This window comes from Balaenoptera ricei, chromosome 1 (assembly GCF_028023285.1).
Source record: "Balaenoptera ricei isolate mBalRic1 chromosome 1, mBalRic1.hap2, whole genome shotgun sequence".
In the NCBI taxonomy this organism is placed as follows: domain Eukaryota; kingdom Metazoa; phylum Chordata; class Mammalia; order Artiodactyla; family Balaenopteridae; genus Balaenoptera; species Balaenoptera ricei.
In genome coordinates, this window is record NC_082639.1 from 169649986 (window position 1) to 169720564 (window position 70579).

The window sequence follows — 70579 nt, forward strand, 5'->3', positions numbered from 1 at the left end:
GGTTTGATGATGAAGTAGAACTTTCATCTTTTGTTCTGTACATGTTTGTATTCTCTAAATCAACTCTGCCCAAAAGAAATATAATGCAAGACACGTATGCAATTTTTAATTTTCTACTAGCCACATTTTATTGTTTTATTGAAATATAGTTGATTTAAAATGTTGTGTTAATTTCTGCTGTACAGCAAAGTGATTCAGCTATACATATACTGTATACATTCTTTTAAAATTTCTTTTCCATTATGGTTTATCACAGAACATTGACTATAGTTCCCTGTGACTACTAGCCACACTTTAGAAAAAGAAACATAAAATTAATTTTAATAATATACTTTATTTAACCCAATATTCCAAAATAGTATCATTTCAACATGTAATCAATATAAACCATTACTAATGAGATATTTTACTTTATTTTTTTCATACTAAGTCTCCAAAATCCAATGTGCATTTACACGTACAACACATCTCAATTCCAACGCACTGCATTTCAGGTGCTCGGTAGTCACATGCGGCTAGTGGCTGCTGTATTGAACACAGGTCTAAATATTTTACAGAAAGAATGTGTCTGTATATCATGTGTGAAATATGAAAACTCAGTATAGATAAAATAAATATAAATAACATTGTCATCTCTCCAAACAAACCAACAAAAGTATGGTTCATCTATTTTATAAATTTGCCTGCAGCCATTGAAAGAAGTATCTCTGGGATATTAAAAAAAATGTAGAGTACAATACGTACATAATATGATCTCATGTGTGTGCGTGTGTGTGTGTGTGTGTGTGTGTGTGTATAGAGAAAGAATCTGGCAGGATATAGGAGGAACTGTAAACAGTGATGAGTGATGACCTCCGAAGTGTGGGAACAGGAACAGGGAGGGATTGATTAAAGGCTTTCACTCTTTATTCTATTTATGCCTGTATTAGTTAATTTGTTGTTTGTTTTTGTTGTTTAGTTTTATCAAAGGAAAACCACAATAAATCCCTTAAGCTCAGTCCCTCACACACACACACCCTTCCCCCACAAGACAACAATATGTGGCCTCAGGGGCTCCTCAGGCATCTCTGGAGGTCCTGAGAGGTGGTGAGCAGGTGGGGACACATTTCCTTGCTCCTACTCCGTTGCCCATCCCCACACACACCAGGAACTGGGGTTCCTTTGGAGCTGGCTAGACAACTAAGAGAAAATTGAGGGTGCTTGAAAAACAGGGATCTGATTAAATAAACATCTTCTGAGGGCTACTAAATGCCAGGCATCAAGCTGGCATAGAGAAAAAGAGTTGGGCAAAACAGAGTCTCTGCTAAGGAAGAGCTGAAACCTAGCGAGGGGCCAGCTCTGGCCACAGCTGGCTGCAGTACGAGGAAGGGCCTAAGACAACAGAGCTTTCAGCACAGAGAGAAGGATGGAGGAGACAGCAGCTTAACCTGTAAACTGAGAGGGAAAAGGCAGAGGTTCAGTTCTCTTCCTGGCTTGAATACCAGGTGACCTTAAGCACATCCATTCATCTCTCTGTGTCCTCGTTTTCTTACCTGAAAATGAAAGCATGTAACTTAAAAAGTGAACCCAGAGCACTGAGCACAGGATTGAGTCTGCCCTGAGAGGGGAGGGCAGCTGCCACGCTGAGAGGGAGCCCAGGCCACGTGGAGGTGTTTCAGCTGAGAGCCCCAGCTGACATCTCAGCCAGGAGCCAGCTGCAGCCACCAAAGGAAGCCTCTGAGAAGACTTCAGCCTCATCCCCCTCTGACTGCGACCACCTGAGACCCTGCGTGAGACCCACCTGGCTGAACCCAGCAAACCCCCGGAAACGTGACAGGTAATGATCATAAATGACTTTTATTGTTTTTCACCTCTTAGTTTTGAGTGGTTGATTATGCAGCAATAGATAACTACAACAGAGAAGTAGCAAGAGGTCAGAGGACAGCAACAATTGAATACCCCATTTAAAAGAGCAACCTCCATTCAGCTCCAGCCAATTGTTGCCACGTGAGAATGTAAGGGCCCAGTGATCCCACATTTCAACATTTTCAAGGAATATGCTGAAATCCAGGCTTTTATGAGAAATATCCAGGTTTTGAAATGTTGACAAATAGTTCAAAACAATTTTAAGCCTATTCAAGACAATGTCGTAGGCCGAATGTGGCCTTCAGGCCACCAGCTGTCTGGGTCTGGTTCGGCAAAGTGGAGTGACTATTGTCCGCCTAGCCCCTTCTTTCTCTGGGGACATCCCTCACCCCATCCACAAGGCTTTAGGAAAGCCCCCATGTTCTTACATGACTGTACCTCTGGGTCCCTGTTCATTGGTCCAGGGGTGGGCATCTGACCCACAATGGTTTCATCAGAATTCTCAGCTGGAATGTCTTATGCAAAACAGAGGAAAAAAGACCCTCCTCCTCGTGGTAGGAGCCATTAAAAAAAGAGAGGTCAAGAGACATCGGTGGCCTTGATCTCTGCCGTATGTGGCAGAAGCCGGTCTCCTATGAGATAGATGCTCTGGAGAAGCAGAGACAAGAAGCAGACAGAGTCCCAGAGGCATCTTAGTCCCTAGATCCCACCATCTCTGCTGTCCATCTGCATTTAGTCCTTCCCATGGTCTGGTTAATTCTTCCTTCTGTTCTGTAGATACCCCAGTATACTCCCTCCCCAAATCCCCCTTTTGGCCTATCTTTTTTCAAGCCGGGTTTCTGTCACATATAATCAGAAAGTTTTAATACAGGGATTCAACAGAGGGGTTTGAGCAGGGTAGAAGTCATGACCAAACTTGTTTTTAAAAAAGATAACTTTGGCAATGGACATGTTGAAAGAGGGTGAGAAGAATAATGCTGCGGGGCGAGGTGGTGAAGACAATGGCAGAGGGAGGGAGAGGAAAGAGTTAGGAGAGGCAGCGGACAAGGCTTAAATGCCCAAGGGATGAGCAAGTCTCCAGACCTGTCGGGTTCATGTTCTTACGTGAAAACGGGGATTAAAAATACCTAGAGACACTGCCGAGGCAAGTGAGAGCAAGGGGCGCCGAGCAGCTCTGTGCCTCCCTGAGGAAAAATAACTAAACACGGGCAGAGGAGGTCCTAAAAAGCCTGAGGCCAAATGGCATCATAGGCACTCTGGGTAAACTTGCTGGGAGGAGCTCAGGAAAAACCATCCAGATGCTTCGGTCAACTTCTCAAGACGTTCTTTAAAGTGCTTGGAAAGGTGGAAAGCCTTGTCTGCCAAAGAGAAAGGAAATTGGAGAAATGTCAAGAGTGGACAAGGCCCCTTATAAAACAGAAATGAAAACTTTTATTCCTCCCAAAATGGAAACCAAAAGAAGTTCAGGGATTTCAACCACCCAAAAAGCCTCCTTTGGCCTCTTTCTCATCTTCTGAGTACCACCCCCAAACCACAGGAGATCCTGGTCTGTCTATTGGCAATGATGCAAAGAAACTGGGAGAGATGTGAGTGACAGTGCTGAGGATGGCAGGCAGCCTGAAAAGAAGGCTGTTCAGAGGAAGGAAAAGTACCGAAAGGATCTTGCTGCATCCTGAGCCAAAGGAAAGCTGATGTGGCAAAAAAAAAAAAAAAGGAGGCTGTCAAGGCTGATCCAGACAAGAATAAAAAGGTAGAGGAGAAAGAGAAAGAAGGAAAGATGAGGAAGAGGAAGATAAAGACAACAAAGTTGAAGATGATGATGATGAATGAAGTGGTTCTAGGGCAGCATTTTTTTTCTTGTCTATTAAGCATTTAACCTCCCTGGACACAATTCATTTTTTTTTTTCATTCCTTTTAAATTAAAAAAAAAAATTGAAATGTAAAGCTGGGTAAGATTTTCTTTTAAACTGCCCCTTTTTGGGGTGGGGGGTTATTGTTAACAAGAATTCCCAAATAATTTTTTATACAACCCTGTCCTGGTGATATTTTCCGAGGCCACTAACCTTACCTGGTATTGTATACAGGTTGTGACCCAGCATGGGAATTCAAAGCAGGTTCTTGTAGGTGCATAGGACAAATTAATTATATAGGGGCACTGTCATTTTTTCAGTTGTCTTTCATGCAGCTTATACGAAATAATTGTTCTGTTACTGAATTCTACTCTGTAATTAGGGGTCGGGGGAGTTGTAACGGTTTTGTGACAGCCTGAATGCTTCTAAGTAAATATAATAGTTTATTAGTTTTTTGAAAAAAGAAAACTATTTTACAGCATTATAATGATAAGCAAACAAAATAATGTTTGGGAAGGCCCATTGTAAAACACGAAAATCTATATAAGTGTGAAGGAACCTTATTATTAAGCAGGTGGGCTGTGCAGAGGAAGTGCCAAATGTGGATTCATTCATTCATTCAGCAAAATATTTTCAGTGCTTGGCACTGTTCCAGGCACTGAGAATATTACTACATGCAAAACTGATAAAAACCCCTGCCCTGCATATACCCTGAGAAAACCATAGTTCAAAAAGAGTCATGTACCAAAATGTTCATTGCAGCTCTATTTACAATAGCCAGGACATGGAAGCAACCTAAATGTCCATCGACAGATGAATGGATAAAGAAGATGTGGCACATATATACAATGGAATATTACTCAGCCATAAAAAGAAATGAAATGGAGGTATTTGTAATGAGGTGGATGGAGTTAGAGTCTGTCATACAGAGTGAAGTAAGTCAGAAAGAGAAAAACAAATACAGTATGCTAACACATATATACGGAATCTAAGGAAAAAAAAAAAAAAAAAGGCCATGAAGAACCTAGTGGCAAGATGGGAATAAAGACACAGACCTACTAGAGAATGGACTTGAGGATATGGGGAGGGGGTGGGGTGAGATGTGACAGGGTGAGAGAGTGTCATGGACATATATACACTACCAAATGTAAAATAGATAGCTAGTGGGAAGCAGCCGCATAGCACAGGGAGATCAGCTCGGTGCTTTGTGACCACCTAGAGGGGTGGGATGGGGAGGGTGGGAGGGAGGGAGATGCAAGAGGGAAGAGATATGGGAACATATTGTATATGTATAACTGATTCACTTTGTTATAAAGCAGAAGCTAACAACAACAACAAAAAAACCCTGCCCTGGTGGAGCTTACATTTTGGTGAAAGAGACAGACAATAAACATATACATGTGTATGAAATATGCTTAGGAGTAATAAGTGCAAAGAAGAACACAAGCAGGGCAAGAAGTTGAAGATGGCATGCAGACGAAGCATCTTAGCTGGGATCATCACAGTGATGTGTGAGCAGAAGCTGAACGAAGAGAGGGAGTGAGCCCTGCACTCACTGGTAATGACTGTTCCAGGAAACGTAAATGCAGATCTCCGAATCTCCAAGGTGGGAGTGAATTTGTGGCGTTTGAGGAACAGGCAGGAAGTCGGTGTGGCTGGGGCAGCTGGAGCCCTCAGGAGACGGTGGCCATGAAGTCAGGGTAGCAGACAGGGCTCAGATTCAACCACAGGAAGAATTCTGGCTTTTATTCCAAGTGTGATGAGAAGCTTTTGAAATGTTTTTTGTTTTGTTTTGTTTTTAATTAATTAATTTATTTTTGGCAGTGTTGGGTCTTCGTTTCTGTGCGAGGGCTTTCTCTAGTTGTGGCAAGCGGGGGCCACTCTTCATCGCGGTGCGCGGGCCTCTCACTATCGCGGCCTCTCTTGTTGCGGAGCACAGGCTCCAGACGCGCAGGCTCAGTAGTTGTGGCTCACGGGCCTAGTTGCTCCGCGGCATGTGGGATCTTCCCAGACCAGGGCTCGAACCCGTGTCCCCTGCACTGGCAGGCAGATTCTCAACCACTGCGCCACCAGGGAAGCCCCACAGCAGGTCTCTTAACTACCGCAATTTAAGTAGCGATGAGCTTAATACTGAGTTCTCTCCAACAATCGTAAAGTGATACGAAAGCACCTGTGGTAACTATTGCTGACAAAGTCAGGTATTGCTAAGACTCCCGGAATCTGTATCCATGCATTAAAATTCATAATGAAGGCGATGCTAGATTTCAGTTAGTAATTGGGTCCCAACGGTCTGCGGACTGCAGTTAGAACGTCCGCCGAGGGCCAGCCCAGGTTGACCTCTCTTTGGCAGATCAACCACATTCCCGAGCCAGCCCAGCGCCTTCCAGACCTGTCCGCCCTCAGGGGAGAGAGGATACACATATTAAAAAGGGACGAGGGTGGAATTAATTGTGAGAGCATGTAAGCCCTCCTGGGGGCAAATGGTTAAAGGGGTGGCGCTTCGTCCTTCAAAGAGCTACAGGCGCTGGATAAGCCCGGCTTCGGTTCGCAGCAGCCAGGGTTGAGCTCCCGAAGCCTCAGGCGCAGGGGAAACGCCGCCCCACTGCCGGCAGGGGGCGCGCGCGCCGGCGGCCCCGCCCCGTGAGCGCGGGCGCCGGGGCGTGCCCGCCGCCAGGCATCAGCAATCTATCCGGAGCGGTGGCTGGCCTACGCGGCGTGCTCGGAGGCGGCGGCGGCTGCGTCTCTAGACGCTCGGGCGCCAGCGGGGAGCGGACCGGCGGGCGAGGCGGCGATAGCAGCAGCGGGTCTCCAGGTAGCGGCGTCGGGCTCCCGGAGCTGCAGCAGCTCGAGGAGGAGGATGGCGGAGTCATCGGACAAGCTCTACCGGGTCGAGTACGCCAAGAGCGGGCGCGCCTCTTGCAAGAAATGCAGCGAGAGCATCCCCAAGGACTCGCTCCGGATGGCCATCATGGTGCAGGTGCGGGCGGAGAGGCCGCTTTGTGCGAGACTGGGGCTTCCGCGCGTCCGGGGAGGGTGGGGGGAGGGCTGGTCGGGAGCTGCAGGCCGGGCCCGCCCCTCCGAGCCCGCGCGGGGCCTGCGGGCGCAGCTGCTTCCTCTCGTCCCGTGTATGGCCCGCCGGGTGGACCCTTCTGGAAGGTTTTGCTGATCTTGCAGCAAAAGCCCGGGAAATACGGTCAGGAGCTGGTGATGCCTTTTACTTTGTAAAAATAAGCAGCCGCTTCTGTCCTCATTTCTGGGTTTGTTTTATTGCCATTCGCCTTGGGAAGAAAACGTACGCGTGGTCTTTTGAAGCTAGTCTGGTTTTGACCTACCTTATTCTGGAAGATTTTTGTCCTACATTGATGGTGGCGACTGGCAAGTGAGGGTTTTCTTTTTTTTTTTAATCTATTTTTGGCTATCATTTCAACACCCGCTCACTCTCATTTTTTTTAAATTATGCAAAACTGTGCAAGTTGGTGTCATTTCAGTACAGTGCATTCACTTTTGGCTTAATTTATGGTTTAACATTTTCCTCAAACTTTCCAAGTTCACAGACACGTCCTCCTGATGCCTTTGCAGCTATCTGGTTTGAGTAAGAGTGGCTCCTGGGGTTCCTCAACGGGGCTTCTTGACAGATTCGGGATTTCCCTCCGGTGGTCCCTGAGGCTTGCCAGATGGCGGGAGGGGTGTTGGAGTGAGGTAGTGTGTCTGGAGGTTCCTGCCTCCTGTCTGCCTGCCTAATCAGGGTTCCCACCTGCCCTGTCTTCCCCACCCCCAATAGAAAGCTTTTATCCAAGCTTAGTGCTCATGGTCAAGGTAACTTGATTTTCCTTTTCCCTCCGGGCGGTGAGGCAGTATGTGTTTTATGAATGACCGGATGGTACTGCTGGATTTGCAGCAGTTACTGGGTGGAGGGGAGTGGGTACCATAGTGTACTCAGGCTGTCTCATTTCATTCTATGGCAGGGACTGAGGTTGTCATCTTGGAATCATCCGCAGGGCCACCTAGCTCAGTACCTGGCACACAATACTTATTCATTCAGTAAACACTCGCTGAGCAGCTGCTAGGTTCTGGGCACTGTGTTAGGTACTAGGGGCACAAGGAGAGACTCCACCCCTGGGAGCTTCCAGTTTGGTTAAAGGGGTGATGACTGGTAAACATTGCTGTACAGGGGTGGGTGCCACCTGATGGAGCTCTGCCCTAGGCATGATGTGCCCAAGATGGGAGCTCACCACAGAAGTGGCAGGAAGTTGAGGATGGAGAAGTGGGCAAGGCCTACCATTTGAGGCGCTGTATCTCCCGCAGAGCATCTTTTCACCCTAATGTTTGGGCCGCCGATCGTATGAAGTTGCCATTATTGCCGGGGCTCTTAACCTGGAGTCTGTGGGATGGCAGATAGAACTCAAGAGGTCCATGAGTTTCAGTGAGAAAAAATATGCATCCCTATCTTCACTAGACTTAAGTTACAATTCATTACTTCCTACAATTATGAATGTAACCTGCAAAGCAAAGGCGCATTAGCAGTACCTGTGATTTTTGTCATCAGTAGTAGTTACTGTTATTTTCACGTCACTTTACAGTTGTTGGGGATTTCTTAAAATAACCATTTACACACATCGCTACAAGATCACAGTAGTTACTAAAGTGGGTACTGTGTTTTGTTATTTAATGCTTTAAAGCTTGTAGATGACTGTATCCCAGTAAATGTTTTAAATGTTTTGATAATTATTTCAATATAGTTGATTTCCTTTGTGAGCCTATGTATTTTATCATGCATTTTAAAATGTTAGTCTGAGAAAGGGACATGCATAGCCTTCACCGGACAGCCAAGATGACCCTGTTCTATTGGGAAAGACAGACAGAAAACCTCAGTCCAGCCAGTGTGTGGAGACGAGGACACTGGTGAGGAATGAAGAGGTGGGTTGGCTCTCTCTATCGGAGTCCAGGTGGCAAGAAAGTCTAACATTCTGGATCCTCCCTCTGCGATAGTGAAGGAAATTATTATTAAAATTAAGTGTGGTTTTCTCTGTCGTTGGGGGTGGAGTTTTAACTCAGAATGTAACATTGGTCTTGTAGGCTGCGCTGGCGAAGGCCAGAAAGAAAGAAGCCATTCTTCCCCGCCTGCCCGCCCCGCCCCGCCCCGCCCCACTTCCCTTGGATTTAAATACCGTCTTTTACATTTTGTATGGGAGGATTGTTCTCTGAGTATCAAATACCTGATACTTTAGCTGGCATGCCCTGGGGCAGCCTCGAGGGGATGAACTGGGCCTTCCAGCCTTTTGACTTGTTGGTGTTCTTGGGAGGGCCTGCAGCAAACTGCATGGTGACTTTCTTCGTTATAGTGGTCATTCCCTCCTTTTATGGCCTGTTTCTCTGGAAACAGACGAGAGTGGCTGGGTGAGGACCCCGGTGTGTGGTAGGCGCTCATGTTTGCTGAGTGTACAGCCAAGGATTCTGCTGCTTGCTCGAGCCTGGTAGCTGCCGAGTGGAGCCAGTCGTCTTGTGCCCTTGGTCCAGTTCCCTTCCGGCTGTATCATTCTCAGTCCTGAGTTCTAAAGTAAATAAAGCCTTTCCTTGGTTAAGGGGTCTTTCCTCTTTTGGGGGAGGACGGGAGCCCTAACAGTCCCCCACGCCTGTGCTGTGAGTACACCCTTGTGCAGGCCTCCTCTCTGGTGCCTGGCAGTGCGCCAGTTGTTGGGGGCATGGCACCCAGACCGAAGTTTAAGGGGCAAGTGTCAGGCCCCAGCAGAGCCAGGAAGAAATGTCACGGCCATGAGTTCCAGTGGGGGGCAAAGGCACTGAGCCACGTGCCCCCCTTTGCTCTTAGAGCAGGCTTAGACAGGGGTCCCAGGGCAGGAAGACCCAGGTCGAGGCCACCACAGATGTTGTAGCAAGACGTCCAGACGCTTAACGATGTGTCGGCTGCCTTGGTGAAAGTTTGAGAGCCAGGGCACAAGTCTACTCTCTGAAATGCCGTTTGTTGTCTGGTTGGGGGTGGGGAGAGCTGTCTTAGGTTTGGAGGGAGCGTCTTTTCCACGGCAGGAGTTCCTCCATCCCACCTTTCTTCCCTCTTCCCTCCAGACTTGGGGCACTCCACAGACACTGTTTGAGTGCCTGCCGTGAGCGGGCGTTGCCGGTTGCTAGCAAGACAGGCATCGTGCCTCTCTGGGAGCTTCTAACCCGACGCAGGACACAGACATTGATCAGATAATAACCCAAATGGATCTTGACTCTGGGGGGCCATGGGAAGGGGTGTCATGGGACCTGAGGAAGTGCCGTTCGCCCCAGGTAGGGCTGGGGCACATTCTGGGCCCAGCGAACGGCCGGTGCTGCTGTAAACCCAAGCTGCTTGATGCTGAAGAGTCCTTGTGCCCCAGCCTTATTAACCCTACACTTTATTTAATACCGTATATTAAATCGAGAGAGGCCGCTCACCTAGTAGGAGAGGGCCAGTTGGGAGATCTTGTCACTGCTTTTTCAGAGTACTTCCCCTGTCCGCACGACTCCATCCTGCAAGTTCTGCATGGTATTTATTTTTAATGCTGTTTTATGCCATCTGCTTGACATTTAGATTTATGTTCTATCAAAGCAGATGTTTGGGGCCTCTCTTGCTCCGGTCAGACCGTTTGTCTATTTTTAAGTACCTCTTCCTGCCGAGCAGTGTAGTGGAAAGAACCAACCGTGGTCACTGTTTCAAGTTGAGGCTGAGTCGCTTGCTGCCTGTCTGACCCCCACCCCCATGCAACTGTGAAATAAGGGCGCTGGTTCCCCAGAGGCAACTGCAGGGTGTCCCCTGGTGGCTGGTGAGGGGCAGGAGGGACCTCCCAGCTGCTGGGGGTGAGGTGACCCCCCCCCACGTCCCTCTCACTCTCCCTCGTAGAAGTTCTCCATCGCATGCACATCTGCGTGGCTCGCTGCCGGCGTGACACTTCTCTGACACATTTGCTCGGCCTGGCGCCTGAGCTGGGACTTGTTCCGCATTGTTCTAAGTGCACAGAGCCCTTTGGGCCTGGCGGCCGGGCCTGGAGGTGGGGCCTGTCCGCGTGTAGGCGTGCAGGACGCAGGACTTGAGTCTCCTGTGCCCTCACTGAGCTCTGGGCTGAGCCTGTGACTGAAGCGTGGCCCGCGGCTTTGGTAACAGTACGCTGAACTCTTAGCGGAAACGCCGGTCAGTCCCGAGGGACGTCCTGGTCCCTGTCCCCACGGCGGGCTCGGCAGCAGGCGCAGCAGCTTTCATAGCTGAGGGGTGGGTGCTGATTGCCCATCCGTTTGCAGCTTTTCCCCTGCGACGTCGGGGAGTGGAGAGGAGGCTGCCCTTGGTTTACAGGTAAGCAGGCGGGGGCTAGGATGCCAGGTGCTGAGGGCCGGGCCTGAGACTCACTGCTCTTTTCCTCCTCTGGTTCCGCCCCTCTAGTCGCCCATGTTCGATGGGAAGGTCCCGCACTGGTACCACTTCTCCTGCTTCTGGAAGGTCGGCCACTCCATACGGCACCCTGACGTCGAGGTGGATGGGTTCTCCGAGCTCCGCTGGGACGACCAGCAGAAGGTCAAGAAGACGGCCGAGGCTGGAGGAGTGACGGGTGCGTGCACACCGGGGAGGTGCGGGGGTCGCCCCAACCCCGGAAGCTTCCTGGGTTGTCGGGGGGAGGGGGAGCTTTTCTGTGGGAGCAAAGGAAAGGTCCTTCAGCTTACCCCTCTGTTATTTCAGCAGCGCCTCAGTGACCCAGTGTTCTGTTTGGTGCAGGATATTATTTCTCCAGATGCTTGAAATGTAGCCTTTGAATTTGTTGCAGTTGTTGTCTTTAATAGACCTTGTTTTTATTTATTTTTTTTATTTTTATTTTTTTATAAACTTTTTTTTTTTTTTTAGTTTTTAAAATTTATTTATTTATGGCTATGTTGGGTCTTCGTTTCTGTGCGAGGGCTCTCTCTAGTTGTGGCAAGCGGGGGCCTCTCATTATCGCGGCCTCTCTTGTTGCAGAGCACAGGCTCCAGACGCGCAAGCTCAGTAATTGTGGCTCATGGGCCCAGCCGCTCCGCGGCATGTGGGATCTTCCCAGACCAGGGCTCGAACCCGTGTCCCCTGCATTGGCAGGCAGATTCTCAACCACTGCGCCACCAGGGAAGCCCTAGACCTTGTTTTTAAAGTAGTTTTAGGTTCACAGCAAAATTAAGCAGAAAGTACAGAGAGTTCCCATGTACCCACAGAGGCATGACCTCCGCCACCATCAACATCCCCCAGCAGATGGTCCATTTGTTACAGTCACTGAACCTGTGCTGATACATCATCACCCAAAGTCCATAGTTTATATTAGTCATCACTCGTGGTGTTGTACGTCTTATATGGGTTTGGGCAAATGTATAATGACATATATCAATCATTATAACGTTGTACAGAGTATTTCCACTCTCTTATAAAATTCCTCTGTGTTCCACCTGTTAATCCTTCCCTCTCCCAACCACTGACATTTTTCCTATCTGCATAGTTTCATCTTTTCTAGAATGTCACATAGTTAGAATCAAACAGTATGCAACCTTTTCAAATTGGATTATTTCATTTAGTAATAATGCATTTAAGGTTCCTGCATATCTTTTCACAGCTCAATAACTTACTTCTTTTGGGCACTGAATAATATTCCATTGTCTGGAGGTACCACAGTTTGTCCATTCACCTATTTAAGGACACCGTGGGTGCTTCCAAGTTTTGGCAATTATGAATAAAACTGCTATAAACATCCATGTGCAGGGTTTTGGGTAGACCTAAGTTTTCAACTCATTTGGGTAAATACCAAGGCACACAATTGCTGGATTGTATGGTAAGAGTGTGTTTAGACTGCGAGCTGTCTTCTAAAGTGGCCAAACCGTTTACATTACCACCAGCAATGGATGAGAGTTCCTGTTACTCCACGTTCTTACCAGCATTTTTTACCAATGTTTTGGATTTTGGCAATCTAAAATGTTCGTAGTGATATCTCATTTTAATTTGCAGTTCCTTAGTACCATATGATGTTGAGCATCTTTTCACATGTCTATTTGCCATCTGTATATGTTCTTTGGTAAAGGGTCTGTTCAGATATTTTCCCAATTTTAGTCAGGTTCGTTTTACTGAGTTCCTCATATAGTTTGGACAACAGTCCTTGATCAGATGTGTCTTTTGCTGCAAGTATTTTCTCCCGGTCTGTGGCTTGTCTTTTTCATTCTCTTGGCACTGTCTTTCACAGAGTAGACATTTTTGATTTTTTTTTTTTTGACATTTTTGATTTTAATAAAGTCTAGCTTCTCAATTATTTCTTTAATGTACTAGGTCTGGTATTGTGTCTAAAAAGTCATCACCATACCCAAGGTAATCTAGATTTTCTCCTGTGTTATCTTCTAGGAGTTTTATAGTTTTGTGTTTTATCGATACATTTAAGTCTGTGATCCATTTTGAGTTTATATTTGCGACAGGTTTAATCTGTTGTCTAGATTAAATTTTTTTTTTTTGCACGCGGATGCCCAGTTGTCCCCGCACCACTTGTTGAAAAGGCTGTTCTCCACTGTGTTGCCTTTGCTCCTCAAACATCAGTTGATTGTATCTGTGTGGGTGTACTCCTGGGCTGTATTCTGGCATATTTATCAATTTGTGTATTTCACCAGTACCACACTGTCTTGATTATATAGCTTTATAGCAAGTCTTGCAGTCAGGCAGTGTCAGTCCCCTGACTTTGTTCCTCTTCAATATTGTATTGGCTATTCTGGGTCCTCTGCCTCTCCATATAGGCCTTGGTCAGTTTGTCAGCATCCGCAAACTTGCTGAGATGCCTTTAAATTTTAAACAGTTTTTTTTTTTTTTTGTCCCCATTTGAAGGAGATCTCCTGAGACTGCATTCTCATTTCTCTGCCTTGCTGTGAACTGACCCAGTTTAACCTGTTGTTGTGACTCCAGGCTGTTGATGAGAACAAAAAGTTAAATCGTCCCAGATCCTGTAATTCAGAAAGAACTATCATTAATGTTGCAGGTGTCTTATTAGAAAATTATTTTCTATTCAAATATTGATGCGTGTGTGTTTGTGTGTTTTCATTCCTGCAGAAGTGGGATTCTACCTTAAGTATTAACTTTTTTTAATGTTCAGTCACCTTTTCTTGTGATAAAGTATACATAACACAATATTTACCATCTTAACCATTTTTAAGTGTACGTTTCAGTGGTATTAAGTGCATTCACGTTGTTATGCAGTCATCACCACCATTCATCTCCAAAACTTTGCAATCTTCCCAAACTAATACTCCATACCCATTAAACAGTAATTCCTCATTTACCTCCCCCCAGTCTCTGACAACCACTCTTATTTCTGTCTCTGTGAATTTGACTACTTCTAATTACTAAGTACCTCATATGGGTGGAATCATACAGTATTTGTCCTTTTGTGTTTGGCTTATACTATATTTGTCCGTTTGTGTCTGACTTATTTCACTCCACATAATGTCTTCAGGGTTCATTCATGTGGTGTGTGTCAGAATTTCCTTCCTTTTTAAGGCTGAATAATATTCTGTTACATGGCCATACCAGATTTTGTTTATCCATTCATTCGTTGATGGACACGTGTGTTGTTTCTGCCTTTTGGTGATAGGCGCACATTGGTATACAAATATCTGTTCCAGACCCTGCCTTCTGTCCTCCTGTGTATATACCCAGAAGTGGAATTGCTGGATCGTATGGTTATTCTATATTCAATTTTTTGTGTAAACTGCAGTACTATTTGCCACAGCAGCTGCGGGATTATACATCCCCACCAGTAATACATGGGGTTCTGATTTCTCCACATCCGTATCAACACTTTTATTTCCTGGATTTTGGCAGGTGGGGGCGGGGGGTTGGTTTTTCAGGATTTTTTTTTTTTTTAGTAATACTCTTCCTAATGATTTGAAGTGGTATTTCACTGCGATCTTGATTTGTATTTCCCTGTACCTACCTATTGCATTTTACAACTTAATATTTACTCTTCATGTTAAAAGTTACAGATTTCCATCATTATTGTTAAAGGTACGTAGTATTCATTTCTTGAGGTCTTGCTAAATTTTGTGCATCATTCAAGTATTTGACATATATTAATTTCATTGAATCCTTGCCCCAGCCCTTTACCAGTTTTTCCAGTTGAGGAGCTGAGACACCTAGAGGTTAGGTAAGTGGCCCAAGGTTACGCTGGTGGTAAATGCTCAAGCTGAGATTCAAGTCCAGACTCTCTTGCTTTTGAAACTAGACTTTAAACCATTTGGCTCTATTACACATAGAGCTGCCGCAGATTTCTGGTATATCCTGGGCACCTGTCCATTTTTTTCTTTAATTCCAAGAGGGGGAAATACTGCTGAAAGAGATGAAGTATTTGAAGGCCTTCTGTGTGTGTGCCAACTTGCCTTTCAGAAAGGTTGTATCAGTTCCACTTGTACCAACAATATGAGATGTACCCATTTCTCCACTTCCACACCATCCCTAAGTATTCTCATTCCTTTTTATTTTGCTCCTAGTGACATGGAACATTTTGTCACGTGTTGATCAGTCATTTGTGTTACTTTAATAGTTGTGTGTGTCTTTTCCTCATTTTTCTCTTAGGGTATTTTTCTTTTCCTTAGTGAAGTACAAAAGATACTAATTCTTGGTCTCATGTTTTGCAGATATTTTTCCTGGTTTGACATTTTTCTTTTAGATAGGTTTATTTTCTGTTTCATCGTATTGAAGCTTCATCTTTGACTAAATGTTCTTGTTGTCATATCTGTTTTCTCACTTAAAGTATCTGTTTTTGGTATTTTGAATAAAGTATCTGTTTTTGGTATTTTGAAATCTTTCATCCGGAATTTTAAAAATAATGTACATACAGTTATATGCACAGACTTTACGTGTACAGTTCAGTGAGTTTTGACAAATGCATACACACATCTAATATTCACCCCATCAAATTTCTGTACCCGCCACCCCCAGCAAGGTCCCTTATGCCCTTCCGAGTCATCCTCCCCCTCAGCAAGGTAACCACTGTTCTGATTTCTATCCCTTTGGATTAATTTTGTGTGATTTAGAGTTTCAGGGAAAAAGGAATAGTATCTTTTTCTCTCGTAAGCTGCTTTCGCTCAGCATAATGTCTGTGAGACTTATCCAGGTTGTCTCATGTGTCATCAGTTCTTTTTTTATTACTGAGGAGTAGTCTTTTAGTATATCACACTTGGTTTATCCATTCTCCTGTTGGTAACTTTTAAGTTGTTGACAGATTAGGGCCATTACAAATACAGCTGCTACGAACACTTGTGTACAAGCTCTGTACGTACATGTGCTCTCATTTCTCTTGGGTATATACCTAGGAATGGAGTGGTAGATCATACGTTAGATGTACGTTCAGCCTTTTAAAGAAAGTGCCAAACAGTTTTCCAAAGCGGTTGTACCATTTTACGTTGCCACCAGCACTGTTTGAGAGTTCCTCCACATCCTCATCAGCACTTGGTATGGTCACTCTTTTTGATATTAGCCATTCCAATAAGTGTGTAGTGATATCATGGTTTTAATTTGCATGTCTTTATTATTGAGTTGTAAGAGTTCTTAGAATATTCTAGGTGCGTGTCCTCTATTAGATATAAATAATGCAAATACCTTCTCCCAGTCAGAGGTTTGTCTTTTCATTTATTTACTGACTTTTTTTTTAAAATTTATTTAGTTTTGGCTGCATTGGGTCTTCGTTGCTGCGCACGGGCTTTCTCTAGTTGCGGCCAGCGGGGGCTACTCTTCATTGCGGTGCGCAGGCTTCTCATTGCAGTGGCTTCTCTTGTTGCGGAGCAGGGGCTCTAGGCGCGTGGTCTTCAGTAGTTGTGGCTCGCAGGCTCAGTAGTTGAGGCTCTCGGGCTCTAGAGCGCAGGCTCAGTAGTTGTGGCGCATGGGCTTAGTTGCTCCACGGCATGTGGGATCTTTGCAGACCAGGTCTCAAACCCGTGTCCCCTGCATTGGCAGGCGGATTCTTAACCACTGCGCCACCAGGGAAGCCCTACTGACATTTTCTGAAGAGCAGTAGTTTTTCGTTTTGATGAAGTCCAATTTGTTGTTTTTTTGTGGGTTTTTTTCTCCTTTTTTTGGGTAGTACTTTCTGTCTCCTAAGAAATCTTTGCCTACTCTTTAAGGTCATTGAAGGATATACTCCAGAACTACTGGGAGTTTTGTAGTTTTAGCTTATCTTAAATTATTTAATTTTATTTATCTTAAATTAACTTTTGTGTTAGGTGTGAGGCACACGTTTTTTGTTTTTTTTCCCACGTGGCTGTTATTTTGTTCCAGCACCATTTGTTGAAAAGACTTTGGCTTCCTTATCAAAATCAGTTGATGATAGGTCTGTATCTGGTCTCTATTTGGTTCCATTGATTTATACTACTCCACTGTCTTAATGATTGTAACCTTAGAGTAAGTCATGAAGTCTTATAGTGTAATTCCTCTAAATTTGTTTTTTGTTTTTTGTTTCTTTAATTTTATTTATTTATTTTATTTATGGCTGTGTTGGGTCTTCGTTTCTGTGCGAGGACTTTCTCTAGTTGTGGCAAGCAGGGACCACTCTTCATCGAGGTGCGCGGGCCTCTCACTATCGCGGCCTCTCTTGTTGCGGAGCACAGGCTCCAGACGCACAGGCTCAGTAATTGTGGCTCACGGGCCAAGTTGCTCCACGGCATGTGGAATCTTCCCAGACCAGGGCTCGAACTCGTGTCCCCTGCATTGGCAGGCAGATTCTCAACCACTGTGCCACCAGGGAAGCCCCCTAAATTTGTTTTTTTTCAATGGTATTTTGACCTTTCTAGGTCCTTTGTCGTCGCCTTACAAATTTTGTGGTAAACTTGTCAATTTCTCCCTCAGAAAAGCTTGCTAGGATTTTGATTGGCATTGCATCAAATCTGTAGATCAAATTGGGGATTATTGACATCTTAGTAAATAGAGTCTTTCGGTCCATAAACATGATACTCAGTTCTTCTTTAATTTCAGCAAAATCTTGTAGATTCAGTGTAGAGAGAGATCTTGTATGTCTTATTGTCTTATTAAATTTATCTAAGTATTCTGTGTATTTTAATGCTGTTTAAATAGTAGTGTGCTTTTCTTTAGTGTGGTTAAAAATTTCTTTTTCCAGTATGTTTATTGCTAATATATAGAAATGTTTTATATTGACCTTGTGCTCTGCAAATTTGCTAAATTCACTTAATAGTGCTAGTAGCTTTTTTGTAGATTCTTAAGACTAATCCCAGTTACAATCATGTCATCTACAAATAGAGATGGCTTTACTTGTTCTTTTCTACACTTACGCGTTTTGTTTCTTTTTCTTGCCTACTGCACGTATTAGAGCCTCTAGTACGGTGTTGTCTGTGGTAAGAGAAGACAGCCTTGCTTTATTCCTGATCTTAGGAGAGAAACATTCAGTCTTGGAGTTTATTTTTATATAAGAAAAGAATCTAGTTTTTGTCCCAAATGGTTGGCCATTTTTCCCCAAGATTCTTTATTGAATGATTCAATCTTTCCCCGCTAATTAGGAATGCCACCTTACCACATATTTAATTTTTTTTTTCTCTTGATTATGGAGGTTTTTTTGGTTTTTTGTTGTTTTTTGTCAGCTCTCTTGTTTTTGTTTTTTTTATTGAAGTATAGTTGATGTACAATAGTATATAAATTACAGGTGTACAATAGAGTGACTCATGTAATATATTACATTTATATTTATAAAATATTGGTTATATTCCCCGTGTTGTACAATATATCTTTGTAGCTCCACATATTTAATTCTTACATATACTTTTATCTGTTCCTATATCAAGATAGTCCCTTTAACTCAACACTCAACTTTGATAATGAAAGTGTAATGGAAATTAGAAGGCAGTGTTGGAATTTAGTATGGTACAAGGTTTTCATAGTAAGCACTTAAGTTCTTTCCAAAGTGAAGAAGGGGGCTACAGAGGAAATAGAGAGAGGGGGACAGTGATACCACCACCAGCTAACATTGTGCTGTTTCCAGGAGGCTGTCTGAGAAATTTTTTTATTTTATTGCCAGAAAAGAAGCTCTGTTAACCAACCACAGTGGTTAGAAACAAGTGTAGATGAGATGGACCAGCTGTGGTCACCCAGAACACAAGGTGTCCTGGTAGAGGAATCCCAAGAGGTAGAGGAGGAGGACAGGGGCTCCTTGGAGCTGCGTGGAGGCTGCTGAAATGAGCGTGGCTGTGTTTCATGCTTCAGGCAAAGGCCAAGGTGGAGTTGGCAGCAAGACGGAGAAGACACTGGGTGACTTTGCGGCAGAGTACGCCAAGTCCAACAGAAGCACGTGCAAGGGCTGCATGGAGAAGATTGAAAAGGTGAGAGCTTTGGACTTCACCTGTCTGACTTTCTGGATTTCTTGTGTTGGATGTCATTGGATATCTCAAAAGAAAAGAAAAAATAGGGGCTTTAGGTGCTGGCTCAACACTAGTGGTTAAAAAATAAAGTGAAGATCTTAGTAGAGACAGGAGATGACAGTGACTTTTCTTCCAGGCAGGTCTGGCCCTGATTATTCATGGTCCAGTCCATGTACGTCTCTGCACCTGCTTTTAGGAGACCTGGGAGAGTTTGAAAAACATTTACACAAGGGCTCTCTCCTGGGCTCTGCAGTGGCTGGGGGAAAGCTGTGTTTTATGGTAGGATTAAGTTTAAGGAGTGTGTTTGTTCCCTGGTATGAGCCTCCAGGTTTCTTCCCCTTAATCAGGAACTTCATTAACCACCCTTCCCTACCAACTCTGATCCCTGAAGAATGACAGCTGGTCTGGCAGAATGACGGCTATCTGAGTAGCAGGGACACAGGTGGAGGGGTTGGCCTGTGCCCTTTAGCCTCATTACCCAAGATGCTTTGATCTTAGGTAAACGTGCTGGTTGATTAATTCAAGGCATCGATTAAAGGTTTCTACCTCCTTGGTATCATACAGGAAATTGAGGTGAGTCCGTGGGTGTTTAGAAAGGAAAAACGTGAAATTGCTAGATCTTTTCCAGCTGCCGTCAACCACAAGAATTTGAGGCAAAAGTTAAGGTTCCAAAGGGAACGCCCGAGGCTGCGTGCTGCTGAGTGTTGCTTGGCCTGAAGTGTAGTGTCAGTGCTCCTTGTTCCGAGGTTTCCAGTCTGGGCTCACAGGCGTGAAACTCACTCGGAATGTCAGGCCTGGGAATTGTAAACCTGGGGAGGATGGCAGGACTAGATTCTAGCTTATAGATAGTTTATTACTGCATTTTAGGGGGTCTTCATATGTGTAAAGAGACTGAAGAGTCTGGGTGGGGGGATTGCAGAAAGTCCCTGCTAGAATTGGGGCCTGCACTGGCTCCTTCTGAGCCTGCAATATAGCAACCCAGGCGTTGTTCTTAGGTCTGCACCAGGTCAGCAGAACGTCCTCAGGGTAATGCTGTTACTTCCTCACTTGCACAGGCAGCTAGGTAGGTGGGTAGCTGGTTGGACTTAACCCCTTCTTAAATGGGGTGCTGAGGCTTGAGGGTAACACAATCCTTGGTGGCATAAAAGAGCCAAAACCTCCCAGCACCCCTCCCATTGCCTTCGGTGTGGACCTGGTCACCCCTGGCCCCCCGATGTTTGACCATCCTTCCTTGTCTGTCTTCGGTAACACATGTGGATTCTCCTGCAGGGCCAGGTGCGCCTGTCCAAGAAGATGCTGGACCCTGAGAAGCCCCAGCTAGGCATGATCGACCGCTGGTACCACCCGAACTGCTTTGTTCAGAACAGGGAGGAGCTGGGCTTCCGGCCTGAGTACAGCGCGAGCCAGCTCAAGGGCTTCAGCCTCCTCACCGCAGAGGACAAAGAAGCCCTGAAGAAGCAGCTCCCGGGCATCAAGAGTGAAGGGTGGGTGCAGGAGCTGGCAGGGTGGAGGCTTCACACAGGCCCAGAGTCCATATCGCTCCTGTGTTCCCCTTGCTGCCCGTCAGAAAGCTGGGGGGGGCAGCAGAGCTCCGCCCCTTCCCCAGCTGAGGCGGCGGGGGACAGAGCAGGGAAGGACTGGGGAGCCTGCAGTGCGGGTTCCTGCCGCTCCTGGTGGTCTGTTCCCTGTCCCGCATCTGACCTCCATGGACAGGCAGAGAGCACATCCCACTTCCCCCTGCTCCGTCTGAGCGTTCCCCTAAGCGGGAGTCCACCACCACCTTTCCTCTGACCCCTGCATGACCCACTTTCACATCCCCCTCATGTCCTCGTGTGTGGATGTGTCCCTGTGTGTCTGGGTCTCTCTTGAGAACGGCGCTGGGAGAATCTTGACTATTTTTAAATAGGGGGGTGGTGGGCAGTCGATAAGTTATCTGGTTGAGAGTTCAGAATGGTGTGGGTTTCATACGGTGCTAACATTTAGGTCTATGTTGATCCTGTGGACACTTCCTTCCTGTGTTCCCTCTGCTGGTCCCTCGGCCGCAGTCTAGTTGCTTGGTGACGAGCCCACTGAGGGGGGCGTGGCAGGGCTGTGGTGTACACTGTGCTCCTTGGACAGTGTAGGGTCGGGGTGACCCCACCTCCCCATCATCAAGCGGCCTTCGCGCAGTATTTCAGTTCAAAACGCACAAGTTTATTGCACCGCACACGTGGCTCTGGAATGTGAAAGAAAACTGGAAAGTCGGACCCACAGATTTAAAAAGCCTCAGGGTGCTTTGACATGGGGTGTAGGTGTAGGAGTGAACAAGCTCACATTTATGCTGTAACAACCAGAATTGGTTGAGCACTTTTGGTGTGCCGGGCACTATGGTAAGCCTTTTACAGAGGATATTTCATTTAACCATCACCACGATCCTACAGAGTAGATGGTATTCTTTTCCCTGTTCTTACGGATGAGGAAAAATGCAAGGGTTTGATCTCAGGCCTGTGTGATGGCTGAAAGTGAGTATTAACCACCGTGGCTGACCTGCCCTGTTTCTAGGGCCTACTGATGACCCTCAGTGCCCTCTCTTAGGTCAGGAGTGATGCTGCTGAACTTGGTCGGCAGCGTTTGCTGACCCGGCTGAGGCAGACTGGTTGGCAGCGCCTAGACCACCGCTTCTTGTTGGGCTTTAAGTGGCAGCACAGCCTCCCCGGTCTGAGAACAGCCTCTTGGCCTCAGGAGCAGCCCTGTGTCTTAGATTGAAAGGCTCAGCGCCTGGCACTGGTGCTTTGTCTTTCTGCAGTCCCTGCCCTCAGCTGTGGTCTTACCTCTGGCACAGTCCCTGCCAGAACCTTCCAGGCCATCTCATCTGTGCTGCGCCGGGTTGTTCCAAGGCCCTGGAGGGACCGCTGGCCCCTCCTGGCAGCTGTGCTTCCTGAAATGGATGACGTCAGCCACAGACACTGCCTGAGCAGAGGGCCAGCTCCTCAGTGGGCAGCGCCTGGCTGAGCCGCAGGAGAATGGCCTTAGGATGCTGTGTCGCCAGAGCTGTTGGCTTTCAGGGCTTTAATGGCTCTGGTTCTTTCCCTTACATCCTTCCTGTCTTTCAGAAAGAGAAAAGGCGACGAGGTGGATGGAATGGAGGAAGTGGCCAAGAAGAAATCTAGAAAAGAAAAAGACAAGGAGAGTAAGCTTGAAAAGGCCCTCAAGGTGAGTCCCGAGCTGGGCGTCTCCTCTCGCCATTCAGTCTCAACTCTCTTCCTCATTCTGGGAAGAAAGTTCAAGGAGGTGCGTGTGTCCTGCTTTAATGAGAGCCTTAAAAATTCCCAACTTGATAGCTGTTGTTAAATAGCCTGGCTTTTCCCCCAGGTTTTCTTCCCTCCTCCCAAAGCAACAGTTCTTATGCGAAAGCACCCACAGTGGGCTCTAGGCGCCAGAGCAGCAGTAGGCGGGCTCGGCAGGAGCTGAGCTGTCGCTTCCCGCTCGACGGCCTCACGCTGGGGTGGGCACGTCATGCTTCAGCCACACTGTGCGTCACTGTGCCTCCCGGGCCTGTAGCACGTTGGAAACTGCGTATTGAATTCAAGGATGCCACAGGTTCTTGGCACAGACAATGGCTGGAAGAGATGAAGTTCCATGTTTTTTAATGAAAATCTCTTGTTAAAAAAAATAATAATAAAAGGCATGTATTAAGAGGAGCAAACTGCCCGTTAGATCAGCGGTCATAGACCAGAGAAATTTGTCACTGTGTTGGTTACGTGTGTGTCGAAACGAAGTAAAAATTGTTAACCAGAGAAAGGTGAGTGTTCGGCAAACTAGGGGAGAGCAGTCAGTCTCTTCTTGGGAATGTGATTTCCATGAGCCCTCTGCTGCGCTCTTACATGAGTATTCCGTTTTTGCCGGTGGTGTAAAACATTAGAAGCATGTTCTGGTGTGGTTCCAGCTGCTTGATAAGAATCACAGATTCGGTGTGGTTGTCCTTCAATTAAAAATGTGTCAGTTTGGTGCCAACCCCAGCTGCAGTGGAGCTGGGGTGCTCTTTTGCATTTGCCCTTCGTGCCCATCTTCCCTGTCTCCAGAGTTGTCAGAGGTAAAAAGAAGGTCAGAAGCTGGGAACGCTGCCCATGGTCCCCACCCTGGCACACCCATTTGTGCTGGCCTCCCATCCTTGGTCACGCAGATGAGATAGTTCTGCTTCTCTGATCTAACCTTATACCCTTAGACTTTTGCCTCGTGCTCCCTCATCTCCGTCACCAGTGGCCCAGCACGTGGCGCTGCAGGCAAGGATGTTATTGAGAGGCCCTTACAGAGGCTGGGAAAGGGCGCGTGTGTGTGATGACAGTTGTTGTCAAGCGAGTTAAACTCCTCCTCGCTCGGTGCAGAGAGGGCCGGCATTTTCATGTTTTGCAGAGGTGGTGGGGTCTGAGACTGAGTCGTGAGTAACTCGCCCACCACCCTCAGACAGGAGGAAGCTCTTCCCTGCCCTGCCTCTGACGTCGGGAGGCTACTGCCTTGCTGGCCAAGGTGGTCGTGAGAGTGCGTGCGATGGCGTGAAAAGTGTCCCACGCAGAGTAGGCGCTGCATGAATATTACCACTGAGGTTTAAAGTTCCGTCTTCAGAGGAGCTTAAGTCTGTTCCTCCGCGATTCTGAGGATTGAGGAGGTGGGAGGTGTTTGGGGATTGCCCCTGCTGCTCGCTTTCAGGTTGTCGAGGAGCCGCCCCTTCCTCCCTTGGGGGCCAGGTGCTGGGGCAGATGAACCTGGTGCTTCGGGCGCGTTCCTGTGTGTCCTGGGATTTGTCTCTGGGGAGCTGGTTCCGGGGACCCCGGCGCCTGGGCCGTGGCCTCCCCACCTGCCTCGGCCCTCCCTGAGCACCCGCGCCCCAGGTCGACACCGCGGCCGCGAGCTGGGAGCACAGTCCTGGGGATGCGGCAGCCCCGGGGCAGCTCAGCTGAGCGCGGGGCTGTGACTAGAGGCAGAAGCGAGCCAGGGTGGAGTCTTCCTCCAGTTGGGTTTCTTCCTTTGAGAAGGGCTGGTCTCTCAGCTGCTGGCTCTCGTGCACAGGCCCAGAACAACCTGATCTGGAACATCAAGGACGAGCTAAAGAAAGCGTGTTCGACGAATGACCTGAAAGAGCTGCTCATCTTCAACAAGCAACAAGTGCCCTCCGGGGAGTCGGCGGTGAGCTGCCTTTGTGTTACGGGCACCGGGAGCCGAGCGGCCAGGCCGTGCGTGGTGACTGTCCCGGTGGAGTGTGGGAGGCCCTCCGGGTGAACACCTGCTGGTATTAATTGGGAGTGAAATTCCATAGTCATGTTGCATGGTCATCGCCATCGAGGTCGCCGTTTGCGGGGGCAGGAAGGGGCAGGCGCTCAAGGACCGAGGTGGGCTGCACATCTGCCTCGTGTGTTCATGCCACAAACTTTGGCCCGAGGAGCCCTCTCTGCTGCCTTCGTCTCACAGACTCCCCGAGGGCTGCGAGGGCTGTCGCCCCCTGCAGGCCCTGCCCTGCCTTCCCTCTGGCGCAGAAACAGTGGATGTTCTGGGTTCTCCCTTTATTTCTTTTTTTTTTTTTTTTTTTTTTTTTTTTTTTTTTTTTTTTTTTTTTTTTTTTTTTTTTTTTTTAAAATTTTATTTATTTATTTATGGCTGTGTTGGGTCTTCGTTTCCTTGCGAGGGCTTTCTCTAGTTGCGGCAAGTGGGGGCCACTCTTCATCGCGGTGCGCGGGCCTCTCACTATCGCGGCCTCTCTTGTTGTGGAGCACAAGCTCCAGACGCGCAGGCTCAGTAGTTGTAGCTCACGGGCCTAGTCGCTCTGCGGCATGTGGGATCTTCCCGGACCAGGGCTCGAACCCATGTCCCCTGCATTAGCAGGCAGATTCTCAACCACTGTGCCACCAGGGAAGCCCTCTCCCTTTATTTCTAAGTCACCGAGGGAAAGGGGAGCTGCAGGAACCCCTCAGGCATGGAACTAAGGTCTCATAAAGCACAAAAATGCAAGCTCCAACTGTAAACCACCTTCTCCAGGGAATGTTAGGAACCTCAGGGCAGTCCCTCCCTTCTTTTTTAGCGAGTGGAGTCCATGCAGATTCTTCATCCCACATTGGTAAATGTCCTCTCCTGTAGCTGCTCCTTTCCTCCTTGACTTGCTTCTCTTCTTCACTGGCTTCAGATCTTGGACCGAGTGGCCGACGGCATGGTGTTCGGTGCCCTCCTTCCCTGCGAGGAATGCTCAGGCCAGCTGGTCTTCAAGAGCGATGCCTATTACTGTACCGGGGATGTCACTGCCTGGACCAAGTGTATGGTCAAGACACAGACGCCCAACCGGAAGGACTGGGTGACCCCAAAGGTAAGTGGGGGTGTGGATCCTGGGATGTATTTGCAGAAAAACCTGGTCCCGTCTTCTGGGCTTGTCCACACGCCAGGTCACCACGACTGCAGAGCAGAGTTTCTCAGACCTCTTTACATCGAGGCCATCGTCATAATCAGATTATAGAATTATGTCCTTGGTTCTGTACATTTACAAACTACACAGATGTAGTACCAAAGCACTTCCAACTGGAGCACAGGTTTGTCCAACTGGTGTAAAATCTTGCTTGCAAAGACTGTGAATTACTTTTATTTCTGTTTATCAAGTGCCTGCCCCCTGCCAGGCACTGTTCTGGGCACAAGGGACATGGTGGTGAACAAATGGTAATTCCTGCCTTTATGATGGGAGAGTGTTTCTCAGAGCAAGACATTTCCTTGCCTTGGAGCTAGATGGGGAGTTGGGTCCAGAGTTCACGTCTCCTGTTGATCTCTCTCTCTCTCTTGAATTCTCAGAATGTAAAAAACCTCAGTTGGGGGACCTTGTTAGGAGCCGCGCTGTTGGGGGAGCCAGCAGTGTCTTGGGGGGCTTGCTGCTGGAAGGACTCCCCCGTGCCCTCAGACTCGGTGCGAGCTGGCCCCCCACCACCTGGGGCTGTCGTGGGCTCCCTGGGCTTGGGATTTGATGTCCGTCAAGTTCCCTCATCGCCCGTGCCTTCTCCCCGGGTGGTTGAGCATTTGGACCAGTGGCACATAGTAAGCGCTCCATAATTGTTGCTTGTGGGTCCTGGTGGCACTACCACCTCAGCATCCAGAGCTGAACTCCACTTTCCCGCTTGCCCCTTCCACTCATTCTCTCCTTGCCTTCTCTGTTCACTACCATAATTACTGTATACGTATCTCTATACTTCTGCTTGCTCGGTTGCTCTACAACAAGTCTGACCTTGTCCTTTCCCCACCCTTAAAACCTTAGAGTGATTCCCCATTTCTTCTAGAAATATTTTCCCAGTTTTTCTGAGAATGCCATAGTTACAGGCCTGTTTGTGGTATTTGTATCCCTTTTGATATCTTAGGTTAGGAAAAAGTAAGATCGTGATATGAACTATTTAGTATTTTATATGTCAGTTGCACTGCATCTATGTGTATTTTTAAAGGGTTATTTTAAAACGGTACCTACAGGTGTAAGACATTTTGTCAGGTGGACAGTGCTTGCTGCCCATGCAAATTCATGGATTTACAGACCATGGGTAGGGACTGTGCTGCCCCCAGGGGCTTGGATCACAGAATCACGGTCAACTCCTTAGCTTGAACTCCCCTCCCCCAAAGCCCTCCATGATCTGGCTCCAGCTACCTTCTGCAACCCCTCTTTCTGCCACCTTTTTTCTCCTCACATACCACTCACACCACCCCTACACATACACACACACACACACACACACACTCTCTCTCCCTCTCTCTCTCTCTCTCTCTCTCTCTCTCTCTCTCTCTCTCTCTCTCTCCCTCTCCCTCTCCCTCTCCCCCCCCCCCCTCCCTCCCTCCCTCCCTCTCTCTCCCTGCCCCTGACTTGGCAGGTCACTGCCTCAGGAGCCCTCCCAGCATTCCCAGTATTGCATCGCTTCAGCACGCCTCTGGTTTAGAAGCTAGCTCCTATGTAGAAGTTGCCTTCGTATATCTGACTGTCGGTCAAGGCTGAGCTTCTTTCTCAAAGGCAGAAACTTCTTCTAAACTCACTGTGATGTGTGGCACTGTGTTAGATGCCCAGCATACGTTTTATCCAGCAGGCAGTCGTTGACCATGGATCTAGCAGGGAGGGGCTGTTTCTTGATGGGAAGAAGGCTTAGGAAGGTAGGGACCTGGTCCCTGAGCCTGGTGTATGTGATGTTTATTGAGTGACCACTTAGAGCACAGCCCATTGTGAATCGCCTGGAATGCAGGTGGACCGTGCTGGCGGCAGAGTTAATATTGAACGCTGACTGTTGATGGGCTCCCTGCATTCACGGTCCTTTCTTCTAGGAAGGGAAGGGAATTGCCCTGATTTCCTTTCGGGTCATAATCTCTCTCCCAGGCTCTGAGGAGTCTGGGGGGGGCTTTTGGTCATGGAATGGACATACGACCCCAGGAAGAGGCCTCTTCATTCTTGAGGGGAACAACTCCAGAATGAGGCCTGGGGGTTGTAATCAGGTTCCAGCAGTGGTTCCCTGACCAGATTATCAACTGGGTTTTTTTGTTTGTTTTGTTTTTGTTTTTTTAAGGAAAATATTTTTTCAAGCACCATATCAGCAGTAATACTGTGTTTCATACCAAAAGCCTCAAATTTTCCTATTTTGTGTTATTCTTTATCGTAAGAAGAAAAACATTCTTAAGTTCTTTTCTCTATCGGGTGGTTATTTCAAGGGAGAACTGGTTTCTTAACTAAAACTTACACTCCTTAGGAATTCCGAGAAATCTCTTACCTCAAGAAATTGAAGATCAGAAAGCAGGACCGTATATTCCCCCCAGAGACCAGCGCCCCGCTGGCGGCAGCACCCCTGCCCTCTGCAGCCTCAGCGCCCGCCACTGTGAACTCCACTCCCCCAGGTGCAGCTCCGGGCCAGCCTCGGGCGGTGGGGGGGGGGGGGGGGGGGGCGGGGGGCGGGGACTGGGGCCCTGAGCTTAGGGTGGAGAGGGTGTCTGTCTGGGTTCTTTGCTGGCTGATCCTGGGGGGAAGCTCTGCCCTTGTTCTCCCCATCCCACCCCCAGCAGGAGGAGGTAGGTTGGGGAGGGGGCTTCTGAGAAAGGCCAGGGAGACAGTTACCTGCGAGGGGCGTTCAGACCCTCCTGCCTGACTGCGCTACGCAGCAGAGCAGCGTTCCAGGGCTCAGCTTCGTGCTTCCGCGCAGCACCGCTCTCACCGGTCATCCGGAGCCTGATGTGGTGCTGGGTCTCTGTCGCCTGCAGAGACCTGCCGTACGTGTTGTGATCAGTGTCAGCGAGAAATATTCCACACCAGCAAAGACCGTGAGATGAGTCTGTGTTTGTGTGGCAGAAGATACTGCTGTCTTTGTTTACTCAGGGACATGTGGCGTAGTCTAATGGTTACGGCCACCGTGTGCTGGCCGGAGGATGAGGATTCTTCCGTGAACGTGAGCCCAGCAGTGACCTCCCTCCATCCTCTGGGGAGGGGACGTGTGGGCGGTCATCCCGAGTTCACCCTGCTGCTTGCAGCCTGGGTCCAAGAGCAAGTGTGGTGGGCCAGGCGGGGTCGACGTCCGGGCCCTGCCCTGAGGGTCCCTTCTGCTTTCCCCTCACTTGCAGTTCACAGCTAAGTGATTCCGTTCCCTGCGGAGACCTCGGCCAGCTTTCAGTTAAACCCTACGGGTATCCCTAGTTGTTCTCCCTCACAGGGACAGCTTAAAAAGGACTCCTCCCCACAGCATCTCTTGTGGAAATGTGTAACCAGCTCTGTATGTTCCCGTTTGCAACAAACAGAAGGCACACCCCTGACCCAGGTCTTTCTGGCCGTGGTCAGTGCTAAATACCTAAAATGCCAGGGTTCTTGGTGCCTGAATCAGTTCTCTCAGCTCAGTGTGGTCAAGCTGACCAAAGCTTTCAGTGACTGCCGTGGACAAGGCTACTTTTTTATTTTATTTTATTTTATTTTAATTTTTTTTTGGCCACGCTGTGCGGCATGCAGGGTCTTAGCTCCCCAACCAGGGATCGAACCCGTGCCCCCTGCAGTGGAAGCGCGGAGCCCTAACCCTTGGACTGCCAGGGAAGTCCCCAAGGCTAGTTTTTTTAATGGGGTTGATTAATAAGCATCCTGTGAGAACTGTAGTTTGCTTTTAGGCATGGGGTGGGAACAGAATGACAGAAGGAATTGGGAGTTCACACGACCCCGGCGTCCCACCCTCTGGCCAGCCTCCTGGTCCTTCCTCGTCTGTCTGTGGAGCAGACCCAGGGCGCCCCCGGCCGCCTCTGCTCGAGGCCTGCTGTGGAGAAGTGTCAGTGCAGGGCTTCTCCCTGGCCGGTCCTTTCAGTGCTGAGGACTGGGTACAGGTTGCTGTCCTGTCCTCTGCTTTCCTGCTACTCTTAACTCTTTTCTTCTGTTTACGTAGACTTCTCCTCAAGGAGATCCCTTTCTCCCTGATCAAAGAGGGTGCTGAGGCCATTTGGGGGCCTTGCAGCCGGTCTGGCTTTTCCCTGGGAGCTGCCGCCTGGTCTCCTGCTCCCACCCTCCACCCCGGGCAGCAGCCCTGCCTAGTGATCCTTTTCTCCCATCCCAGACAAGCCGTTATCCAACATGAAGATCCTGACTCTTGGGAAACTGTCCCAGAACAAGGACGAAGTGAAGGCCACCATCGAGAAACTCGGGGGGAAGTTGACGGGGACCGCCAACAAGGCCTCCCTGTGCATCAGTACCAAAAGTGAGTTCAATCTGCCTGTGAACCAGAGGGATCCCTGTCTCTTGTGGTTGTGTTGAGAATTAAATGAGGTGAAGTGCCGAGCGCAGTGTCTGACACACAGAGGGACCCCAAAAATGTGTCTCTTATCATCGCTGGCATTGTTCAGGTTCTCTGTGAAGGGATGTGGGCACTTGTGCTTGGCATTGCTGCTCCGTGTTGTGGTCTATATTCACGTATCTAAAACTCCCAAGTAAAGACTGTAGCCTACTCTTCTCACCTTGTTCACAAGATGTTGGTAGGTTTGCCTCCAGACAAAAAGTTCGCAGCTTAAGCAGGTTTGGAAAATGCAGAGTTAAACAAAGGTGAACAGGTTTCTTTGCAGGCTTAATATGCCGACGACCATTGTAAGTCTCCAAGGCCAGAAAACAGTGCACCGCTCTTCCCATGTGAATCTGACTTCGTTTCTCTGTGTAATACCTGTTAACATCTCGTTCTGTAGAAGGGTTTGGAGAAAGCAGCTCTCACTCATCACACCTTAGAAAAAGGGGGATGTTGCTGGTGAGAGACGATTGTCGAAATGAACCAAAGCCCCAAGCACTAGATCTTGAAGGAGAGGAGAGCTGTGGGTGACGAGGGTTGGGAAGTACCCAGCAAGTAATAACTGTGTAGTGATTTGAGATTTCAAAGTTCTTTCCCTCCAATTTGAACAGAGGAGGTAGACAAGATGAATAAAAAGATGGAGGAAGTAAAAGAAGCTAACGTCCGCGTCGTGTCTGAGGATTTCCTCCAGGACATCTCCGCCTCGACCAAGAGCCTTCAGGAGTTGCTCTCAACCCACCTCTTGTCCCCCTGGGGGGCCGAGGTGAAGGCGGAGCCTGTTGAAGCCGTGGCCCCAAAAGGGAAGTCGGGGGCTGTGCTCTCCAAGAAGAGCAAGGGCCCCGTCAAGGAGGAAGGTGAGGCCCCGAGCTGCCCCACCCTGCCCGTGGCCCCATCCCGCTGGGGGCCGTGGCCTCTGCCAGGCTGGCCAGGTCCGCCTGCGCACAGCCTCTCCATTGGCGCCCGAATGGTCTGTTGAACACTGCCCACACCAGTTTTCTCATTCGTTTTCCCTGGGCGCAGGATGGTGCGAGGCAGCGTACAGATGCCATGTTGACATCTGACACAGGTGAAGGTGACCCACTCGCCCTGCCTGCCACCTTCCCCTTACTTTTTATTTATTTTTAATTTAATGTTTGCATTTCCCTATCCCCTTCCAAGGTACCAACAAATCTGAAAAGAGAATGAAATTAACTCTTAAAGGAGGAGCAGCTGTCGACCCTGATTCTGGTAAGGAAGCGGGAGTGAGCAGAGTGAGCTGTGGGCACCCCGTTGGGTGAGGGAAACCGCGTGGGACAGGGCCGCGCCTCGCCCCCCAGCCTCAAGGCTCCCCCGTCCTGAGAGCGCACACGTCTTGTGGGGAACCTGCAGACCCCCTTCTCCCTGTGGGAATCGTCACAGGAGCTCTGTCCGTGACAGGTCTGGAACACAGCGCACACGTCCTGGAGAAAGGCGGGAAGGTCTTCAGCGCCACCCTCGGCCTGGTGGACATCGTTAAGGGAACCAACTCCTATTACAAGCTGCAGCTCCTGGAGGACGACAGAGAGAGCAGGTGCGCCGGGGGCGGGAGCGGCCAGCAGAGCTGTGCTGAGAGGCTCTCAGTGCTCCTGGGGAGGCAGCCGCCTCATGAAGGGCGTGGGGGCGTCATGAGGCCTGCAGTGAGGGAGGGAAGAGGCCCTCGCCCCGGACAGCCTTTCTGTCCTCACTCATCAGCGTTACCTCGGGCTCCCCAGTTACTAAAGGCGCTTGGGTTTGCATCTGTTTGTATGTTTTATTTTGAACATAGTGGAGGCAGGTAAGAGCCAGTTCTGGGGTGCTGAGGGGCTGGGCTGGCTTGGCCACGCACACTTTTCTAGTAGGGGCGGTTCTCTGCCAAGTCGATGGGCCCTCATTGCAGCCAGCACAGAACAGGAGCTGTACGTAAGTGGGGAAGGTGTGTTAAGTTCTAAGGGCGGGGGGGGAAAGCCCTTTCATATATTAAACTGACCTTTCCTTTTTAGCAAATGAAAACAATTTACACATTGGAACTCTAGGAGATCGAAAAAGCTTTCCTCGTTAAAAGGCAAACCCCTGTGAGAGTGGCAGCCCCCGGGGGATACAGTCAGCGCCCGGTGCATCTTGGCCAGCCGCAGGTTGTAGGCAGTGGCAGGCTCAGGCTCTTCACATCCCTTCAGCTTCTCACCAAACCTTGCATTGAAAATGTGAATGTCAGAAGTGACCCTTAAAAGAGCACACAGTATCTGTGTGGCTACTTAAAATTTCTGAAGAAATAAAATCCTGTGTCGTTTAGTTTACTACCTACTCTTGTTGGAGATTTGAAGGTCAAAGTAGGGTATCTTGCTTGTAAAACATACCTTCCAAAAGCTAGATGTGTATTGGAGTGCAGGAGAAGGGATAGGGTTTTTGTGGAAATGTGCTGAGTGCCAGAGTGTGTTAAACAACAGGCAAATGAGAACAGAATTGTCCACCTCCAGCAAGCAAATTCTAATGGTGATTTTGGACATGGGCGTTATTCTGGTGGCCTAGATTTATTGGTTTTTAGAGGGAAAGGACAATGTGGGCTGTTAGAGTCAGAAGGTTTTTTTCAGGATAGGTCAGCGTGGTGTCTTCCAAACATTTCCAGAGGGAAATAACCCAGCAGAGAATGAATTTGTATTTCTCTGGGCAGTAGCCCAAAAAAACAGCAGGAAGCCCCAAATCTTCTTTGAAATCTCTGGTTTTATTTTTAAAATGCATCCGAATCTTTCAGGGTTTCCGATATATCTGTGTTTATTGTGATGTAAAATTTAACTTATGCATGATTTCCACTAAGAAAAATGACCTCGCCCAAAGCTAGGCAGCACAGCCCGCAGGGTACCCAAGACTTGGCCCTAGATTGAGATAGAAACTGAAGATGCTAGCTGGGTCTGTAGGTGGCTGACCCTGCAGGCCAGTGGCCCACCCCCTCCCATTTCATCACATCTCAGCCTCTGATCTGAGCCAAAGGTTCTTCATTATTTTTAATACATGTCGTTGATGGTTGCATCACCTTGAGCGCATGACTTCCAAGTGTTACTTGCCGTGTTTCTTTGGGGAAGAGAATTGGATATTCTTACGTGAAGGTCCGTAGGCCTCAGGATTTACTCCTCAATTTAGGCTGCCAGATCCAAGGTTAACCTGCTCTTTGGTACTTTTTATAGCCCATTTGCCAATATGATTTGGAAGGGCATTTTTTAATTACTTTAAACTTACAACGCTCAGTTTAATAAGAGTAAAATAAAGGTCCTTCATTGTAATACCAGTTCCTTTTGTTCCTCTTTGTCAGTCACCATCATTTTGGGGTGTTTGCAGTTGTTTCTCCCTCAAGGGGAATGGCAGGGAAGGGAAACTCATTCTGAAATACAACAGGCTGACCCATGAATTTGTATCTGATGTTCCTCCTCTCCTCCCACAGGTATTGGATATTCAGGTCCTGGGGCCGCGTGGGCACGGTAATTGGTAGTAACAAACTGGAGCAGATGCCATCCAAGGAGGATGCCATTGAGCAGTTTACGAAATTATATGAAGAGAAAACCGGGAATGCCTGGCACTCCAAAAACTTCACAAAATATCCCAAAAAGTTCTACCCTCTGGAGATTGACTATGGCCAGGTAATCACTTAATGCTCTTACACCTTCTAGTTCTGGTAAAAGGAAGGGACACTGTTCTTTTAAAAACATGCCATGGATCAGATGGCATCATTGGTGAATCCTGTCAAATGTTTAAAGAATTAATACTGGTGCTTCATAAACTTTTCAAAAAGAGAGAAGAAGAGGGAACACTCTTCAAATCATTATGTGAGACCAGTATTATCCTGATACCAAAGACGAACAAAGACATCACGAGAAAACTCCAGTCCAATATCCTTATAAATATAGATGCAAAATCCTCAACAAAATACTAACAAACTGAATCTAGCAGCACATGAGGATTTATGCACCATGACTGAGTGGGATTTATCCCAGGAATGCAAGGTTGGTTCAACGTGCAAGTCAAGTCAATGTAATACAACATGAATAGAATAAAGGACAGAAGCCACACAGTCATCCTAGTAAACATAGAAAAGGCATTTCATAAAATCCAGCACCCTTTCATGAATAGAATCTACACCGTGAAATATGAGATGGCGCTTAGATGAGAACAGTGTGAGCATTTGTAAGACTGTCAAGGAGGAACAGTCTTTGAAGTTGCTCCCTAAACACAACAGGGAGTAATTCACAGATTCCAGGTGGTTTCTTATCTGAAGCTATGTTGAATCATAGATCACGTGACTTGCTTTATCATCAAGATAGAATTATAGTGATTTGACGTGCTCCAGTAGGTCCCAGTTTTTAGTCCCAAATTATTTCCTAATAATTTCCCATTATTTATATTTGTTGCTTGACCATCTGCCTATATATTACCAGGCAGCCTTCCGTTGTCTCTTGGCTGATACTTGTGGCCATTGGTTTTGACAAAATGCTTACCTTGTTTTTATTTTATTTTATTTATTTTTATTTTTGGCTGTGTTGGGTCTTCGTTGCTGCACGTGGGCTTTCTCTAGCTGCAGCGAGCGGGGGCTACTCTTCTTTGCGGTGGGCGGGCTTCTCATTGAGGTGGGTTCTCTTGTTGCAGAGCACGGGCTCTAGGTGCACAGGCTTCAGTAGTTGCAGCACGTGGGCTTCAGTAGTTGTGGCTCGCAGGCTCTAGAGCGCAGGCTCAGTGGTTGTGGCCCACGGGCTTAGTTGGTCCGCGGCACGCGGGATCTTCCCGGACCAGGGATCAAACCCGTGTCCCCTGCATTGGCAGGCAAATTCTTAACCATTGTGCCACCAGGGAAGTCGCACCTTGTTTTTATATGAAAACTTACTGCTTTTATAATGGGGGGTGGTGCACGCTTATTTTGCAGAAAGAAAGAGATTTGTAGATGGTATAGATTTAATTCCAAATTTTTGAGCCCTAACATGTCTTAAAGGGGGAATTCTTTAGTTTATAGAGAGTGTCATGAGCTCCACCATTAAAAATAGAAATTAGCTCTTATATAATGTTGAGGTGGAGAACTTGGAGTTTAGAGTTGCACAGACTTGGTCTAACTCAGCAGTGCCCCCTACTGAGTTTATTTTTCCCATTTCAAAAATATATACAGTTGAACAACACAGGTTTGAACTGCATGGGTCCACTTATATGTGGAATTTTTTTCATTAGCAAATACTACAGTTCCACACAATCTGTGGTTGGTTGAATCCACAGATGCAGCACTGAGGATAGGGAGAAGCCAGGAATATGGAGGACCAACTCTGTTATTCTCGGATTTTCGACTGCACAGAAGGTTAATGCCCTTAGTCCCTGAGTTGCTCAAGGGTCAACTGTATTTGTTTTAGAAAATTTTGAGAAAGACAGAGGCACAAAGAATTAAAATCATGGTATATGTCTTTATATACTTCTTTCACTTCACAGCTACTTTTCTCCACTGTAACACTGGAGTCTTTCCTTACATACTGTGTTGCCACCACCAGCTTTTGGCCTTACTGTTCTAGGAGCATTTCCTCATGTCTTCTAGAGCAATGCTGTCCAACAGAGAGAGATAGGCAGCCACTTAGGCAATTTTAAATATTCTAGTAGCTGCATTTTAAAAAGCAAAATGAAACAATGAAATTAATACTAGTTATGTATTTAACCCAGAATGTCCAAAATACTATCATTTTGATATATTAATATCATTGAGATATTTGTACCTTTTTTTTTTTAACTGAATATTTGATAGCTGGTATATTTTTAGCTCTTACAACAGCTCAATTCAGAGTGGTCACATGTCAAAACCAGTGACTACTGTATTAAACTGCACTGAACTAGAGCATCATTTCTTAAGTCTGTATAGAATTCCATCCTGTGGGTGGCCGTTATTTGTAATTTACCAAACAACACTCTCCCATGCCCCAATTAGATATTTAGATTATTTCCAGGTATTTGCTATGATGATGCTGATATACTTATCTCTGTGCTTGTTATCATTAGAGATTGAGCTACCAGGTCACAGAGTATATGTATTTAAATAAGGCTTTTTAACATACTGATAGTTTGCCTTCAATGAAGTTATAACTAGAGCAGGGGTCCCCAGTCCCTGGGCCACGGACCAGTACCTACTAGGAACCGGGCCGCACAGCAGGAGGTAAGCGTCAGGCGAGGGAGCCAAGCTTCATCTCTATTTACAGCCGCTCCCCATCGCTCGCGTTACCGCCTGAGCTCCACCCTATCAAATCAGCGACAGCGTTAGATTCTCATAGGAGTGCGAACCCTACTGTGAACTGTGCATGCGAGGGATCTAGGTTGCGCGCTCCTTAACGCGCGATGATCTGAGGTGGAACTGAGGCGGTGATGATATCGCTGGGGAGCGGCTGCAAATACAGATTATCATTAGCAGAGAGGTTTGACTGCCCAGAGACCATAATAATAAATCAGTTGCTTGCAGACTCATATCAAAACCCTATCAATGAGTGGCAAGTGAAATCAAGCTCAGGGCTCCCACTGATTCTGCATTATGGTGAGTTGTATAATTATTTCATTATATATTACAGTGTACTAACAATAGAAATAAAGTGCACAATAAATGTAATGCGCTTGAATCATCCTGAAACCATCCCCCCACCCCCAGTCCGTGGAAAAATTGTCTTCCACAAAACCGGTCCCTGGTGCCAAAAAGATTGGGGACCACTGAGCTAGAGGATAAGAATGCATTTAAGACTTGTGTTGAAAACTTGTGTTTCAGCATTAAGAGTAGATGTATTGTGCCCCTGACAGCAGCAGCCCTGAACACTAGCACACAGGTTCCTCTCTGCAGCTTTGTTAAGCCAAGCAGATTCCAAGCTCAAGGCCCAATGCCAGTTACCTTCATTCAAAACAAATACCAAACACCGTTAGCTGTTAGGGACACCGTGATGGTCATAGTCCCTGCCCTTGTGGGTTCAAAAGTGAGAAGGGTTAAGGCGTTTTCCATATAGCCGGGTCTTGGCTCAGCCTGGATTCCCCAGATGGCAGGGGTAAAGGCCTGTGCTAGTAGAATATTAGGAAGAGCAATCCCAGGGAACAGGGGTGAGAGGTGCAGACTTGGGAGGGTTGATGCTAGGATGCGCTTTAACACTGTCAAGCTGCCTGGCAGGAAGTCGGACTGTTAGCTTGGTCCTCTGGCACTATAGAGAAGGCTGTGTGGATTCAGTCTTGGGGGAGGCAGGGCAAGAGAAGAAAGGAGACAAGATTTGTCCATCAGTCCAGTGTCCCCTGGGTCCAAGATCACCCTTATAACTGCCCAGCACTTCCAGGTTGGGCATGAGTGGGCCCCGGGCAGGTTCCCAGTCCCAGGGCACCAGCAGCCCCGGCATGGGAGGCAGTGAGGGAGGAGGTGAGGGCATGAGGGGAGTGTGGGTGTCTGCGGGTCTGCCTGTGCAGAGCTGGATGCTTCAGTGGCGTCTAGAATAAGAATCTGGAGCAGCCAAGAGGACTTGGAGGGGTGCACAGGAAGTATCTGATCCTGTACACACTCATATATGCTTCTCCTGGCAACTAATGCCAAACCTTTTTGATTAACAGCTTTTTTTTTTTTTTTTTTTTTTGGCTGGTGGCACTCCGTCCTGTGTCCTTTCTCTGCCAAACACCACCACCACTTTGCTTGGGTTGTTTAATTGTGTCCCTTCCTGATTTTCTTTTTCCCTAAAGGATGAAGAGGCAGTAAAGAAGTTGACGGTAAACCCTGGCACCAAGTCCAAGCTCCCCAAGCCAGTGCAGGACCTCATTAAGATGATCTTTGATGTGGAAAGTATGAAGAAAGCCATGGTGGAGTATGAGGTTACTGCACTTTCGTTTTATTTGTGAGCGTTTGCTGGGGTTGATGATTTGAGTGCCGAGTTGGCAACGAGTTTGGTGGCTGGTCTTCAGCCTGAGACATGCAGGAGCTCTGAGGCCCGGGGTGCTTGCTCTTTTGCAGAGGATCGTTGGCCTGCTGTGAAATAGATGGTGTGTTGTCCCCTGGGTCCCTAGACCCACTTGCACTTTTCCCCTTGTTGCCATGATGGAGTGTGGACATGGTCTTTTGTGGCCCAACCAAGCGGGCCACCTGGAGCTGTCATGGGAAGTCCAAGACACGGCCCACTTACAGTAAAAGAACTGCTGTAACCAGCACTGACAGAAGTGCAGAGAGCTTCTGGCACTTGCTTCATCAGATAAAATTCATACCAGCTGTTTTTAAGAAGAGATTGGGCTGGGTGGGATGGGGGTGATGGAAATGTTTTTGTCCAGGAAAAGTGGCGGGGACCCTGGCCAAGGCCAGGCGTTTTCAGTTTGTTTCCCTGGGAAATGAGTGCAGAAGGGCCCCTTGTTCTTGCTGCCTCTGGCATCAGAGCTCTTGAGTGCTGACCCAAGGGGCAATTCCCACAGAGGTCATCCAGGCGCTGCTGGTATCTGGCTGGCAAACAGACTCTCCCCTCTTCTCCAGCCACCGAGCCCAGAAGCTTCAGGCTGCTCTGAAAAACAAGCAGGGACCAGCAGAGAGAGCAAGAATTGCAGATCGGCCTCGGGCATTACGCCCCTTCGCCGCTTGCTCCCTCCCTGCTTCTTCCCAGGGCCTTCCCAGAGGCTCCAGGCAGCCTTGGAGGGGGGCGGGACAAATCTGGGTGGTATAAACCACTGGCAGCCTCTCTTCCTCAGCCCGTATCTCCCTGTCTGGAGCTCAGCCTGGCAGGACTGCTCAGGCTCCACTGTTGTTAGAAAACAGAGTGTTGGGTCACCTCCTAGGAAACCCCTAATGGGTGTGAAGATAGCCAGGGCTTCTACGGACGTCTTGTTCAAACAGATAAACAACCCGACTTCTGTCTGGGAGGTCTGACTAGTTTGAACAGCTTGTGGGTGGGCTCACCAGGAATGCTGGCAGAGAGATGTGCGGGGAGGCGGGGAGGAGGGGAGGAGGGCAGGAGGCATCTTCGTCTCATTAACGTTTCAAAAGAAATGTCCCACGTGTCATTTCCGGCTTCCCGTGCTGTGGCTTATCTGTGATTCATAGAATTTCTCAACTGTGATCAGACCCAGTCTCTTTCTGTGAAAATGACATTTTTTTTTCTTTCAGCTTGTTTTACACTCAAGACAGGGAACTAGTTGATTAGCAGGAAGCAGAGGGCCAGGGGGCCTGCTGCTGGAAGGCAGGCTGTGTTGAGAATGTGGAGGGTGGGGCGCCCACTCCCAGGCTGATGGGCTGTACGTGGGATTGGGTGGCCAGGTAGATGAGTAAACATGGTACCCAGGGGAACTGAGCGCTCCCTGTGAGGCAGGTGAGTCCTGAGCCCAGAGCAGAGTCGCAGCCGAGGCTGGGAGGGTGTGTGCTGTATCCAGGGTCCGGGCTGCATCTCTAGAAGGCTCCCGCTGGCTGCAGCTGTGGCTCGCAGGGCCCTGAGCCCAGGGCATCTCTCCCACTTTTCACTTTCTCCCCAGACGCAGCTGCTGTGGAGCCCCTGCCCCCAGCCCACAGTCGGGAGTGGAGGCAGCTTGTGTGGGCTGAGCCCTGTTCCTGTTCTTGCGGCCTTTGTGTGTGTGTTGAGGGTGTCGGTTAGAGAGACCAGGTCTTTTTTTAAATAAACACCAAAATGAGACAGCTCAGGGAAATCGCTCCCCTCAGAGCATGTGCTCTCCCTCTGGTCACACCGCCCTTGGTCAGAGCATCTTCCGGAGTTCCTTCTTTAGAATTGCTTTCGAGCCAACTCACGGTCCATGCTAAGGTCACTCTGTTCTTTTATTTTACTGTGGTCTTGGCTCAAAGTACGTTATCCACCTTCTTCCCCGGACTGAGCGCCAACTGTTTAACTCCTCCCAGAAACCGGCTCTCCCCTGGGGATGGACAGCACGGAGGGTACAGAGACGCTGACGTGCCATAGCTTGTCGTCATTGGACGCTGTCACCACTGGCCCCTGATTGGTTCCTGATGGGCTGTGAGCACTTTCACATCCTGTTTCATTTAATCGGCATAGTGGTCTCATCTCTCAAGTGCTTGTCCAGCTCAGTCTTTGTTCCAGGCCCTGCACGTGCTGGAGATGTCAAGATGGGCAAGGTGCAGTCCTGGGGCCGGGAGCTCAGAGGGTCCACTGGGAACAATCCTGGAGACAGTGGCTCAGGTTTCAGAGTGAGGGGCCCCATGCGGCACTGAGGCGGGAGAGGGGCCGAGCCAGCGTTCGGGCAGGTCACTGCCACAGGGAGCGGGTGCCTCGCTCGCTAGCTGGCGACCAGACCTCGGCCCCCAGAGTTCATGCTTCTGCCGCGGCAGCCCGCTTGCCGCCTCCCTGGATGCTGGTTCCCAGGGTATTGCGAGCAGCACTGTCGTAGGGACAGGTGTTTAACCTGTGGGGTGACTGACTGGAAGGGCACACTGTTGATTTGGTATAAGCATGTGTGTTCAGGAGTGTGTCCTTTTAAAAATCATTTTCACTGCTTTATGGTTCTTAGTTTCCGGGTGGGAATGGCCTTGGCTCTGAGACCCCAGGGAGGGTGCACCTTCGTCCTCACTTTGGAATTAGATGGGAGTCCTGCTGTGTCACCTTCTTCCAGAAGCGTGGGGCTGTTTCAGGCTGAGTGCAGGGGTGGGCGAGCCCTGCTTGGCTTATCCCTGCCGTAAATGCAGTGAGCCGGAATCTTCCCTCACAGACCCCTGTCCCCTGCACTGGGGGCGAGGCTGCAGAGCCTGTGGAGCTGGGTCACCGGGTCTCCCCGGGAGGACCGGAAGGACTTGTGACTGCTTCTGTAAGGGCCCAGGAGGCCTGGGCTGCTGCTTGGTCTGGCTCTCCCGTCATCTCGCTGCACAGTGCTTTCAAAGGGAAAAATACCCCTGTCTCCTCAGATTGACCTTCAGAAGATGCCCTTGGGGAAGCTGAGCAAAAGGCAGATCCAGGCTGCGTACTCCATCCTTAGTGAGGTCCAGCAGGTAAGCGAGGGTCCAACCTCTCCTCCAGCTGCCCGGGGGGTCTCCTGGCTGGCCTGTCGTGGCAGGGGGCGGTGGAGAGCATGCAGCAGTACATTTACTCAGGGTTACCTGAAATAGACGTACTGATTCATGATGATTTAGATGTTTTCAATTCAACAAGTATGACAAGTGCCTGCCACTTGCAAAAAGATGGTCGCAATACTAATGAATTAGCGGTGTTTTCAGTTATCAGCTATGCAGTAAACTCCCTATACACCTAATGAGGAATTTCATTCTCCTGCCTCATAAAAATGTTCTGATTTTATTTTGTGTGTCCTTAAGAGAAGCTGAGTTTACTTTGCAGTTACTAGGAAATCATCAAATAGGAAGTTAAATGTTGTCTTTCTTTCATTTATGTTCATTCACCATCAATTTGCTGAGCATCTCCAACGTCCCCCAGTCCCCGGAGCCTGATTTAAGCCTCTGCCCTGAAGGGGCTGGAGGGTTCCACTTGTATTTGGGAGTGGCGTGTGAAAGAAGAAAAGCACACAGGAAGCTGAAGTGGGACCAGGGAGATGGGCTCTGGCTGGTGCTGGAGAGGAGGCCCTGAAATGTAGCAATTAAATCTGGTTACAGCCGGTCCTGAGCAGTGACCCCTTTCCTCGTTACCCACTGCCTGAGACCTGAAAGGCTTTTCTCAGCCCAGGCTCTTTCCTGTTCCAGAATGCTCAGGTGGAGGGGCTGGGGTGGTGTCCTTTGCCCATAGCACAGAGCAAACTGCAGCACAGGCAGAGGTTTATGGTGTGGACAAGCCCGTGTCACAGTGAGAAGCAGACTTGGAGCTTCGTGCCTGCAGGGTGCCGAGTCGCTGCCCCTTTACCGTCCTGTGGGCCCCTAGGGTGCCTGCCAAGTATGCAGTGACTGGTGCAGCTCCTCCAGCGCTTTGTGCACTTGCTGAGCACCTTCTGCATAGAGCACTGACTGGCATTGCAGCATAGGGAGGGGCTCGCCTTTCTGTGCCTGGCCCTGGCCCTCCGGGGGCACCAAAGACGAATTCCCCACCTTACAGATGAAGGTCAGTGGCCAAAGGGGCCTGGCTGAATTTGATAGCAGTGGGGTTTTTTCTCCCTTTCAGCATTTTATTACGAAATGTTTACAAACATACAAAAAGTTGAAAGCCATGAGCCCACCACCTAGATGCCGCAGGTGACGTTTTGCGGAGCGGTGGAGGTTTATGTGTCTATAACTACACAGCTCTCTGTACAAGTGAAGTTGTGTACGAGAAGCCCCGTGTGTGCCAAGCCGCACAGTTTGAGGATGAGATCCTGCCACCGCCCAGTTGAGTGGCACCCCAGGAAGGAGGTTTCCTGGCCCGTGCGCACCGCAGGCTGCCTCGGGACTCGGCTGCAGCACCCAGCTTCCAGAGGAGAAAGCCCAGCCAGGTGCTGGGGACTCAGTGCTGCTTCAGTCTGTTCCCTCTGTCCCCTCTCCTGAAGGCAGTGTCCCAGGGCAGCAGCGACTCCCAGATCCTGGATCTCTCCAATCGCTTCTACACGCTGATCCCCCACGACTTCGGGATGAAGAAGCCTCCGCTCCTGAGCAGCCCAGACAGCGTGCAGGTAGCACCGACGCTCAGCAGGGGCCCCGGGCCCCGGGCTCCGCAGGGCTGGGTGTCGCTCGCGTGCCACTGCCCCTCCGTGTCCTGATTCCTGAAGGCAGCGGCCAGTGCCGGAGGCCCACCACTGGGCCCTCGTTTTGAAGTGGGGTTTCTACCCGTACTGGGAGCCCGCCCAAGGGTAGAACGGTTGGCTTTTCCTGCCCTTGCTGGACCACGTCAATCTGGGGGAAAGGAGCCTTATGAGAGGGGGCGCGTCTTCCTCCCTGCCTCCCCTGCCTGCTTCATAAGGGAGCCGGTGATCAGTCCCCACCTGTCAACCAGTGCGTGCAAGAGGAAAGACCGTTCTTACCGTCACCGTGTGGCTTCTGCCTCTTCTCCCCCAGGGAGCCAGCCTCCTTAGCATTCCAGAAATCCTTAGGAGTGTTCACTGTGAACGGATGACGGGCTGCCCCTGAGCAGCTAGGAGGCACCTCTTCACTGTCTGTGTTGGACGTTACCTGGGTGAGTCTTTCTCCCTCACCTTGGTCCTTAGCTCAGGGTTTTTCTTGTGTTCCTCCAGGCCAAGGTGGAAATGCTGGACAACCTGCTGGACATCGAGGTGGCCTACAGTCTGCTCAGGGGTGGTTCTGATGACAGCAGCAAGGACCCCATCGATGTCAACTATGAGAAGCTCAAAACTGACATTATGGTAACAGGGCCTGCCCTTTCTGAAGCATGCAAACCCTTCGTCCCAAGAGCAGTGGTCCCCAAACTTGAATGTGCGTCAGGATCTCCTGGAGAGCTGGTTGAAACAGATTGCTGGGGTCCGAGGATTGACCGTCCTAACAGGTTCCCAGGTGTTGCTGCTTGTGGTACTCTGAGAACCTCAGAGCATTTCACCTGTAAAGAAGCACCTTGTTTGCGAGGCAGGCTTCCAAGTCAAGGCCTCAACTTAGTGTAAAGACCTGTTTTTGTGGGGCCTTAAAGTTTTGTTTTTCCCCTTAATCTAGAGAGGGTCTCTGTTTTTGGAGGTTGTTGAGGTGTGAACTCTGCAAGGTCTGTTACTGGTATCCTACTTCAGACGTAGAAGCGCCTGATGGCAGCTGTAATAAAACTATGGTGCCTGGGTTCATGTCGTCTGGAGTCGAAGTGGCTCTGTTGGTGCACATAGTCCTTGAACTTGGGTGTGCTGGAGGCTTGGGCAGCAATCACCCTGCCTAGGCCACCCGGTGGAGAAATTTTTGCCTCAGCTCCGAGCTTACCCTGGCCTTGAGCCTAGTCTCACATCTCCCGTGTGCCTCTCACTTCCTCAGCCCCTGTGTCCTTCCCTGCAGTGTTAGGAGGTTCAAGTGCACTAGGATCTGTTGAGCCTGGTATTGTGTGTTTACGTCACTAGAAGAGTCTTTGCTTCGTGCTTAGGACAAAGTATCAGTCTGTGGGTGTGTGCAGGGTAGGACACCAAATGGCCTGGTTCCTCATGAAGGGATTGTTATTCTCTCCATTTATGATTCTGAAGCCGTTTAATTAAGAGGCAATGAGGAAGACCAGAATTCCTGAATTCTCTTAACTTTGGATAAGAATATGAAAATGTAAGAGAACACACGTAGTATTTCCCATAACACACTCATTTATTTAGGCAGAGATTGCATTATTTGATGGTTATTTGGTGGGTGTTTGCTCTGAGCCATGATGTGCATGGCCCTGAGGATTCAGAAGAGATGGAGCATTCATCCCCATCATCAAAAGCCCTGTAGTCTGTCGGGTCCCTGCTGCTCTTCATTGCAAGTCTTGACTGCAGGGTGTCTCCTGGCCCCGGTGTTTTAACTCATGGTGAGCTGGACCGTTACCTGGGAGCCAGCAACTTGTTCTAGAGGTTCCCTGTTCCCAGACAGTGAGCCCCGTGTTTCTAGCTTTCCTGATATCCCAAAGCACAGGGTTTTAAGGCGGAAGGAACACTGGGCTCATCCAAATAGATGATGCAGAAGCCGATGCCTGGGGAAGTGGGGGCACTGGCCTGGCGCCTGCCCCGGAGCAAGCATGGTAGGGCTCGGAACACAGGCTGGCTCTGCTGGCTCTGTCCCGCCCGGGCTCCACGTGGGCCGTTTATTACCTGTGCATCAGCTGAGCCTGTGATTGCTCCTCCTGCCTCTGTGCGGCTCTCTTGGGGTCTCCCTTGCTCTAATTTCCAGACGCCTTTCTTCTAGGTGGTGGACAAAGATTCTGAAGAGGCTGAGATCATTAGGAAGTATGTTAAGAACACTCACGCGACCACACACAACGCATATGACTTGGAAGTCGTCGATGTAAGGCTCTCTCCTCCCTCCGCCCCCTTTGTGTCCTGCCAGCGCTTCCCTGCTCATTCCTCCAACCTGGGCCTGGGTAGAAAGGAGCAGTTAACTTTGCTTTAAATCACCAGAGGAAGTGACTCAGTTGTTTGTAGAACACAAAAGTTCATAGTCCTATGGTTTGGGGTTGGCTTTTTATTCTGTTTTTAAAAGACATTTCCTACCCCAAAGCCTAGTTTTGCAATCAGAACTGTTATCAGAGATCCAAAAGAGCCTCAAGTGTGCATCTACACGTAGCATTAATTTTAATAGCTAGTCTCTGCTAAATGGGACCTTGACTAGCAGCGTTGCTCCGTCCCAGCCTGATTGAAGCACCTTACATACTGCAAAAGGCCTTAACGTGTTCCAGCTCTGGGGACAGCTGGTCGGTTCTCCTGTGTCTAGTCAGATCTTTCAGTTAACCAGAGTGACAAGTGGCTCCTCCTGGCCTCTCTCCTTTATTCAATACTCCGACCAGATCTTTAAGATAGAGCGTGAAGGAGAGAGCCAGCGTTACAAGCCGTTTAAGCAGCTGCATAACCGAAGGTTGCTGTGGCACGGGTCCAGGACCACCAACTTCGCTGGCATCCTGTCCCAAGGTCTCCGGATAGCCCCACCTGAAGCACCTGTGGTACGTGCCTGGCCCGGGAGCTGTGGGGAGAGAGGGGTGGGCAGTGCCTGTTTCTGCTGCTGTCTCCACCAGAGCTTTGTGGGTACTTGCGTGAGAAGTGCACATGCCCCGGTGAATAAGGGGCCTTGTTTAAAGATGTAGGTGTAGCCATGGTTGATAAGGTGAATGTTGCCAGATGTCCCTCTCCTGACCCTCACTATCAAGAGCATAGCTGCGCACGTATCAAGCACAGTTTCTGGAACAAAAGAAGTAAAGTGTCCAGGCCCTGCTTTGAATGCTAATTGGGTGTGTTGACTGACAGAGAGCAGACTTTGGCCGCAGGCCAGGCTGAGTTCAGACCTGCCTCTGCCACCTCCCGGCGGGGGACCTCCTTGAGCTTCAGCATATGCCTCGGTGAAATGTGCTGATAAATGAGTAGAGCCTGACCCAGACCTGAGCGATTGCTGTGTCACCTGCTGGGTTATAGACGTGACCCACCAGGTAGGGACTTAAGAATAGTCTTCCAAGCCCCTCGTCTTCCAAGCCCCTCGTTTTGTACTTGTAAAAAGAGGGGAGCAAAGAGGCTTAATGACCGGACTCATGAGTGCTGTGTGGTAGGTAGCAAACACCCTAACCTCTCTGAACCTCGTTTTTCACTTACAAAAAGGAATAAATATAATAGCCATGTTTACTGGGTGTTCACATGTGCCAGGCCCTGGTCTAAGAAGCTGTTAATTTTCACAGCAGCCCCCTGGGGTACTTTTCCCCAGTTCAGAGAAGGAAGTGGGGTCCAGAGAGATTAGGTAACTTCTCCCAGCCCCTGGGTACCCGGCAGAGCTGGGGTCTGAACAGCCTGCTCCTGAGCATGGGCCTCTACCGCCTGCCGGGGGCGCTGTGGGAAGTGGGGACACGCAGTCAGTAGGTGGTGCTGCTAACTTCCCCTGAGAAGGTTTTCAGCTGTCCCTTTTCCATCCCTCCAGACGGGCTACATGTTCGGTAAGGGGATCTATTTCGCCGACATGGTCTCTAAGAGTGCCAACTACTGCCACACATCCCAGGGAGACCCAATAGGCTTAATCCTGTTGGGAGAAGTTGCCCTTGGAAACATGTGAGTAACCCTGGCTTTGGGGCTGGTGGCACTTGATGGGGGTGGATGGGGTGAGCTGTAGGAAGGAGAGCTTCCCTTGGCTGGGGGTTGATCCTGAAAATTCCCCACCGTGATTAAGAGGACCCACCAGTTAGGCAGTGGGTATCAGACGCCAGTGCATGTTAAGCAAACAAGATACAGGAACACCTCACAAGCCCAAGGACAGGAATGCAGCCAGGCCTCAGGAACTGGCAGTGTCCATTCTTTCTGTGGACTGCGAAACAGAGAGGTTGACTTGCACAAAGGATGGCCACCTCACGGCCCCTGTCCCCCTGCTGATGTGTACATTTTCTGTCTGAGACCAACTCAGATTGAACTGGCATCTCAATCCCAGTTCCAGATTCCCTGCAGAGAAAGTCTGATTGGCCCAGCTTGGATTGATTGTCCACCTTGGTCCTATCAACCATAACCCAAAGAGAGTGGGGTTATGGAACAGACCAGGAGGGGTCCCAGGTTCATGAGCTGGACAGAAACCTCCAGAACGGCCAGCCACACCACAGCTCTAAACAGGCCCTTTCCTGAAAGCGGCCCCATGGCCGTGATCATGGGCATAAACCATTCAAAAGGGGCTGCGCCGTCAGTTTCTAGAACCAGAGAAGGAGGGAGTTCCTAGCAGGGAAGGCGGACTGGGTTCTCTGAGTGTTTATCTCAGCAGCTCCCGTGGCCTTGATGACTATACTGTTGGTCTGAGAGCCCAGTGACCTTGGGGGCTCTTCTGAACCTGTCTTCTCTTAAATAGGTATGAACTGAAGCACGCTTCGCATATCAGCAAGTTACCCAAGGGCAAGCACAGTGTCAAAGGTAATGTGTTTCAGAAGCTTGCTACTGCAGCCCCAGGCACCCTGGATGGCGCAGGGAGGGGGCTTTCTTTCCTCCAAAGCCACAGTTCCTGTGGCTAGCTATTACAGGTTCCTTAAAAAAAAAAAAAAAAAAAAGACTGTGGCTGCCACTAGTATCGCAAATGCCATGGAAGGGTCCTGTTTGGAGCTCCAGTAACCAGGGGCACTGGCTCTGGGTTTTAACCTGACTGTTAGCTTCAGCACTGAGGGACCTCTGGTGGCATAGTGGTACCTGGAGCTTCTTGAATTGATGCAGCTCGTGGCCTGTGATGATTAGGACCACCTACTGCCTAGCTGAAGCGAGGGCTTTGGAATTCTGCTCAACAGAAAGAGGGGCAGGGGCACTACTATGCTTATGAAAATCAGTTAAGGCTGATACCCTGGAACTTGATAACGTACCTACAGCTTTATGTCTGGAAGAAGGATGATGCAGTACGGGATGGGATTTGTGTGTCTTTTACATGAACACATAGATCTCATCTCACTGGAGCATTTTCAACATCTGTTGCCACAAATCATATCACTTCTGCCTTCTGTTTTGCAGGTTTAGGCAAAACTACCCCTGACCCTTCAGCTAGTATTACTATGGACGGTGTAGAGGTTCCTCTTGGGTCCGGGATTTCATCTGGTGTTAACGACACCTGTCTACTGTATAACGAGTATCCTTTTGCGAGTGTGCTGTGTGAGTCCAAAGGAATGTTCTGGGGCTGTGGAGTCACTGATAACGCAGCCAGTTAACCTGGGGTGGGCTGGCTAGAGACTATCCTGTGGTGTGTCTCATGGTGAAGACTTCCTCTCAGTGGTCTCCCTGGTCGGGGTGAGAGACCTGACCCCCCCCCCACCCCCACCCCCCCGCCGCCGCCACCCCGTGAGGGTTTGCAGGGTGTGGCCAGTAGGCCGGCTTAGGGGCAGCAAGCGCACTCTCCGCATGGAACCGTTTGTACCTTGACGTGCTTCCCCTCCAGGTACATTGTCTATGATATTGCTCAGGTCAGTCTGAAGTATCTGCTGAAGCTGAAGTTCAACTTTAAGACATCCCTGTGGTGAGCTGTGAGGCGTGGCAGCCCAGAGACTGCGGTGTGAATTCGCCTGACGTGCTTTGCACCGAGTGACCAGGCAGAAACTTCAGCTGAGTTGCCGAGGGATAGTACTTTCACTAAACCTCCTTAGAAGGGATTTTATACGACACTAGGTCACATGTTAAATGATTCTCCCAACTTTTCAAATCCCTTGTTTGTGTTGCTGGGGGGGGTGGGGCGCGGGGCGGGGGGTTGCTTTGGGTTTTTCTCCTGCCAGCCATAACCCTGGTAGGTACACCTAACAATAGAGGAAAAGTTGGGGAGGGTTTTTCTGTGTGTCTAGACTAGTCCAATGAAAGAACCTTGCAAGCCACGTTAGAACGTCTGCCTTACTGGTTTCCCCAGGGAAGGAAAAAATAATCTTCCACCCTTATTTCTAAGTGTTCATCTTTAGTTTTGGAAAAATGTTAAGCATTTATTTTGAGGTTAAAATAAAAACTAATTTCATACTATTTAAATTTCCTTTTTTATTTTGCATTTGTTGTCATCCTTTTAGCTTTTTGTTGGTGGTGTTTGGTGAGGAGTGTGAGGAGACCAAAGGGAGGAACATGAACAATTTCTCATACTTAGAAACGAAAAGTGCTTTCCTTTTCTAGAGACGCTGGAACGTGGCAGCTCTCAGAATATGTAGTGTAGTAATTTTAAGTTGCATTTGAAATTCTCAACTTCCCTCTCAACAATTTTGTCTTCTAACTTAAAACTATATCACCAAAATACCAAAGGGCTAATAGTAATTCTGAATTAAAATTGAAATGGCTTCTGTACTTGTGTATTGTGTGTCTGGTCTCATTCTGAGTGCAGATCTTTTCATCTTCACAGTGCAAGGTCCACAAAGACTGTAGGGGGATTGTTTGTACCCGTATCTATGAAACCACAGAATGTGCCAGGCAACAAATGGCAGTGCCCAGTAGGAATGCCCTGTCTGAGTGACAGAAGACCAAGCATAGGAGGGCATTCTTCTTTTTCTTCAGTTTATCAGATACTTAGTGGTGATAAAACACATGTCAGCATGTTGTTCTATTCTGTGGGGTACTATTTTACATATACTATATTGCCTCATACTACTACTGTATATTTGAGTGTGGTGCTTATTAAATATTTACATTTAAGTTCCCTGAAAGCCAGGATGGTATCTTATGACACTTTTGACCTTTTACAGAGGAGAACAGGAAGCGTGGGCCAGAAGGTAGAGTCACAGGCAAGAGAAGGCAGCAGAATGAGCTGTTGTCTCAAACCCAAAGTTGCACCGGAATCTTTGGTCAGAGAAACAAAAGACAGACATCATTCTAGACAGGAAAGAAGAAAAACACATTTTCTCTGAGCTGAGCTACATTTTAGTGATTATAATGGCAGGTGCAGTTTATGAACTGTGGCTGTGTCCCGTCATAGGCATGTTTGTGACTTTCTGCAGTCAGCAAACTTTGAGGGCCACACAAACCCAAGTTAGGGTGTCAGATTTCAGATACGGACAAATCAACTTGATAACAGTCTCTGTGTTTTTTCAGTGTCCTTAAATTTTGATGAAAATCCTTAGCACCATTGACCTGAGGGCCCCTCTCCCGATCAGCCAGCCATTCAGTAATTCTCTCAGGCTCCGTAGATCCTGAATATTCTGTATTCTTCGCCTTTTTTATCAGCACAGAGAAAGGCAATTACCCCCACCTGATTAGACAGTATTTTTAGGTTGGAGTGATTGCTTAATAGGTTCTCTGTAATCAAAACTGATTTCTTTCTTAAAGAGAGATTCACATCTCTGATGCCGTATTTTTCTTGTAAAAGAGGGAACCTGCCATGTTATGATTCAGTATTCATATTTTGGTTTTCTTTCTTCACTTTATAAAAATTCCGGGTAGCAGCGAAAATGTGCGCAGTTAGTTTAAAATTTAAATCATACAGAAGCACAGGGTGCCCGGTGAGACGAGGTACTGCCCTTGGCCTCTCCTGGGAGCTGCCAGCCCTCCTGCCTTGGCTTGGAAATGCCCTTGCACGACAGCCGCGTCTGCCCAACGCAGCACGTGGCTCACGTTTCAGTCCACACCGTTCCACACCGTGTAGTGCACACCCGTGGTTTAAACTTTCTGAGCAGAAGCACCCCTCCACTGATCCGATGTGTTAGCCAGTGGGTTTGGCATTGGCTCTTCTCTCTTGCCGCTCTCTCTTGGAGACTGAGAACAGTTCCTCCGACAGCCCGGAGGACTCCTGTGAAGCTGCTGTAGTGGCATGACTGGAACTTCGCTCTGGGGTGAACCCCAAAGCACTGTGCTTTTAGGGAGTCCCCTGAGTGAAGCCCGTGGCGTGTGCAGAGCGTGTGCTCCGTGTGTTCAGTGTTCACGCTGAAAGCCCTTAGACCTCGTGTAAGGTGCTCCAGGCACCTCCTGTCTTCTCTCCACGGAGATCTGAATATCAGGAGCGGTTATCTCCAACCTGTTGGGCTCCTTGTCACCCGGCTACTTTAAGGATTTCACATTTCCAAAGGGGCCTCACTTCCCTTCCCCTTCAATTCTGTGTTTCAACTCCCCAAAGATCGGGAGTTGTTTTTTTTAAGGAATAGTGTTTCTACCACTTCAGTCAGACAAGGCCTTTTATATTGTGACTTACTGGGGGTTAATAGCCAGTTTTGAACCTCTGCCTGGAAGATGGGACAGCAGCCTCAGTTTGCCCGTTTCTCTGGCTTAAGAGAGCAGAGCCAAGCCAGGATCTAGGTTATAAGCCGGTAGATTTGGGGAGACTCGTTTTGAAAAGTAAAAAGAAAACAGGGCCTGCAAACGTTTTCCTCAGGTACGAGGTTGCCGACTGGTGGGCGGTGCTGGCGATGGGGACACCCGGACTTTAGCCCCGCTCCACCACCATGCTGTGTGCACAGCCTTGCTTCTGGGCGAGGGGCTCATCCCAGCACAGGTGGTGCGTGCAGCAGTGGCCTCGTGCCCGTGAGTCCCCGTGTTTTGCCACAGTCGCCGTCCCTCGGAAGTGGCCTGACTGAAGGCGGAATGGCTTCTGATGTTTCGGCTGTGAGGCAGCACCCTGAGGGGATGGGGCTCGAGCTTCTAGGCCCCGGAATATGCTTTTTTTCTTCTTTATAAATTTTATTGGGGTAGAGTTGACTTACAACACTGTATTAGTTTTCACGTGTACAGTGCAGTGAATCTGTTATACATATATCCACTCTTTTTAGATTCTTTTCCCATATAGGCCATTACAGAATATTGAGTAGAATTCCCTGTGCTATACAGTAGGTCCTTCATTATCTATTTTCTATATAGTCATGTGTATGTGTCAATCCCAATCCCAGTATATGCTTAAGATCAGAGACCAGACTATGGTCTGGGAAGCAAGGGGTGGCGTGGGAGTAGCTCCTGGCTCTTGGCACATGTGACTTCCCCTGGAGCTCTGCTGGTTTGGAAGTCCAAGGTCCTGAGGGAGACATGCTTCCCTGGGGGCCACAACAGTGGTTCCAATGAATTGGAAGATAAGGCCGCCACCTGGCTGTTCGGGGCTCCTGAAAGGCCACCATCCCCACAAGCAGAGAAAGGGGTTCCTCTACTGGCTGGAGTGACTGATTACCAAGTGGGAAATCGGGATGCTGGACCGTAGAGGCGGGAGGACGGTGTCTGCAACCCAGGTGCTTTTCAGCATCACCGCGTCCATGGGGGCTGGTCAGTGGAAGTCAGCAGCTCATGACAGTGGCAGGGCTTTTGAGGACTCAGACCCGCAGGAACGAAGGTTTGGGCACTTCACCAGGTCAAAAACTGATCAGCTACAGTTCTGGCTGAGGGCAGAAGAAATAGGCAATGGACAGTTGAAGAAGGAAGCTACAGGTAACAACTGTGGCTTTATGGCCAAGTATAGAAATGGTTGAAGCAACCGGATAGGGGGCTGGAGACAACTGGCCTAACTGGCCTGAGTCCAGGATTTGAGATGTTGGGTTAGAATGGCTATAAATATAAAACTGGACTCTTGTTTATGAAGTGTCTATAAATGTCAATATAGGTTACATTTGTAACCCCAAGCTCCCCACCCCGTACGTAGTTCAGTGGATCCTGAACTCTGAGGGATACTGTTGCCCCCTCTAGAGAACCGATGTTGGGCTCAGCTTTGGGGAAGGGCCCAAAGGAGAGAGCCCCTGTATTCCCAGGGTCATCTGAGCCCTTTCAACCAGGGCTCTTTCTCTTCACCGCAGAAAGATGAATCAAGCCATTCTGAATCCCTGCAATCTTTTGGTACCTACCTCTGAGTTGCTCTGAGAATGTGTGCTAATTCCTGTAAAGTACTTAGCGTGCTTCCTGACCTTGATATGCCCTCAGTAAATCTTGGCCATTATTGCTGAAATCCTAGAGAATGCCTTTGCTGGGGTATGAGTCAAAACAGGAAGCTCCAGGTAAAACATGAGAAACCAGGGACCAGGACAAAGAAAACAAATCCTGTGCTCGTTGGGAGCCGTGGGACAGTCAGGAGGAAGAGCCCAAGACTGTAAAGGTGACCTTATGCCCACGTTTTCAATCTCCTGTGAAACCTCGCAGTGACACTGGCCTCCCCTCAGTGTGGCTTCATCTTCCCGTCCCTCCCCGTCACCCACCTTAACTGTAAAGGGACAGACTCTCCAACAGTGTTCCCCCCAGGCCCAGCCCCACTTCCAGCCAGGCCTGCTGGGGCTCAGAATAGCCCAGCTGCTGTCTCAGCAGATGGCCAGGCTAATTTTAGCCGTGTGGTGCTCACCCAGAGACCAGGCTAGGCTTTTTAGATTTGAATAAGCCAGTGTGCAACTTTGGTTTGGAGCCAATAACAAAGCTTTGAGTTGTTGTGATCTGTGTGTCTGCCTAACGCTTTACAGGCATTCCAGAAATATAATTTTTAAAGGATTTTATTTCTCTGAAAACCAACAAGACCCCAAACTGTAGAGCCAGCAGGCAGTCAAGCCTGCGAGGTGCTGGGGACAAGCCAGGAGGACGGTGAGAAGCAGGTGATGACACCAGCTCCTGCCCTGGGCACACTTACCCCTGGCTGCTCTCTTGGTCCAAATGAAAGAAGAAAGCCTTAGCTTCCTGGTTCATCTCTGGAACCACTTCTGGTTGATGGGCTGCATTTTGATGCCGTGGATGGACTGATCAGGAAGAAATTAACCACAGATGCAAACAAGAACCTACTTTCGCAATTTCACATACAGTCCCTTAAGACAAGGTAGCCTGAAGTAGCAGATGTGGAAACAGTGTCAGAGAGGTGAGACTGTCCCAAGTTCCCAACAAAGGTTGGAATCGAGCAGGTTGAGAACCTGTATTTTCCAGCCCGATGTTTCTTACGCATCATCCCCCAAATACAAAGACTGCCTTGCATACAAATTCCCTCAGAAAATTAAGAGACAGCCCAGTGTGGCTTGGAGATCTGTGATCCGGCCTGCCTTTGCCTCTCTGTGGGCTGATGCTTGGTCACTGAAGGAAGTTGAGGACCTGAGAAGACATCGCTAGAATGATGAGACCAGACTCTAGTTCATGGCTTCCTAAGCTGGGCCTGTGAACTCTTAGAAGATGCTGGATGGTCATCAGGAAATCCTCTGTGTCAACGGCTGCTTTCAGCGACAAGAAAAGGAAAGCCCAACTAACAGCTGCTCCAACCATAAGGACATATGCAATCTCTGTCAAGAAGCGGTCAGTGGCAGGACTGGGTAATTCCGCTCCGTATTTCTCTTGGCTTTCCCTTCACGGTTGCAGGATGGCAGCTGGACTCCTAACATCAACATCCAAAGGAGAGGGTTGCCCCCTCATCCTTCTCTTTTTACCAGAAAGACAGACTTTTCTCCGTTGCTCCTAGTAGACCAGTCTCACTGGCAAGGGTTGGGACACAGCTATAAGGGAGGTTAGACACGGAATATCTGGTATTTTCAGCCTGTTTAGAGGGAAGTGGGCTCTACCAGCAAGGACCAAGGGGGTCAAGAATGGTGGCCGAGTGCATGTCCGTCCCTGGGAAGTATATGGGAAGGGAGTTGAGGCCCAGGCACACTTTTTTCTGGGCAGTGGGTCCATAGAACCCACCAGATTCTCAGCAGTCTGTGAACGCAAGGCTTTTCCAGAACTGCAGCTGTGGAGAATCACTAAGGCTCACTCAGCTGCTCTAACATTCTGTGATTTTCGTGAAGAAAGATGCAGACCATCATGAAAATAGACACAGTTGCCCAGAATAGTTTAAATGGCAGTACTTAGTGTTCATCTCACAGACAAAGACAGGCTTCGATGACACTACGGAGGTCATGGTTAGAAACCCCTGGGACCACCAAGTTTTTCTTTTCCTCCTTAGCTTTATTTTTGTTTTTGCTGTGAACCCCAGTGTCCTTGCCCAGAGGATGGTCCTGCCCTGCTCGTCTGGAGCTGAAATCCTCCATCTGAGCAGATACTGGATTTCAATTGTACTAGTGGTGATTCCATTCCTTCTTGGGGTGGGGCAGCCACTGGAAACAGCTCCAACTGGCTGTGACAATCTGAGGAGATCTCTCAGGGCAGGGTTAGTGACTCCCTAGGGACAAGGGCCTGTGGGCCACAGGCACCAAGAGCTGCATTGAACCTGGTGAACTGCAGCCTGGTCTCCTTGGTTAACCCCCAAATTATCCCCAGTGCAGGGACCTTCTCCTGGCAGGCCCTGGCTTGTGGCAACTACTGCAAAAACACACCTAACGCCCCTGCCAAACAAAACACACCTTATCTACATTACACTGAACAAGCACAGCTTGTGATCAGAACCATTTCTTTTTCTCCCACTGCCCTTTTAAAATTGTTCAGTGAAGGAAGCTTTCTGCTGCCACCGGAAGAAAATTCTGCAGGCAGGCCCTCTGACGCTTCCCTCTGTAAAGACAGATGGTCTTTTACACCCCATGGTGACTCCAAGATTCAAACCGTTTCAACTCAGCAATTGGAATGCCGAGCCCAAGATAAGAATCAAATCTCCGGACTTGGTTTCGCGTTACCATTTCTCCCTTCCTTGGCTCCATTGGGCCTACTTCAGCCTGGAGGCCTGTGGCGGGAAAGGGACACAGTTGTTCTCTATTTGTCGGCCTCTCCTCTTCCTGTCTGAGTTTCTGGCCAGTTTCAGGGCCCCAGGGAGGTGAAGGGGAGCAAAGGCTGAGGGCTGGGAAAGGTCTCCCCTAAGCTGGCACCTGCTTAGTCTGGCTCTGGCAGGTATGTGACACTGGCTCTTTCTTAGGGTGCATTCTTTGTCTTTGCAGGGGGTCCCCGGGTGCGTGTCTATTGTGGTCGCCTGGGCAGGCTTAGCAATCAGACGCTCACCTCCAGCTTCCTGCTGCCAGGCTCCTCCCCACACACAGGCAGCCCCACTGGACAGGCCCCGAGAGGACCCCCCGCTGCACTTCCCCGGTCCCCCACCATCCCCTGCCCTGACCGTCTCTAGGAGCTTGGCCAATCCCACTGCAGTGGCACTCCCCAACCTCTCCTGCAAAGCACTCAATCTGTCCTATCTTTACCTGGTGGGAGACGGACCCCAGTCCGCCAAGCCCCCAGCAGAGGGGTTCCAGATAAACCTTCCGAGGAGACAAGCCACCCACTTCCCCTTCCTGGGGGAGGAGGATGGGCTCTCGGCACAGCTTTCTTCTAAGATAGCCTTCTTACAAGATGCTCCCCTTCCACACGCTGATTTCCTTTATATCCCCGACCTGGCTGAAGGTTCTAAGAGTCATAAAACTCTTCTCAGACTGTTTCCTTTGCACTTCGTATTTTGGAATCTCCACCTGAACTTCAATCCTAACATCCTCTTGCACACTGTTTAATTTCATCCTCATGCCAACCCTGTGAGGTAGATATTATCCATGGTCTACAGATGGGAAACAGGCAGAGTGAGGCTAAGTGACTTGTCCAAGGTCATACCGCTAGTAGATGACTATTCTACACATGCCTTTCATTGCCTGACCCCTACACAAATCCTGCTGAATGGGTGGACCAAGTGACAACCCCCTTCACCTAACCCAAGGCCAGCAACTGATGCCCAATGTGTTCAGTAATTTGTACAAAGGAAAAAATGATTGCTCCTCCACGGGATCCTTTTCAGGTGATGGAAATGTTATGTATCTTGACTGCGGTGTCAAAGTCACTGAGTTGCACACTTTAAACAGATGTATCTTATTGTTATTAAGTTACACCTTAGTGAAGTTGATTTTGAAATAGCAGTCGATTAAATAATAATGATAACCTCTTGCCCCTCAGTGGTGAAAACTAGAGCTGAGATGTCATTATGCAGACGTGGATCTGGGAACAAACTTGGACTCTGCATGAAGAGCTAGTGGAAGTTATGAAAGGGAAGGTAGGTGCCCAGCAGAGTTCCAGAGAAGTCACAGGACCCACACCTAAAAGGGAAGAGAAGACCTCAGCTCCTGACTTTCTACTTCCCACTTCCTGTTTCCCACAGATCCAGATCCCCTCTGTTTCCTTCCTTTGGACTCCCAAGGCCTCTGTAACTTTATCGTAAGCCTTCCTCTTTTCTTGAGCCAGACAAGTGGACGACTGTTCCCCACCCCAGCATGTGCACCAAGGGGACCCAAGTGCAGGCTCTTGGGCCCGAATTCCCTGCCTGTGTTCCCGACTGTCACGTTTCTGCTGGGCTGGCCCTCTCCTTCTGGGGCTTGCGTACTCATCCAGGTACCCTGATATCTGACAAGCTCACCCTCACATCCCTACAGAGTGCCACCAGGGCCTCTCTGGGAAAAGGGCCAATGAACAGTGAAATGTATGATGATTGTGTGAGGCCAGACACAGTCTGCTCCCTGCTGGTGTGGCTCCTGCTTGGAGAAATGAGGCAGAGAGAAGCCATAGAGACTAACGAAGCAGGTTAGGCAAAGGGAGCATCTGAGCCTGCTCTCTGCATGAGGGGACAAGAGGGATGGAGCCACTGATGCCTGAAATGAAGCAAGCACTGGATTTGCCCAAACGTAGGAGGTTACTGTGACTGTTCTGAACCCCTGTAGCTTGAAGGGCAGGGGGCCTGGCGTGGTGAGCCCACAGCCCAAGCCCAGGGGAGGAGAGCATGGTCTCCAGCCACACTGCCTGGGCTTGAAGTGACCTCGGACAGGTTACTAAACCTCTCTGGGCCTCATATTCCTCATCTGTAGGTAGGGATCACGGTACCTACACATGGAGTTGTTCTCAGGGCTTGGGGTAATTTTTATCTCTTTAGTTTCTACGAGTTAGAGGTGTGGCGTACTTACATCAGTGCCTGATATAGTTGTGACTTGTGTAACCACAGCAGCAGGGACCACATGGCTTCGGAAAGTCCCCTGAGAGTCAACAGTGAGCACTTCCAGCACATCCCCCCAGCCCCCAACACTCCCTCCTCTCAGCCACCTCTGCCAATTTTAAACATTTCAACTTGCTTAAAGACATTTCACTTTAAAACAAACTTGCCTTTAAACATTTCACTTGCTTATCACACTATCTACATATATTCATCTCATTAAAATTGAAATTAAATTTAAAATTTAATTCACAAATTAAATTTTTTAAAGCTATATTCTACAACATGATGCAGTTCTATAAGAAAAAATGAAAATATGCATGCCTAGAAAAAAAAAGGATTGAGAAGAAAACCCCAAAATGTAAAAGTAGCAGTCTCTACGTGGTAGACTTACAGGTAATTTTTATCTTTGGGGTTTTTCACATTTTCCCAAAATAAGCCTTTATAATCAGGTAATAAAAACAATAAATCTTTTTAATATAGTTGGGAAGTCAACCTTCCTGTCACACTCTCATTACCCCTGCTCTTTACCACAGATAAGCACTGGTCCTGGTTCCCCTAAGTCTTTTCTACGTTTTCCCCTTGACAGAGCCTGGGTGCCCTCAGCCCGAGACAGCAGGCACTGTGGCTGAGGTGTGCGGGCACCTGTGGGTGGCTTTCTGGTGCCTCCCCTCCAAGGCCAGCTCCTCAGGCACCCAGCCAGGGCTGTTCACCTCCAAGATGCTCGGGCCTTCACTCCCAGAGCACAGGCCTGCAGGACTGCCCGCAGGCCTTGTTTTCTAAGAAAACGTTTTCCAGGCCTCACCCCCCCGGGTGGGTTATAACTGCCCACTGGGGAGAGACAAAGGGGCACTCCTTTTTCTGCACTTTTCTGGCTGGGAAGTTGCGTTTTACAGAGGAAAAGGTCCACGTGGTCAAAGGTGGACTCCAAGGGGAGAGGATCGGTGAGCTCTGCCGGCTGATTAAAGATAAGGGAGAGGGCTTCCCTGGTGGCGCAGTGGTTAAGAATCCTCCTGCCAATTCAGGGGACACGGGTTTGAGCCCTGGGCGGGGAAGATCCCACATGCCACAGAGCAACTAAGCCCGTGCGCCACAACTACCGAGCCTGTGCTCTAGAGCCCACGAGCCACAGCTACTGAAGCCCGCATGCCACAACTACTGAAGCCCATGTGCCTAGAGCCCGTGCTCCGCAACAAGAGAAGCCACCACAATGAGAAGCCCACGCACCACAACAAAGAGTAGCCCCCGCTCGCCACAACTAGAGAAAGCCTGCACGCAGCAACAAAGACCCAACACAGCCAAAAATAAATAAATAAAATAAATAAATTTAAAAAAAAAAAGGATAAGGGAGAGAGGAACTGTGGAGGGGAGGTAAGCCCTTGGTAAGGTTCTGGAACCTCGGGAACTTCCCCACATCGGCCCTGACTGTTAGCAGTTACCTGCTCCCGTAATGATTAGCAGGAAAACTCTTGAAATGGAAACAGGTCTGCATGCTTGCCTTTGATAGCAGCAAGAAAGAGGGAAGCAGGGAGGTCTGGATGGCCCCCCTCAGCCCTCTAAGGGGTAGAAGGGGGCGGCCGGTCAAGGCCTCCTGCAGAGGGGGGAAGACTGCCGGGTGGGGGGGCCGGTGGTCCTGACCCAGAGGACTCTGGGCCTGAGCAGCGGCAAGTCCAGAGTGGAGTCCCCAGCAAAACTCCCCTTCACATTATAAATCCCACGTCCTAAGTGAAGCTCAGGAAGGCTGGTTTAAAACCCAGATAGTAACTTGTTGAATTTTTAGAGGTCAAAGATACTTCTTCCTAGTACGTCATCTTTTGTCTATGTTGCCTTCATTGTTTACTCATTTATTTAACAAACACAATATAGTATGTTTTATTTGCCTGGTTCTATTCTAAGTGCTTCAAAGAAAAAATCAACACATTGAAACAACTGTATTTCATTTAAAAATAGAGGAAAAGAATTAATTTTTTAAAATCTCACTCCATATTTTTTTTGTAATTTTTAAGAGAAAAAACTAAATATTTCTTTCTGATTGGCTTTTATACAAAACTCAAGACCATAGGTACTTTCAACTAGGTTGACAGTGTCTCTTTGTAGTTGTCATTTCTTTACGGCATGCATGAAACACTGCCAACTTATCTATCAATCATCCTACAGATTTCAGGAAGTATATGAAACAATGGGGACCGCCCCCTTTACCATGCTGTGTGTCCGGTTAACCTGCCGGGCCCTGCAGGGCTTGGTGATGAATTGTGCCCGCAATTCAGTTGGGGAGCAGCGGGTGCCCCCGTGGCGAGGACACACAGAGGCTTAACTTCCCGTGTACAAGAGATCAACAGGTGGGATCTGGTGCCCGAGGAGTGGGCTCCTTGTCCATTTTCCATGGTGCTTCATGCCACAAACGCTGTCCACTTCCATCCCAAGAGGGCCTGTGAAGGTGTTAGGGGAAACACTGACTGAAACCGCCCACCCGGGCCAGGCAAAGACAGCAACAATTTGCATGAGTTATTTTACAACAGGAGATCCTGGTTAGGAACACAGAACTAACAAGCCACTACCAACCAGAAGAATCGGGAAAGGTCAAAAGGAGAGAGGAGACACCTGTCCACATGTCTTACCAGCCTCCCAGAATCCTCCTCGCTGGAATCCATCTTGGCTGAGCGGTTGTGCGCCCCACCGGAAAGGACCCTGAGTCAGAGTGATTGGCCAGAGACAACCCGAAACTAATCCCATCACCATGAAACCCAAGGCTGCAAGCCGCGTGGCAGAGCAGGTCTCCTGCAGTCCCTCACCCTGCTGCTCTCCGCCCGGGCGCCCCTTCCCAATTAAGTCTCTCGCTTTGTCAGCACGTGTGTCTCCTCGGACAATTCCTCTCTGAACGTTAGACAAGAGCCCACCCTCAGGCCCTGGAAGGGGTCCCCTTCCTGCAACAAAGGGAGGCCCCCTCCCACAGACCTGGTTTTGCCAGCACCTCCCATTAAAACTCAGATCTCTGAGGAAACCACAGTGCCTGAGCCTGACTGTTCCAAAGGTGATCAAAGGGGCAGCAAGAAGCAAAATCGGCAGCATTTCCAGGCCAGGAACAACACCTGGACCCTGTTGTTAAAACCCCTTTGCTCCACTGATATTTTGCCCCAAGGGGCTCAGCTGAGGTATTTCAAGGGCAGGCAACCAAGTATATTAAGAGTTTTCCCCCCTTTGATCTATCAAAGCACTGGGTTGAGAATGCCATTTTATATCCAGAAGCCTGTAAGCCTCTCCGTTCTGAAAACAGAAAATTGTTACCAAGAAATGATTTTGCAGAAAATCTTTTAAAAATCTAGTAAAAAATATATATATTCTGTTCTTTCTTATCCGAAGGAATCTTTCTTATTCTCTTGGAACCACTCTCTTGGAAGTTGCTCATATTTAATGGAAAGCAAATAAATTAATGGACTGGAATTAAGGTGTCAGGAAATCCGTGAATGGACCTGAGTGCATCACTTAACCCGCTGTCCTTCACTTTCTCTGATAGACAATGAGAGCTACCTTTACTTGCAACGTTAATAGTCCTACTTGTTTTATGTCTCATGGGAGGAAGGTCTTGAAATCCCAGCCCAGCTTTCTCTTGAAATGGAGTCTCAACTCTCCTATCTGTAAATGCCAGTGGCCCAGCACCTCTGTTCTGCTTTAGAATGAAATCGAGTGACAGTATATTTAGAATGAAATGGACGGTAACACAGTAAATTTTAAGGACCTTGGACTGAAAACCCAGAAGGAGGTAAGAAAAGGCATAATGTGAAAACAGGAGCTTGAACTATGGCTGGGGAGTGTAGAATACTGAGGGTTTTTTTGTTTTGTCTTGTTTTGTTGTTTTGCCAGTTTCACCTGTCCTTGCAGATTTCCTGATCACGGGTTATTAGATTGTATGTGTTGGAGTTGGAAGGAGTCTGAGGGGTTTTTAACTTTAGGGATTCCCGTGGAGGGGCTGCGGAATGCGTGAAACCTCAACTTTGACATGTAAAATTTTGTTGTATGTGGGTGTGTTGATTTTAAGATATGCCCACAAATTCTTTGATAATTCTCCCCTCAAACAGTGAAACTACTCTCCCCTTCCTTGTGGGCTGTATTCAGAGACTTCCAGAAAAACAGTCATAAAGGCGCTTCATACAGGCCCTCCTTGACATCTCTCTGTTCACCTGGGGGAAGCCAGCCGCTATGTTGTTCGGACAGCGCAGCCCTCACCAGACACAAGAGTGACACAACCTCAGAAGGGGCTCCTCCAAACCCAGTCAGGCCTGTGGACCAGGGCTTCTCAGCTTCAACACTATTGACATTTGGGGATCATTTCTGTGTGGAGAGCTCTCTTGTGTGCTATGCGAGGTTTAACAACATCTCTGACCTCCACTCACTAGATGCCAATAGCACACACAACACGCTCTTGGTGATAATCAAAGATGTCTCCAGACATTGCCAAATGTCCCCGGGGGGCAAAGTCACCCCCAGGTGAGAGCCACTGTGTTAGATGATTGCAGCTTTGGTCGACCTCTCGACTTTAACCTCATGAGCCAGAATCACACAGCTAAGCTGCTTCTGAATCCCTGACCCACAGAAACTGTGAGATAATAAGCCACTAAGTTCTTGGGAGTGATTTATAATGCAGCTGTACATAATCAGTTCAATGGACATGTGAATTTTCAGAGGAAAACAAAGGTCCTTACCTTTCTTCAGGTTCTCGGAGGTACCTGACCATAAAAGGTTTAAGAACCCCGGATCTAGCCCAGCCTCCTAACCTATGTAGAAATCCTTTCCACAACATCCTTGAGTGTTGGTCAAACCAGCACTACTTGAATACTTCCAGTATTCCTACCTCATAAGCTCACTCAGTTCATTTTTTTAAACATTGACTTGTACTGAGCCAAAATCTGCTACCTGAGCTTCCGCCTATGTGGCTGGTGGCCTGCGTTTTTTCAGATTTCCTTCCCAGCTCCTCAGTCCCTATCAAAACTTAGCTTGTCTATGCCCTGCCTCTTTTCTTTTTTTTTTTTAAGACCCCTGTTAACTAGTGAACTATTTCTTGCTGCGCTGAAAGTATCAGCTCCAGTGTATATTACGTGTAGCACTTCTGGAAATAAGAATGCCAGGCAAGGGGGCTTCCCTGGTGGCGCAGTGGTTGAGAATCTGCCTGCCAATGCAGGGGACACGGGTTTGGGCCCTGGTCTGGGAGGATCCCACATGCCGCGGAGCAACTGGGCCCATGAGCCACAATTACTGAGCCTGCGCGTCTGGAGCCTGTGCTCCGCAACAAGAGAGGCCGCGATAGTAAGAGGCCCGTGCGCCACGATGAAGAGTGGCCCCTGCTTGCCACAACTGGAGAAAGCCCTCGCACAGAAACGAAGACCCAACACAGCCAAAAATAAATAAATAAATAAAATTAAAAAAAAGAATGCCAGGCAAATCAGTTCTAAGAGTGGTCCCTGCTGGTGGAAGTCCCCGCTTGTGTTTAGGGCATTAGCAACTGTGAATTGCTGGTCCTTTCTCTCCAAATTCCCTGACATCATGGACTTTCTTCAGCCACAGTTTCCTCCTGTCGGCCAATCGCCTTGGTCTGCAGCGATGTTTATGGTTTCCTTCATCAAGTCAGAGGACTCCCACCAATCCTTTCTCACCTGTTGGTCCTCCTTTCCTGGACTGCTGCCTTGAAGGCCCCTTTAGTCCTTACTGAAATCCAATATGACACTTTTCCTTTGCTACTTTGAAACGGGTCCAGCCCTATTACTTCTAAAGCCAGCCATTGTGGGTCAGGATTACTTGCCAGAAACGAAATTGATGCAAAAAGAAAGGCCACAGAGGAATGACATCACCCTTTGCAGAACTCACCCAACCAAAGAGAATGCAGAGATACTCACTGCTGAGAGCTTGTGCTACAGGAGGCTCGTGCTCATAGGCTCAGGGTGCACAACACAGCCTGCTCTCATTGGCTAAAAATGCACGCACGGTACTCTCAGAACAGAGGAAAGTTATGTGAAGAATTGTGCTGGCTTTATTTTTTTTTAATGAAAAATGTTTCTAAAGTCACATAACCTCATAATGAATTACTGCCATGCAAGATGGCCTTATATTAGGGTGTGCACCTATAGTCACTCTCCTACTTAGAAAATAAACCAGGGCTCCCCTGGTGGCGCAGTGGATAAGAATCCGCCTGCCAATGCAGGGGACACGGGTTCAAGCCCTGGTCCGGGAAGATCCCACGTGCCGCGGAGCAACTAAGCCCGTGCGCCACAACTACTGAGCCTGTGCTCTAGAGCCCGCGAGCCACAACTACTGAAGCCCGCGTGCCTAGAGCCCGTGCTCCGCAACAAGAGAAGCCACCACAATGAGAAGCCCGTGCACCTCAACGAAGAGTAGCCCCGCTCGCCGCAACTAGAGAAAGCCCGCATGCAGCAACGAAGACCCAACACAGCGAAAAATAAATAAAATAAAAATTTTTTTAATTAAAGAAAATAGACCAAATTAAAAGCATGAGTCTCCTGAAAAGCCATAAAAATGTAATCTAATGATAGAACTTTTAGATGCCTTCTACCTTGTTTGGCCACTCCTTATAAACTTGATAAACTATCAAAAGCAGTTGGTATATTTACTTGTGTGTTTCACTCTTCTAGTCTGAGGTCCTGGCAGGTAGGACCTAAGTCTGGTTTATCTTTGGCTTCTTCAGTTCTCCATGTGCAGTTAATGAGTTTGTACACTGCACAAGGATGCCCAGCTAAGTGGGTAATGGAGGGCTGAAATCCAGCCTGCTCTTCCTGAATCAAGCTCCATGCCTTGTGGGGTTGTATCCACCCAGAGGAGGTATACTTTCCTATTTTATTTGATATATAACTTTTTCTCATTCCTCAACAGTGCCCTTTGATTTCTCATCTCCTGATCATTGTGGGAGCCCAATAAATGTTTGTTGAAAGAAGAAATAAATCAATGAAAGAATGAATGGACATACTTTGCTTTCAAAGGAGGTGAATGGGCAAGGCAGACACTATTTCTTTGCCAGCCCAACAATCATTCCCCTCCTTCCTGACCCATTTTTTTTTTTCTGATATCTACTTCTCCCCAACTCTCCCCACTTAGCTCAGGGTAAATCCTGAGGAGTCTAAGCCAGTGGTCCTCAATCTTGGCTACACATTAGTACCACTTCGGAAGATGTTTAAAAATCCCTATGCCAAGGATACAGCCCAGAACAATTAAAGTGGACGGTGAGGGGCTGGGCATCAGGGAACAGTGATTTTTAAAGCTCCCCAGGGTATTCCACATACACATGGCACCTGGCTGATAACTGACACCACTGGTCTAAGCCAACTACGGGGGTCCCGTTCCCCTTGCTGGCACATCAAGGAAGGAGCATGTGACCCAATTCGGGGCAATGAGGCATAAGAAGTCTGCCAAGAGCTTTTGGAAAAGACGTCCTCACTGTTAAGAAGTAGAAGAGGGGGCTCCTCCCCCTGGGCACTCTGATGTCTGGATGCCTAGATGTGATGTAATCATCAGTCCCCACGAGAAGAGCCCTCTCGAGTACAAGGTGATATGCTGAGGAAGGCAGAGCAAGGAGAGAGAAGGGCCCCAGGCCCTGCTAACCTCGCCAAGCTGCACACCCACCAGCCTGAGGCTGCCCCTCCTCCAGGAGTCTCACCGCCTGAGACAATACCATTTCTTTATTGTTTAAAGCCATTCGAGCGAGGCTGTTACAAAGATCATAACTGATACAGTTAAGAATTCTCAATATATAAAGGACTCAATACATAAAGGACTTTGAAAAGATTTTCCTCATTGGAGGGAAAGCTCAGTGTGTGTGTGTGTGTGTGTGTGTGTGTGTGTGTGTGTGTGTGTTTCCCCTAAAGGAACAGCAACATCTAAGGAACCAACGAAACAGAACAGAAAGGCAGAGGAAGAAAGGGGAATAAAAACCAAGAGCTAAATGTAGACAAAACCCATATACATCGTTCGGTAGGAGATTATGCTTTGGAAGAGGAATTAGAATGATACAGGAAGAAATTAAGAGGAGGTGCTGAATAACTTTGAGAACTTAAAAATGCTGATGATTAACGGAGAGGTAATATGGTTTGCTGAACACAGAAGCCCAGAGGAAGGACTAGAATTAAAGAGCTAAGGTAGTAGGAGAAAGAACCAGTTCTAGGACCGGGGCTGGAGGCAGTGAATGCAAAAAGAGTTATTAAATACCCACTCCATGTTTGCTCATGGAGGTGACACAATAAATCCAAGAACACTTGCAACCAAAGTACAAGGTTTGCTCTCAAAAAAAACAATTGAGAGCACTCTATTGGGTGCACATAAGATGCATACAGTGAATACTGGCTGAATAAATTAGGGACTATATATGATCAAGAAGCAAATTGTTGGGTCAGGGCTATTGCGTCTTTGGAGCACAGAGAAAGGAAAATGAACAGAGTGGCTGGAGTGATTCTGGAAGGGACCGTGGAAATATAGGAGCTGGATCTTGAAATTTACAGAGAATTTATTTGGGCATAGAAAATGCAGAGGGATTTAATGACATTGTGGTGGGTCATTAAATTCTCAGTCATAGATGCCTGGCAGTTGCTGCAGTCTAAATAATTCCTATTATTATGATCCAGAGACAAGCACGTTATCGACGCAGTAGCATTTGATGGGTGACTAATTGTTTTTCATTTGAAAAATAAGAAGTATTTCATTCAAACAGAAAAAAAAATGTATGAAAAAGCTTGAGAGTGACTAATACAATCTCTGTGCCACTCTTTTCAAAGTTAGCAGTTCTTATATTTTTTAATTAGTAACAGGCACCACGCAGAAGCTTAGCTGAAAGAGAGCCTTTCTGAAGCTAGGTGCTCCTGTCGCTGAGAAATTGAAGCTGTCATAGTCGCTCAGTGATGAAGAGCATAAGCTGCCTAACTGCCACTTGCTAGCAATGTGATCCTGGAAAGTTTTGTAAACTCTTGGTACATAAGCAAAATGATGATAATAATGGTGCTTCTCTCAGTAGGTTGTGAGAATTACCTGAGAAAAATTCAGGTAGTGTTAACCAGTGACTGGTATGTAGTGGGTATTCTTAAATGGTAACTACTAGTTATTATATAAATGCAAATTAACAATTATCACAAGCATGCAAAATAGTCTAAGGCCTAAAATCAGGTAGGCCAGAAAAAAGAACAAAGTAATAACCAATAATTATCAAATAATAACCAAATAACCAAAGTTACCTACTATTGACATTTCCGTATATTTCTTTCCTGTCTTTTTTCTATATAAAAATTTTTAATAATATTATTTAATACATTTGAGACATCATCCATACCAAGTTAGCTTTACTTTATTTATTTATTTATTATTTTATTTATTTATTTATTTTTGGCCGTGCCAAGCGGCATGTGGGATCTTATTTCCCCAACCAGGGATCTGCCCGCTGCAGAGGAAGCACAGAGTCTTAATCACTGGGACCACCAGGGAAGTCCCCATAGACAATGTTTGAGTTGTAACCCTACTGTATATACAATTTTGCATCCTACTTTTCTGGGAGGAATTTCTTAAAATCCACCACCTTCAAATCAACCTACAATATATTTTGAAGTCTGTTCACGTACAGTCTTCTGAGCTCTTTTTTTTTTTTATAACGCTTTTGGATTGGCAGAAATGCCCACATTGTTGGGGACTCTGAAGTGTCAATCTGCCTCAGGCAATGATGCTCTTCACCCTGTTCTATGATTCTTGAGAGTAGTGGGCACCGTCTGATTCAACTTTGCACTCTCAGCTCTAAGCAAATAAGTGCCCGACATCAAGGCAGGACTGAGGACACTCTGGCTGAATGAATGAATGAGTAAATGAGTTAACAAGGATATAGGTTGCTTGAAGCTTATTTAAGACTAAGGAGACCATTTTAAGTTCAGCCAGCTTTATTCTGAATTGGATATTCTCTCTCCCTCTTTCCCTCGTGCTCCCTCTCTCTCTCTCTCTCTCTCTCTCTCTCTCTAGCTTTCTCACTCTCCAGATGCTATGCACATGTGGCAAAACAGAATCATTTCTAGATTATGACACTCATTTTTACACGACCTTGGCTCTTTTCCCAAAAATTTACATTTGGTGTGGCACACAGATACACGCTAGAGATCAGAAGCCCTGACCTGACATCCTGGGCCAGCACTTATGAGCCGTGCCGTTTCACACCTCTTTCCTTAGGCTGGAGTGAACTTCCCACCTGCATTGACTGGATAAATTATCCTTTAAAACTCAGCCCAAGCATCATCCTCTCTGGGAGCCTTTCCTGACCCCAAATACACCCCCAACCCTGCACTACACCCATTGTCTCCTACGTTTATCACGTTCTGCCTAACTCCCTCACTAGATTGAAAACCTCTAGCAGGCAGGGACTGAGTTATTCTCAGTGCCTTGTAATTAGCAGATGCTCAGTAAATGCTCCGTGAGTGAAAATGGATGTGATTTGGGGCAAGTTACTAAACCTTTCACTTTTATCTATAAAGTGGTGATAATAGTAAGATGATGGATGTAAGTGTATTTAATGTAAAATGTAAATTGGCTTAATGTAAAATAGAAAAATCAAGAGCTTCTGTGACAATGTACCAGCATCATCTGGATCCAAAATTACTATCTTTCCCTCAGTAGTATTTATTCAGGGGGCAAGAGTGTCAGGTGATTATCTAAAACATATGAGACCATAGAGGAGTCCTGTACACTGAATAACACAATCAGCCACCATTTATAGCAAGTTTAAGCCCAGTGCTGTGTGAGATGCCTTAAGTTTCTTACTTTTCCACTTTCATTACAATCCAATAAGGTGGGTTAAATTGTAACCATCATTTAGCATGAGGAAATGAGGTGCATGGAGGTGAAGTCACTTGTCCAAGGTGGTAGCAGTAGGCTGTTATATTGATAGCTCCCAGTGAAACATGCCTCCCAGTATGTACGCCCTTTATCTTACATCTGACTTGACCCATGGCTTGCTTTAACAAATAGAATACTGCAAAAGTGATGCTGGACCAGTTCTGGACCTGAGCCTGAAGAGACCGGTAGCTTCTGCTTCTGTGTTCTTGGAAGCCCTGAGGCACCGTGTAAGAAACCTGGCTAGTCTGCTGGAGAGGCTGGCTGAGAAGGCTACCTGAAGGAGGAGAGGCCCTAAGCCTGCATGGAGAATGAGAGAAGGGTTCTCATAATTTGATAATCAAATGTATTACAAAATAATACATAATTTACTTAATTCTACTACGAATGTCCACTTAAAAGCTTCAGTTCTGAATTACAAAGGAACCCAGATGGAAGATCATCATTTTACTATATTAATAAACTGAGACTGTCCAGCTTATCTGCTGATTTGAAAGCAGGTGTATCTACCTTGGGCACAGTGAATAATGGATATGGTCAGTATTTATTCAAGGATGACTGTGATTACCCAAAAGCAAAATAGAGATCTAACACATTTTGTAAAAGGTGATCTCAAAGGAAACAAAGTATGTTTCCTTGAGTTGTCCACTTTGTATGATTCACTAACTGAGTGTTTAGAAAACATAAGTACTAAAGAGCCAAAGGAAGGAAGGTTAACATCTGCAAGGCATGTTAAGTAGATGAAATGTTTAAAATTGTAATTATTGAGGAAGATTTCTGTTTCCAGCCATGACAGAGTAACAGATACCATACATGCTCTCCTGCTGTAAGGAAACTGGGAAAAACAAACTAAACAAATGTTCTTAGACATTGCGCAACACAAAACTGTGATCCTTGAGAAGGGAAAGGAATGAAATGAGTACAAGGATCATGTAGGCTTTCTGCCTGGGGATATTTCCCAGACTGCTGTCGTGGAAGAAGAGAGTTTCATTGAGCTGAAGGACGGATTGGTTTCAGAAGGCTGTGATGGCTGGAATTTGCAAGGCAGAGTAACAGAGAGAAAGGAGCCCAGAGAAAGAGCCCAATAAATCTGCACAGGATCCCTTTGAATCTCATGTGGGAGACTAAGCTGTGTATATCTAACATGAAATTCTACAAAGTCAGGCAAAAAATAACCATGAGGAAATGTAAGTTGGACAATTACCAGAGCTCACACTGAGCTGAGAGATGCTTGAGTTCTGTCTTAGTCTGTTCATGCTGCTATAACAAAATGTCATAGATTTGGTGGCTTATACACAACAGAAATTTGTTTTTCACAGTGCTAGAAGATGGGAAGTCCAAGGTCAATGTGCCAGCAGATTCAGTATCTGGTGAAAGCCTGCTTCCTGGTTCACAGATGGCTGAATTCTCTCTGTATCCTCACATGGTAGAAGGGGCAGGAGAGCTCTCTAGGGTCTCTTTTACAAGGGCACCAATCCCATTCATGAGAGCTCCACCCTCATGAGCATATCACCCCCCAAAGGCCCCACCTCCAAATACTATCACACTGGGGATTCAGTTTCAACATTTGAATTTGGGGGAGAAGCAAACATTCAGTTTATGTCAACTTCCAACCAATCAGAGTGAAAAGTATTGATTAAACACCTGAGATATTTAATAGAGATCCCCAAAAGGTCACACCTTAAGAGTAGAGCTAGGACTTCCCTGGTGGTGCAGTGGTTAAGAATCCGCCTGCCAATGCAGGGGACATGGGTTCGATCCCTGGTCTAGGAGGATCCCACATGCTGCGGAACAACTAAGCCCGTGTGCCACAATTACTGAGCCTGAGCTCTAGAGCCCGCAAGCCACAACTACTGAGCCCAAACACCATAACTATTGAAGCCCACACACACTAGAGCCTGCAGGCTGCAACTACTGAGCCCATGCGCCACAGCTACTGAAGCCTGCGCACACTAGGGCCTGCGTGCTGCAACTCCTGAAGCCCACACGCCTAGAGCCCGTGCTCCACAACGAGAGAAGCCACCACAATGAGACGCCCATGCACTGCAACAAAGAGTAGTCCCCACTCACCGCTACTAGAGAAAGCCCACACGCAGCAATGAAGACCCAATGCAGCCAAAAATAAATAAATAAAA

At 48.2% G+C, this 70579-nt stretch overlaps 1 protein-coding gene and 1 pseudogene across 1 annotated transcript; both read left to right on the plus strand.

Moving 5' to 3' along the window:
- The first annotated feature begins 3115 nt into the window (after positions 1-3115).
- On the plus strand, positions 3116-3675 carry LOC132353919 (high mobility group protein B1-like; annotated as a pseudogene).
- Positions 3676-6374: 2699 nt separating this feature from the next.
- PARP1 (poly(ADP-ribose) polymerase 1) lies at positions 6375-48817 on the plus strand. Its single transcript, XM_059941501.1, has 23 exons — positions 6375-6672; positions 11110-11275; positions 18919-19034; positions 20343-20557; positions 22166-22265; positions 24120-24236; positions 25228-25404; positions 27794-27938; positions 29624-29764; positions 30454-30696; positions 31001-31069; positions 31259-31391; positions 33273-33468; positions 37547-37675; positions 40707-40790; positions 42266-42388; positions 42947-43075; positions 44571-44669; positions 45169-45321; positions 46281-46408; positions 47187-47248; positions 47831-47945; positions 48252-48817. The coding sequence occupies exons 1-23, from the start codon at positions 6553-6555 to the stop codon at positions 48331-48333; spliced, it is 3042 nt and encodes a 1013-aa protein (XP_059797484.1). The 5' UTR covers positions 6375-6552; the 3' UTR covers positions 48334-48817.
- Positions 48818-70579: the final 21762 nt, after the last annotated feature.

What these genes read in the sequence shown, in the direction of transcription:
- PARP1 (XM_059941501.1), top strand. Translation starts at nt 6,553, where the DNA reads ATGGCGGAGTCATCGGACAAGCTCTACCGGGTCGAGTACGCCAAGAGC. An exon ending in CCTGTGCATCAGTACCAAAA is followed by an intron (nt 29,765 to 30,453) that starts GTGAGTTCAATC and finishes CAATTTGAACAG; the next exon opens with AGGAGGTAGACAAGATGAAT. An exon ending in TGGAGATTGACTATGGCCAG is followed by an intron (nt 33,469 to 37,546) that starts GTAATCACTTAA and finishes TTTTCCCTAAAG; the next exon opens with GATGAAGAGGCAGTAAAGAA.